Source organism: Schistocerca gregaria, chromosome 1, assembly GCF_023897955.1.
Source record: "Schistocerca gregaria isolate iqSchGreg1 chromosome 1, iqSchGreg1.2, whole genome shotgun sequence".
In the NCBI taxonomy this organism is placed as follows: domain Eukaryota; kingdom Metazoa; phylum Arthropoda; class Insecta; order Orthoptera; family Acrididae; genus Schistocerca; species Schistocerca gregaria.
In genome coordinates, this window is record NC_064920.1 from 352,775,907 (window position 1) to 352,847,995 (window position 72,089).

At 40.3% G+C, this 72,089-nt stretch overlaps 1 protein-coding gene across 1 annotated transcript; it reads left to right on the forward strand.

The window, feature by feature from the left end:
- The first annotated feature begins 20,442 nt into the window (after nucleotides 1–20,442).
- LOC126345481 (probable ATP-dependent RNA helicase DDX47) lies at nucleotides 20,443–58,049 on the forward strand. Its single transcript, XM_050002106.1, has 9 exons — nucleotides 20,443–20,644; nucleotides 21,272–21,365; nucleotides 27,636–27,800; nucleotides 31,711–31,877; nucleotides 31,948–32,184; nucleotides 32,872–33,095; nucleotides 40,785–40,917; nucleotides 56,724–56,852; nucleotides 56,936–58,049. The coding sequence occupies exons 1-9, from the start codon at nucleotides 20,552–20,554 to the stop codon at nucleotides 57,071–57,073; spliced, it is 1,380 nt and encodes a 459-aa protein (XP_049858063.1). The 5' UTR covers nucleotides 20,443–20,551; the 3' UTR covers nucleotides 57,074–58,049.
- The last annotated feature ends 14,040 nt before the right edge of the window (nucleotides 58,050–72,089 follow it).

Consider the following 72,089-nt stretch of genomic DNA (forward strand, 5'->3'; position numbering starts at 1 on the left):
TGAAATGACAGAGATTGCTTGTAAAATTTCAACAATGATTACAGTCTGCAGCAATGCTGCAGAAATAGATCTGGACCTTGGGTTTTGAGGTGAGTGGAACTTCTGAACTGGTGACTAATTCTGCGACACCATATATTTTACCTTTTTAAACTTGAACCATAGTTTCGATGGAGTAAGATTTTCTGTAAATGTATCGGAGAAGCCTTAAACACCACTGGCACTCAATGTGTGTTGAAGGTGCAGAATAGACTTCCGCCAAAATTCATGTGGCGTTTGTCATAAGAAAAGGAAATGGATGTCACCCAACCTTATTCACTAACCAACAGCAAGGAAGAAACAATAAGAATATGAATTAAACATATACATAATTTCTTTATTATTTCTTGATTAAATTGTTTTTAATGGGAGGGTAGGAGAAAGATGCGACCAGTTGTTAGTGTCGAGGGTTTCCACATATGCCAAAGCTCAGTGGTGGCAAAGCCTGTATAATGAGCCAGCAGCCTACCGCTGAAAGATACACAGACAGACGTCAGACACAATGCATTAATGCGCTGCTTGCTTGTCAAGTTTTAATGGTACCTGAAGTATGAGTCTTGTAGTAGTGTGCTTTTGATGTTGGCAAGTTATCAGTTTTGATCTCGGCATAGTCGAGTTGCCAGACTGAATGAAGTTCAGTACGCCAGCTTGAGCCCATGGGCTATTGGATATAATTGAAAGATCACTAGGTTGATTTAGAACGAGATTCTAAACAGAATTTTTGTGGATTCCTGCGGCTATTAGTGTATATTGTTCATTAACTGTTGGATAAGAAACAGAAATTGAGATATTGGTTAGTTCAAAGGTACTTTATTAGAAGAATGTTAGGTTAGTGATGCCTTCTAATGGTTGTAGTCCGATCGTTTGTTAACAACAACTCGAATGCTATTTGATTGCTGTGTGAGAATATTATTTGAATAGGCAAAGTTCCGATTACCTTCAGCATATAGTAGAGGTTCTGCACAGAACCATCTCGAACGTGAGTGGTTTCTGATTAGCGGTTTATGACGTATGTGTTGAGTTGCTTTGAGTACGTATGTGACACCCAAGACCAGATTTGTTGTTGCAGTAGTAACTACCTTATTATTACTTGAACTCGAGTTTTAGGAAGCTTTATTTTCCCTGAACTTAGGAAGTATTTATCACATTGCAAATTCCATTGTTGTTGGGAAGTATTAAACATGACAGTGTTCAGTTCTACTAGTCACTTTGTGGGAAACCAAATCGAGTATCCAACCACTTCTGTAACACACAAGTTTTAGGAAACCATATTTGCCCTGAACTGGGGAAGTCTGTTTATTGCATTACAAATTTGATTGTTGTAAGAAACCATTAATTGCGACAGAGTTCAGTTCTACTGGTCACTTTATGGGATTTCGAATTGAGTATCCAACCACTTATATAACAAAAATTGGGAGCTCGATTTTAGCAACATATCTGATATTATTTAATAAATAACCCAAATTGTCACTGAAGTATTAGAAAGAAGAAATTGTGACCTAGTTATTTATTAGTTATTTAGCTGTTACTGGATGTATTAATAGATCCTCTAGATCTTTAAGAGAAAGAAAAAAAAATAAAAAATAAAATTAAAAAATTAACAAAATAAATACAGGTGTTATCTAAAATCAAAGCTCTATGTTAAAGAGCAAAGAAAAGAAGCGATAAAATTATTCTCTCATTTAGAGCTGAGATTCAGAAAATGTTTCATTTACATTAATAGCAGTCATGTATTAATTAAACGTTGGCCTTTCAAGGCAAAGACATACGTGCAGGAAGAAAATTTAAGAGTTATGAAAGAAAATAAGAATATAATTATGAAATATTTTTATGGTCGTGATAAATTGACCATGGCTGTTGCTATTGCAGTCAGCTGACAATTGACCATTCTCTAGTGTGAAATTGATAAATGGAGTTTGGTATAGTATATTATTTAGGAAAGGGGAAGACATATGTGATAACTATTTACACATTTATTTAGTGGCCAGATTAGAGATACGCGTTGTGTAAGTTGTAGCATTGCCACCCGTGATTAAAGTTAATGTGAAGGCAAGAGCTTAATGCATACCAGAATATCAGTTACGTACATAAACATTATGCAACTACTTCAAGAGTATAAGTAAGCCAAAGGCAGAACAATGAATTTCCATGCTTAATCATACAGGTATTTCGAATTAGCAACACAATATAAATACGGAGTGGTATGTCATATTGTCACTTCCTTAAAGATTGTTAATATTATTGGTGCAAACAAAGTTGACAGTCAGCTTATGGGAGCCATCAGCCAGCGCACCGGAGTGTCAACTTTTTGCGCATGTAGTACTTAGGCCTGCAGTGCACAGGAAAAGTATGCGCTTTTGCGGGGGTTGTATTACCAATTTGCGGCAATGCGAACCACAATGCAATACAACTTCTTTGACTACGTTGACCAAATGTAGGAGAACTAACTAACTAAATAAATAAATAAATAATGAAATAAAAAAATCGAATCCAAAGGAAAGTTCTCAACGTATTATAGGCTATACTCCGTTTCTAATAAGAAAAAACCTCATGTTAAAATTACACTGTGTGTTCTTCTGCATTTGCTGAAATCACATCGGATTTCGTTGCACGTGGAGCAGAAGCCAATCTGTCTCGAGCACAGTCAAGTGCGATAATGAGTTGCGTCCATTACGAGTACATCAACAAAGCAATAATACGGGACAACAGCTTTACCGGTGCATTTAACTCGGAAAGCACTGGCCAGCCATCTGGTCCAACTAACCTGCAATGACGTGAACAGTTGCACTAAGGACGTAAACGTCATTTAATTTTTGAACAGAAGGAAATAATGGTAAAACTCAGGCGATATGCCATTTAGGTGATCTGAAGGAAAACGTGCTCACAATCTTAGCTAACATAATATTGTAAAAGAAAACGAGAGTGATGAAAATTCCTCACTTTAAGAAGAGTAATTTTTTTCGCATGAGCTATGTGCGGCATAAAAACGCACTGCTGGGATTTCACTATGTAGTTAAATATTGAACCCACTGAAGGTATTACAGTAAGTCGCCTGGTAACCTGTGAACTTCTTTCATATCGGTCTCCGAGGGAAGTGGTACAAAACAGTACTACTACGCTGTTAGTAAGGTGATCAACAAAAAAATCCCAAGCTACCAAAAAGTCACATTTCCTCCTCCTCCTCTTTTATAACGTGCTGTTCTGCATTTCACCATCATTTAGCAGTGACATGTCACAAAGCTTCGTGCATTTATTCCAGTAAGTTTGGCAGCTTAAATGTCTCGTTATTTCCCCCTACAAAACCCTTAACTTGGCTCCAGATCAATTCATTTGGGTTCAGTTAGCATTGGTACGGTGGCAACTGAAAAAATGCAGCGTTTGTAATGTGCTCGACGCCGTGAAAATTGTTTTCCATGTTTGTATGACGCTTATCACTCTGGCTCGTGTCAGATCACATCTGTCCTGTAAAACAGTGGGCATATTCAAACAAAGAGACTCCGATTTTTCATTTTTCTCCAAAAAATTTCATCGTGTAATGTTTTCTTAATTTAAAAACCTGTAATACTCTTTTATAACATGTCGATAATTAAGAATGTGTATTTACAACGAAAACCAAAACTGTGCATGTGATATCTAATTAGAGACCAAAAGATGTGCATTTATCTTGAAAAAATATGCTTAAGTATGAGTTAATTACCAAATATTGATAAATTTCATATTTAAATGTTTTAGTCCTTGAAACGGAACGCGAGCTGCTGTAACCGAGCGGTTCTAGGCGCTACAGTCTGGAACCGCGCGACTGTTACAGTTGCAGGCTCGAATCGTGCCTCGGGCCTGGATGTATGTGATGTCCTGAGGTTAGTTAGGTTTAAGTAGTTCTACGTTCTAGGGGAACTGGTGACCTCAGATGTTAAGTTCCATAGTACTCAGAGCCATTTGAACCATTTGTTGTGTGCAGTTACTTGTCGAGTACCAAACTTGGTGGCATTAATGTCCAGAATATGGAGTGCATGATTTTCATACGTCACAACGCCATTATCGAGTACCAAATATGACCATCAGATGCCATGATCACTCATTGGATTCATAGCCTCAAACACCTAAACAAGTCACAGTGCACTTGTTATCGTGTCAACATGAGCTTGGACAAAAGGAACAGGACATTATTGGTGAAGCTCTGTTATCAAAACAACAGTAATGCTGCAGCTGCACTTCGAGAATATCACTGGCTGAAGGATTAAAGAAGGGTCTTCTTCCCCAACCTGCTATGCAGTGCATGATGAAGAAGTTCGAATCAACTGCACAATTGTGCGTCGCTCTGGGAAAAGCCCGACGACTGGTTGCACCACCAGTGGTTGATGAAATCGCTGTTGCTATGGTAGATAACGATGCGCGCAATTCCCAATCGTCAGGCAGTGTGCATGCTATGTCATGGCAGTTGAACATCTCATAGTTCACTGTACAGAAGGTGCTTTTAACAGTACAAAGCAGAAAGGTGGAAGGAGTATATAGAGGGTCTATACAACGGCGATGTACTTGAGGACAATATTATGGAAATGGAAGAGGATGTAGATGAAGATGAAATGGTAGATAAGATACTGCGTGAAGAGTTTGACAGAGCACTGAAAGACCTGAGTCGAAACAAGGCCCCCGGAGTAGACAACATTCCATTGGAACTACTGACAGCCTTGGGAGAGCCAGTCCTGACAAAACTCTACCATCTGATGAGCAAGATGTATGAAACAGGCGAAATACCCTCACACTTCAAGAAGAATATAATAATTCCAATCCCAAAGAAAGCAGGTGTTGACAGATGTGAAAATTACCGAACTATCAGTTTAATAAGTCACAGCTGCAAAATACTAATGCGAATTATTTACAGACGAATGGAAAAAACTAGTAGAATCCGACCTCGGGGAAGATCAGTTTGGATTCCGTAGTAATGTTGGAACACATGAGGCAATACTGACCCTACGACTTATCTTATAAGAAAGATTAAGGAAAGGCAAACCTACGTTTCTAGCATTTGTAGACTTAGAGAAAGCATTTGACAATGTTGACTGGAATACTCTCTTTCAGATTCTGAAGGTGGCAGGGGTAAAATACAGGCAGCAAAAGGCTATTTACAATTTGTACAGAAACCAGATGGCAGTTATAAGAGTCGAGGGACATGAAAGGGAAGAAGTGGTTGGGAAGGGAGAGGGTCAGGGTTGTAGCCTCTCCCCGGTGTTATTCAATCTGTATATTCAGCAAGCAGTGAAGGAAACAAAAGAAAAGTTCGGAGTAGGTATTAAAATCCATGGAGAAGAAATAAAAACTTTGAGGTTCGCCTATGACATTGTAATTCTGTCAGAGACAGCAAAGGACTTGGAAGAGCAGTTGAACGGAATGGATAGTGTCTTGAAAGGAGGATGTAAGATGAACATCAACAAAAGCAAAACGAGGATAATGGAATGTAGTCTAATTAAGTCGGGTGATGTTGAGGGTATTAGATTAGGAAATGAGACACTTAAAGTAGTAAAGGAGTTTTGCTATTTGGGGAGCAAAATAACTGATGATGGTCGAAGTAGAGAGGATATAAAATGTAGACTGTCAATGGCAAGGACAGCGTTTCTGAAGAAGAGAAATTTAACATCGGATATAAATTTAAGTGTCAGGAAGACATTTCTGAAAGTATTTGTATGGATTGTAGCCATGTATGGAAGTGAAACATGGACGATAAATAGTTTGAACAACAAGAGAATAGAAGCTTTCGAAATGTGGTGCTACAGAAGAATGCTGAAGATTAGATGGGTAGATCACATAACTAATGAAGAAGTGTTGAATAGGATTGGGGAGAAGATAAGTTTGTGGCACAACTTGACCAGAAGAAGGGATCGGTTGGTAGGACATGTTCTGAGGCATCAAGGGATCACCAATTTAGTATTGGAGGGCAGCGTGGAGCGTAAAAATCGTAGAGAGGGACCAAGAGATGACTACACTACGCAGATTCAGAAGGATGTAGGTTGCAGAGGGTACTGGGAGATGAAGAGGCTTGCACAGGATAGAGTAGCATGTAGAGCTGCATCAAACCAATCTCAGGACTGAAGACCACAACAACAACAACAACAACAACAGCAATTTACACCACAGGATGCACAACGATGTGTTGACTTCACTCTCCATTGGTCCTGGATCATCCTATGGACAGACAAAACTCATTTTTTCCTGATGGGCGAGGTGAACACAGAATTGCGAGTGTGGGGATCTTCATCTCCAGTCACTGCGCCTGAAGCTCCTCTGAATGGTGAACATGGCACCGCATGGCGTGGCTTCAAGGCTACATTCATCTTTGGCGCATTATTTTTTTTTTTTAACAGGTTGGAGCTCAAGGACCAAAGTCGTGCAGTTTGACTGGCCAGTGTTATTGTGATATGCTTCGCCAGCATTTCATACCAGCACTTTAAGAGAGAAACCCATTGAACTCAACAGTGTTCATGCAAGATGGGGTCCCACCACACATCGCTTGTGAAGTTCACCTCCAAAACACATTTAGAATGATCGAATTATCAGCCGATCATTTCCAAATACTTGACCGACACGATCATCTGATCATCTCACTCCCTGTGATTTCTGGTTGTGGAGCTACCTGAAGGACAGGGTTTACCAGGGGATCATCTACATATGTGCTGATCTGAAGGCAGCATATCAAGAAATATAGCCAGCATACATACAGACACATAATTCTGTGCTTTCAGACTCTTCTGGACACTAATGAGCGCCATATTGAACTCCTTTTGTAACAGTAACGGTACAAGTATGCAATAGTATGGTGCACTGAAGCAGCACATTAAAAGTGTTTCAGTTGAATTTATTCTTCATTATTTATGTTCCGCATGTTGTTGACATTAATGCTACCAAGTTTGGTCCACTTGTGACAATTAGTTTCCGTGTTATAACGTGTTAAAGAGGGAAAGTTTAATTATAACCACCCTGTACATTTCCGTTCCTTCTGGACAAACGTTCGGCAGCCTCACCAACGTGTTGTTCAGCTTGGTTAATTTTATCCTCCTAGCCTCTAATACACTGTTCTCGACTTGATAACTTAATTTCGCACCACAGGAACCTGTTCTGCTAGCAGTTTCAAGGTAGACAACAAACTGTTAAGCCTGCAGTACTGTTAATATTGGTGTGGCTGGCGTGGCATTTTCCTACTGTGTTTTTTTTATCCACTCATCGAAGTCTTTTCGCATTAGTTTCTGAATTACGTTTATTTGATCGATTTGATTTCACTTGCACTCAACTCGTTTCAGTTTCTCTTCTAGCTCCTTTACCGTTCTCTCGTTCACGTGATCAGTATGGTCAGCGATATGTTTGTTTTGGTCACAGAGTTATTCTATGGAACTATTCATAAAATGAAACAATATGTCCAATTTACCTTTCTCTTTTGTTACGTTATTTGTCTGTTTGATGACGACACATGAGTGTTCATCTGGACATTTTCGTGGGTAAGAGGTGGAGAGCTTGGCATCCCTTCATCACTACCATCAAAATTTTGAATAGTTTCAACTGCCTCTAAGTGCTGTGGAATTACATTTTCCGATCTGTAATAGTCCACAGAATTTGCGTTGCTTGGTGTCATTATTTCACCTCCAGATGGTCCATTTCGAAACCGTTAGGATTTGGCTGTTTTGCTGGTACAAGTACTCCTACCTCTGGCATTTCAATCTGAGAATTCTTCTGCGGTTGCTCCATGTTATTAGCTGCACTATTGATTTGATATTCTTTTTGGCTATGAGCTCTTCTCTTAGTTAACATTTACTTCTACAACAAAACTGACGAAGATAATAAAAAATTATATCTACTGAGCAACACACAGTCCTGATACAAATTAATTCGCCCATCACGAAACGTCTCTGTGTTCTCAATGACAAAGTACAACGCCAAATACAACGGCCAGATGTAGTAGGGCAGAACATGCACAACCAAGCTGAAAATACCGTAAGTGTTTATAAAATATGCCGGCGCAACACTGCTGACATCACTCAACTACAGTCTAAAAAAATTAATTTGAATTTCAAATAAACATCCGAGGTTAAATTTATTTAATGGCTGCTCAACAGGAGAACCACGAAATTTTGTATCCAAGTAAGGCCATTTCTTATGTTAAATACCAGTTCGAGTTACTTTACTATCCTGTGACACATGTGAGCATATGTGAAATGCCACACAAATCCTCTCAAGTTGAATATCTGATAAACCTGTGCAAAGATCTTAAAACTGCTTCTAAAGGTATGAATCCGACCCTTTGATGCTCAATTTAAATTTATCACAAATTACAGTTGTTCTAACTATTACTAATAACGCATCTGACTTACATGAATTGAATTTGGTACTTCTCAGTAACGCATCTGACTTACATGAATTTAAGTGTAGTACTTCTTTGCATCTTCATTCATAATATACTGATTACAAGGATAATGGCGCTAGTACTTGACCAAAGATGTTACATTAATCAACACTATTTATTTTCACTACATAAAAATGGACATTGAACACAACTGCAGATCACATAAAAATATGAACCATAAGCTCCATCAGAAAAACAAGGAAGAATTCGATTGGATTAGTTGACATGCGTTTGGATACTGGAAAACGCGGAATAGTAACCAATCGATTCTTATTTCTCTTTCACGAGACAAATTGTCCTTTTCAAATGATAATGAATGTGCATTACAGATGTTAACAAAGAACTGTACATGTATTAAAGTGGAATGAAAAGAAATTAGCCCAAGTCTTGCCACCAGACTTCCCCACCATGCCAGGGTTGAGTGGTACTTTACCATAGCTAGTGACTGTATTGTGGCGTCGTGACGCGACGATGGGCGCTGGTTGGAATGCCTTCTGCACATCGCTTCTCTGCTTACGTATTCATCTGGCGGTGGCTGAATCATGACCCAATAAGGCTTATGCTGAAACAATTTTCTCAGTAATCCAATAACTCAAACTTAAGTTAAAGAGAACGGTTCTATACGTCCAAAGCAAGAACACATCTTATCTTTAGACTTGTGCAAAATTCAAAATGAACTGAAGAAAAAAAATTCTGACAGAAGCGGAAAACATATGATCCTGCGTGGAGATGCTGAATAAACCCTCACTTACAGTCAAAGCCCCTTAACATGTATCAGCAAATGAAAATTTTTCTATATCCTTTCCAGTTTCCATGATCATAACCAGAATTCTGTAAAATCTTCAGTTGTGAACGGAGTTTAGTGTGTCAAAACTGAGCGTTTAACTGAAAACTGTCTACCTGGCTGTGTCCTAAGATAGATGCTGCACTTGCTAATTGTCAAGCATAGTACTTCCTATCTGTTACCAGGACAGCCGGACACAGAGATGCCTGTTAATCAGCCTAACTCACAAAATCAGAAAACAGAAGTGACGCCACAATCTTCCTTTGGACATACAAAGTTTTGCATTCCCCATCTTATTATCATTCTTGCATGCCCCTGCGAAACACAGGTCAGAGTACAGAGCAGAAAGTCTTGATAAGAAAGATTTCTGTCCTATCCTGTATGTTGTAACATTTCTTACTTGCCAGAGAAGCGTCTCCTAGGCCCCCCGACTTCAATGCATTTAAGTTAATCCGTATTTCTCTTTCCACACGCTGCCGAAGTCACAGCATTCTCACGCTTGGTTTGGAGTTTCTTCAAAAAGACCAAAACTAAACAGCTGTGGTCGTGAGAGGAATTCCACGCGGCTGAAATTCTCAAATTTTGACTTCTAAGAGAGCCGCCTCCCCGCTTGGGTTGAGGAATGCTCTTTCGAACCAACAGTGCAGTAAAATGACGACGAGAAAGCTTGTTCAGAGTTCTCGCTGGGCCTGAAGCCTGTTGTGTTCTTCAGATGCAAAAACGTCTTTAATACGACCAGCTGCGCACAGGCAATGGCCCTCTGATATACTGGAGTGTCTGTGCCAGTGGGTCGCTTCACTGGCCATTGTAAAAAATTTATATGGAAGCCGAGGGCTTGCTGCTGATGGCCACTCATTCTGAAACCTGCCCTCTTGCTCATCTCTGACAAAGCGTGCTGTGCTACAAGGCAAACTCATTGCAACTAAAAGCTGAACTAAAAGTAGAAAGAAGGTTATTGAGTTAAAGAATAAAGACAATGAGAAGGAGAAAATGCATACACATTCATTGACTATTCATACTCGTATCACAGCAGTTTTGCAAACCTCTCGATTTAATGTTCTGTAAGGCACTTAAATAGGTAGTATTGTATGAACAAAATCTATGAAAAACAGCGTGTACATCTGCAAAATTTTTCAAGGTTTGCAACAGCTGGAGGTAATGGGCTATCCATCGGAATGCCGTCCGTCTAATGATAATACTGGCTATTGTACAGGAAATAAGAAGTTAGAGTGTGCCTAAATAGTTCGACCAAGTCACCTACAAAGAGTTAGGATACCAGGTCCAAAGAGTCTTTAAAGGTACATTTGTAAATAGCGCCACCACATCAGAACTGGCCATAATGTCACCTTCACTAATCCGAAGACATTTAATTTGGGTGCAAAAATCTGTGAGTTACTATAATGATCACAATGTTCCACATATGGAGAAAAGAATTTCGCCAACACTATGCAAGCTTCTGTGTTGGTGAACCAATGGTAGATTCGAGGAGGTGGACTGGCATCCCATCCAGTATATGGTCTAAGTGCCTGTTGGAGAAGATTCTTGACCACACAGCCTTCCACTGAAGACTGTTGGAGAAGTTTAGATGTCTTTCTAATTATGGTCGATGTCTGGTCGCGTGTGAGTTTCTGACAAGTATCTTCATCCAGTAGCGTGCAGTCTGTGTACTCCATAATTACGGCTGGATTGCTCTTGCGGCAGGAAAGACCACAATGCTTTCATCATTGTATAGTGTTCGCAGGCCATTGCGCTCAGCCCTGCTCATCTTGCGTGCTGGTAACTTTGCTTTCATGAGAAAATGGCTTTCATCCACTATTTCACTTGGGGGCTTGCAAAATGCCTGTTCAACGCCATTTATTATTTCGCAAACAGGAATGTCCCGTGGCAAATGTGCGAAATGAAGTCCTATCTTAAGTGCCGAAATTGCACCCATGTCTATATCTCTCATAATTCTAATTTTGTTCTAGACGGCTGCAGGTCCGAAAGAATAGACACCATATCCATATAGGTTATACCCATATTCCTGAAGGTCAGGCGTAGTTGGGCCAGCACCTGGAGAAAGTTATCATCATGAAGCGAGGAATTCGGGTTGGAGTCCTGATCTGTCACAAATTTTCACTTGTTGCAGTTAAGAATATGAGCTATTTCCTAAGAATTAATAGCTTTCACTCAGGTAATACTGTGAAGTAAAATTTTGCCGAATAGTTTTCAATGGTACCTATGGTCTTCACTGTGCACCAGAGCAAGAATTGCGATTGCACAGCATTCAAAAGGCGCATGATCACGTTCATGGTGTTGTTGGCCGTGATGTCCTTAGAGAAGGGTTGAATCGTCTGGAGTGGCCTCAGCTTTGCAAAATATCGTTAATAACGTCGTCCTGTTGCTCATTACAATGCGAGCTGTAGTTTTCGAACACGAAACGTGTGGAAATCATATCCCAAGGGTAGATAAGGGTGGTTTCATTGACGCCCTTTATGCCAACACCTAAGGCTATTGGTGTCTATTCTGAGCGGTGGTATGCCTGGAATGGTTTCCTAGGCCGCCCATGAGAAAACCGCGGAATTTCGACGCTAGGCGTCACAGTTGTGACCTCCATCGCAGAGGCGTCAGTAAAAGGGGCGAAATGTGGGTAAGAGGTGATGTGACGGGCTTCCCATCGTGTGACACGTCCACAGTAGAGTTGCACATAACTGTGGTGAAATAAAGTGTCAATGTGACAGCATTAACCTACCTTACATTTCATGTGAACTTCCAGCTCCGGCCTTTTTTTGGCATATATTGACATCTTACTATTCGAAGAGTCGCCAGCCCGAGGGTCAGGTCGCATGACGCTATACTTTTGCACCATTACAAAGGAATGTGGAGGCACCTTCGAGCCGAGTTTCAGACTTGTGTGTCGCAATGGGGGACAATTACGGCGTTCCAAACAAGTTATCCTTTACTTGTGTTGCACAGTGTTGATGGTTTTGGGGTCCGGGGAATGGCCTTCAAGTGGCTCATGTCCTATCTCTCTTGTAAACAAAAGAGAGTACAAATATGTCATGAAGCCAAGGAATACCTTTCAGATTAGCGAAACAAAAGTAGCTATTGAGTGCCCCAGAGTTTTGTGTTAGGCTCTCTGTTGTTCCTGGTATATACACTTGGTATCTGCTGCAGTCAAACGGCATCACTTGCCAAAGCATTTGATGGCAGAAGATTCAGCATCATTAGCCAAAGAGAGAGATATCTTCATGAAAAGATGCACTCAGGATGATCTATGGCAGAGAGTCTCTAAGACAATTAATGAGGCAGAAAAATAGGTAAGAGATCAACTTTTTTGCCACAAATAAAAAAAGACGAAGTGCAAGTAGGACATGCACACTGAGGGTTCCATGCAAACTCGAGAATCTAAACGATTTTTGCCTGTTTTTGATATTGATATCAGCAATTTATGTTCGAGAATTTGAAGACCTTGTCAGAATCTCTACAGTAGTTTCTCAAACTAGCTCAGACATAAAAAAAGATCAACGGCTTCAGTTTACATCTGTAGATACAAGACTTTTAATAATTTTTTATTTACTTTCTAAGGCTCATTACAACTTAATTTTATGCTTATATGCAATAATTTTAGTCCATTATGCTTTACAAACATAAAGGAATGTACGTTCCACTGGCAAAAAGATATTGTTATATGGTATCATCACAATTTAACAATTTTCTGGTCTTTTACTTTCTTGTATCATGAAAGCTTCCTTCTTATCAATGGGAATTACCCTATAGCTTTTGATAAGTGATTTAAAAAAGAAAACATATTTGTGCCATCAGCTGTGCTGTCGTGTATTTATTCTCTACTGCTTTCAGTTATTACAGTCATCTTCACAGTAGAACAAAAACTGCATGTTTCAAATTACCTCACAGCTGTAGACCATCACCTACGAAAAGCTATATTTGATGAGTGACTTTGCAACATAAAATGTGTGGCATAATTGGCTCATTTTTAGATTGCATTTGCTTATAAATTTAAATTTTTTACAGCGCCAAGTGACTATAGACCTCACGAGAAAAATAGGGCTTAACAGATGGACATAGAAACAGATAAATGGATAAAATAAGGCAAAAAATAGTTTTTCGTTTTATATCATTGTATATTAACAATTTACGGATTGTTTCCTTTACCTGTACTGCAAAACATTGTGCCTTACATATTTCATGATTCCGCGTCAACAGGAAGTACCCTATCGGTTTTCATGACTAGATTTTCAAATTTCAAAATATTTGACATAGATGGTTGAATTGACTGGGAAGCTTAAATGTTTTATACTGCCAAGGATCATAGCCTTTATTATGGGACATAAATTTGAAACTGATACACCAACCTGTTCCAGTGAAAAAGGTGTGTTAGTAGACAGACACCACGAGAGATGAAACGCAATAAAAAATATTCTTTTCGTATTGTATAATTACACAGTAAACATTTTCGCATTTTTTCCTTTAATTGTAGTTTGTAACCTTACTTCTTACAAAATTTCATACGTCTAGGTGACTTTCCGAGTATCAAAATATGTGTCATAAATGGCCATATCTTTCGACTACACTGACTTAGAAGGTTAAATCTTTTCACTGCCAAGTGGCTATAGAGCTAAATACGCGATGTAATTTGAACTTGATATATACAGCTGTTCCTGAGAAGACAGGGTTCTTAACAGTAAGACAGACAGACAAACAGGTGGACAACAAAGCTATTCTACAAGGGTTCCGTTGTTGTAGATGAAGGCACGGAACCCTAAAAAAGGTATGAACGAATTCATTAATTTGGATGCTACAAGCAGCATAACAGCTGCGTTAGGGAACCACGCTATTGCATAAGCTCTGTTAACGAAATTTATAGGCGTATGGAGGGGTGAGCACTTGAGTTGGGAGACGCTTCTAGAAATTTTTGATAAAAAGCTAAGTAAATACTGCCACATGCCAAGAATGCTTTGGAGCTGCTGCAGCATTGAGTCACTATACCCATGGACTGAGTGTTTGTGATGCCCCCATCATTTCATCATCACTCATGGAAGTCGCTAGATTGGACTGAGTAAGGACTGGGAAAGTGTACAGGCGCTGATGACCGCTTAGTTGAGCGCCCCACAATCCAAACATCATCATTACCATCATCATTGAGTCACTATTGTGTGCCTATTATGTTTACATGAACAGCTGATCATCTGGAGAAATAGAAATATGACAAAAGCTCTTTCAAACTTCAAAAAGGCGCAATCAGAGTAATGAAAGGAGTTCCAAATAGAGTTTCTTGAGGGGGGGGGGATTTTTAAATAATTTAAAGTAATGACATAGCCTACCCTATAAGTTTATGAATGTGGGTACTTCCTGAAAATTCGCCAGGAATTTTCGTCATTAGGCATTAGCTTCATAACTGCTAAATGAGAAACAGAGGTGATTTTCACAGAGATGCCTATAAAAAGTTCTTTACCAAATAGTGTACATTATCAACCCAAAATGCAGTTTCGTCTATTACCTGCTACAGTAACGAAGATCAAAGAACTCCATAAATTCCAAGTAGAGAATTTTAAAAATACTACTTTAATATCTGAATATGAAATAGTAAATTATTTACATGTACTGATGTAAGTCAATTGCATTTGTATGTTAGTTTGTAAACAACCTAAATATAAGAAGTTTTATTTTAACTAGCACTGGCTCTGAATTGACTACATCCATATTATTAACTGGCAAATAAGGAGATTGAATGAATCTGAGAGTTGTACTGACACATTTCCATGGTAATTATACTACACTCTGAAGCTTTTAAGCTATTGATACTGGCCCAGTATATTGTGCCATGCAAGGATGATATTGTGCAATACACAACAGTCCCTGCTGTGACATGCTGATTTGCAGACATATAAAAATCTGATACATGGACTCCATATGATTTTGAACACAGTACAAAAGGCAGATGAAAGTAATTGACTGTTTAAGTAATTTAAGGGAGCAGTTTGATTACATATTGGTACACGGGACTGCATGTGCTACCTGATATGTTCCAAAACACTGGACATAAAAATGGGATTCAGCCAGGGCTCATGTTTCGGTTTCTATTGGTGATAGGAAGGCAGAGTCAAGTGGTTTGAATAGCCCTTGGGCTAGGGACAATTTGTGTAGCCAACAGAATGATCTTCTTAGTCCCTCTGAGTTACAGTACAGGGTCGAAGTATGAATATTATGCACTTCCTCCTGCTTAGTCAAACAGAGCAATCTGATTGGTTCTTTTTGCTTTTGAAGTGGTCTACTGTGGGCCTTAAAAGGTTTACACAGGAACCATTACTTCATAGGTGGATCCTTCAAATCCCAAGAAAGAGTTTTCACCATTTTCTGTACCAAAAACAAGCCACGTGTTCAAGACAGTTATGCACAGAAAATACCTGAAATTTTTACGATATATTTCTAACATTCCGATCTCAAATAACCTTGAAAATTTTCCTCATATCTTTATTCGTTTCCAAGATACAGAGCTTCAAAGTTACTCTATTTCTTTATGTATAATATGCACATAAAATACAGTATGAAGTGAAATTTAAACAATAAAAAAGAACAGAAAATCACTTCACATTTTTACAGTGTATTCTCTAGGATTTTATCTAAAAGTGTCATCTTCTTGTTTCCAAAAATCTGTATTTATTCATGGGTGGTTCGTTAGAAAACCACAAAAAAGGATCTTTTTTGGCATTTTTTCGTACCAAAACCGTACTGCAGATTCCAAGACGTCTATGCACAAAAAAATGGCTGAGCGTTTCACAATATATTGTCCCTAAGATCCCAATATCAAACAAACTTGAAAATTTTCTGCTATCGTTATCTGTTTCTGAGATAAAAACTTCCAAATTTTCCCTTAACTGTACATATCAAATACACACATATCCAGTATGAGGGAAAACGTAGTTTATAAAATGATGTAAGATGAATAAATAGGCTGTAAATGTCTCCATTATCATCAGAATGGTTCTAGGAAGGATGTGCAAAATTTTTGTGTGTATAAAACCTAGCTTGATGTGAAAATTAGTTTTGCGATGTATCAGTTTCACATAAGTAAATCAAAATCTTTCTGGCTTATAAAGTTCTTTTTATATGAGTGACATTCAGAGATGTGAATTATGTGAAATATATTTCATATGCAAATACGAAATGCCCAATACTTACTTATATTTTAAATCTGAAATACTTTTTTTCAAAAGCCATTTTATATTTTATTTGAAATAAATAAAATGTACATATTTTGTATTTATAAAATACAAAAAGCTTCTCTTGAATTTTTTATTTCATATTTTATAGTTTTCTTTCCTTTAATGAGGCATTTGTTTATACAAAAATAGTTCCTCAATAGATACAGATAGTGCTAATGGTATACATGTCGTGTGAATATAACCACGATCTTAGGAAAGACAGTAAAACTTGAGTTCACATCATACTATTATTGCTTATTTAATGTAAAACGTACTGAAATCATCAGATAATGCCTGGTGATGTCAAAAGAAAGTGAAGGAAGGAGGGAGTGAGGCCAATATCACATTTTTCTGTGGTGGTGTGTTTCAAGTTTACTCATAGGTTACACTAAGAGAGTTCATTCTAGGTGACAGGGATGGCTATACCTTTTAAAACGATGACTGCAACTATGGAGTACTTGCAAAACTGTTTTTTTCTTTTCATCATTAATTTTTCTATCGATAGTTTTTGTCGGTCATCGGCAATTTTGATACGATTGTTGTACTAACAATGTTTATGTAACCCTAAATTGTAAACATAGACAGCGATTTGACTGTGGTGATTGTTTGCTTCTGAAGTGATAGCTTGTCACCTACATTGGTTGTAGAAAATTACTCCTTTAATCTGTCAAAGATATACACAGTTATCTGTCTCATAAAAAATTGTGTGCCAGAAAACATGTAATAAAGATGCAGAAAGCTACACAAAATATGCAGAAAGTAAAAAAAGAGCTTTGAAAAATGTTGGTTTTGTATGCACCACTGCAGACATTTGGTCATTAGCCAAAAGAAACTATCTGGGTGCAACAGCTCATTGGGTTGATTGTGAAACATTTGAAGATAAAAGTTTAGATCTGGCTTGCAGCAGGTTTCAGGGAACACACAGTTACAATAAAGAACTAGATTGTGGACATACATTCTCAATTTTATTTTAATGCTGACAAAATCGTGAATACTACACTCCTGGAAATTGAAATAAGAACACCGTGAATTCATTGTCCCAGGAAGGGGAAACTTTATTGACACATTCCTGGGGTCAGATACATCACATGATCACACTGACAGAACCACAGGCACATAGACACAGGCAACAGAGCATGCACAATGTCGGCACTAGTACAGTGTATATCCACCTTTCGCAGCAATGCAGGCTGCTATTCTCCCATTTAGACGATCGTACAGATGCTGGATGTAGTCCTGTGGAACGGCTTGCCATGCCATTTCCACCTGGCGCCTCAGTTGGACCAGCGTTCGTGCTGGACGTGCAGACCGCGTGAGACGACGCTTCATCCAGTCCCAAACATGCTCAATGGGGGACAGATCTGGAGATCTTGCTGGCCAGGGTAGTTGACTTACACCTTCTAGAGCACGTTGGGTGGCACGGGATACATGCCGACGTGGATTGTCCTGTTGGAACAGCAAGTTCCCTTGCTGGTAGAACGATGGGTTCGATGACGGTTTGGATGTACCGTGCACTATTCAGTGTCCCCTCGACGATCACCAGAGTTGTACGGCCAGTGTAGGAGATCGCTCCCCACACCATGATGCCGGGTGTTGGCCCTGTGTGCCTCGGTCGTATGCAGTCCTGATTGTGGCGCTCACCTGCACGGCGCCAAACACGCATACGACCATCATTGGCACCAAGGCAGAAGCGACTCTCATCGCTGAAGACGACACGTCTCCATTCGTCCCTCCATTCACGCCTGTCGCGACACCACTGGAAGCGGGCTGCACGATGTTGGGGCGTGAGCGGAAGACGGCCTAACGGTGTGCGGGACCGTAGCCCAGCTTCATGGAGACGGTTGCGAATGGTCCTCGCCGATACCCCAGGAGCAACAGTGTCCCTAATTTGCTGGGAAGTGGCGGTGCGGTCCCCTACGGCACTGCGTAGGATCCTACGGTCTTGGCGTGCATCCATGCGTCACTGCGGTCCGGTCCCAGGTCGACGGGCACGTGCACCTTCCGCCGACCACTGGCGACAACATCGATGTACTGTGGAGACCTCACGCCCCACGTGTTGAGCAATTCGGCGGTACGTCCACCCGGCCTCCCGCATGCCCACTATACGCCCTCGCTCAAAGTCCCTCAACTGCACATACGGTTCACGTCTACGCTGTCGCGGCATGCTACCAGTGTTAAAGACTGCGATGGAGCTCCGTATGCCACGGCAAACTGGCTGACACTGACGGCGGCGGTGCACAAATGCTGCGCAGCTAGCGCCATTCGACGGCCTGGTGTGTCCGCTGTGCCGTGCGTGTGATCATTGCTTGTACAGCCCTCTCGCAGTGTCCAGTGCAAGTATGGTGGGTGTGACACACCGGTGTCAATGTGTTCTTTTTTCCATTTCCAGGAGTGTATTATCGACAATGGAACAAATATGTTCAAAGGTTTTAAAACATATGGAAAAGATTCAGATACATGAATAAATGAAAGATATTCAGTCATGTTCAAAACATTTAAGTTGTAAGTGGTAATGGTGGTGATGATGATTATTATGATGATGATAATTATGATCATGTGTTTAGATCAAGATAATTTTGAAACGTCGGCCTAAGAAGTGTGTCACTCATAAATTACATTGAATAGCACAAAGAGATATGGGTAAGGTCCAATTTCGAAGTAATTCACATGAAAAACCTTATGATGCAGCAATGTCACAATGTCAAACATTTTAGAAGCTATGTTCAAGGGCTCCTAAAGGCTGTGAAACCTGTTTAGAATAAAATGGGAAATTCCCTACTTATCCATGTCCAATGTGATGGAATGCATACAGTAATTCTACTGAAGATCTACTCAAGTCATGGATACTCTAAATGAAATTTTAAGGAAACTTGGATTGGCAGCTTTTAAACAAATTGAAACAGAATTTGGTAAGGAATGCACAAGTGCTGAAAATCTATTGCTATTGCCATCAGAAGTTTAGAAGAGCACAAACATGCTTACCATGGAGGTCTTCTGTCAGAAATAATGAGAATTCAAAGAATGCTAAGCAGCTTACAAATGGGTAGCCCCATGTACTGTGGTGTGCTAATAGAAGTTATTGAAGTAAAGTCTTAATAGGCTTTTTGAGGGTTTTTGTAAATTAGAGGACCAAAGGTAAATGACCGTATATTATCAGCCATGTCTTAGCCTGTTTTCGAAATAAAATGGGTACGCAAGGTACACTAGGTAGGTTCAGGAGGATATAGGGTGCAGAAGTTACTTGGAGATAAAGAAGCTTGCACAAGATAGAGTGGCATGGAGTGCTGCATCAAACCAGGCTGAAGACCACAACAACAACAACAACAACCCAAGGTTAGCAAGGAAAACCTAAATGAACTGTTTATTTCAGAAGACACAAGAAAAAGGAAATGGGAGGAACTTGCAACCCTCAGATATAGAAATCGTTGAATCTTAGTATGTTATCCTTGAGTATTCTGACCCTTCATTAGCCAGTGATAGTGCTCACGCTACAATAGACCAGGAAAAACTATTAAGATTATGGTGGCAATAATTTAGATTCATTGAACAGATATATAACTGTAAAAAAACTTTCTCTTAAAATAAATACTTATTTACCAAGCTCTGCTTCTGTTGAACAATAATTTTCTCTTTTTTGGATGATAATGAAGTCACATAGCTGGAAGATGAAAGATTTGAACAATTATTGGTGTAAAAATCAATGAAATAATTGGCATGTAGAATGTTCACTAAGTCAAGGTATTTTATTTGAATAAAGACATTTCGAAAATATTGTTTTACAGTTAGTATTTAAATAATTGTGTTTACAAAGATTTTGTATTTACAGTGGAATAGAAAAAAACAACTACTTTCATTTTGAATTTAAATTTGTTCAGATTATGCAAAGTTTTGTTTCTGATTTATGTAACTAACACATTTAACTTGCTTATTTCCTAAGTGCTTTTTGTCCTACTTTTTTGTATTGGGAAATTAACTACTGCGATCATATTGACTCGGTTGCTAACCAAAGTGCTACTCCTATTATTTTCAAGTCCTGAAGGGTATAATAAGCCAAAGATAGATGACGTTGTAAATATTGTATCTTTGCTACAGTTCATTCGGAGCACGTTGCAGTATTGTTGTTGTTGTGCTTGAGCAATGGCGGAAGATGATGTGGAATCTGGAAGTGAGGAAATCTTGGATAGCGTCGTTGAAGAGGACCCCGAGAAAGAAGTTACATTTCAGGACTTGGTACTGTGGTTTCCATCTATAACATTATTTTCCTGATAGGTAAATTTGGAAGTGTGCATTGAAAGTTTATGTCGGTATTACGTGTAAACAAGATGAGGGCTTGTCAGAATTATTTGCGACATTGTTTACTGATTTCATGACCTGACGTATTAAGATCAGTCGTTAAATTCCAATTAAAGTGTCGTGTTTCTCATGAGGATAACACGTGTGACAATAAGCCACAATAGCAGAGCAAATATTACATCTTGGGACTGTACCATATAATGTAAAGGCCACAGACCGAACTGAAATTATTTTAACGGATGGCCGATTGTAACATTTCTTGGCATGTTTACAGAAAAGAATGAATGATTAACAATTGGTTGCGGATTTACGTTATCCGTTCATATTTCCTTCGTCATGAATAAAAGTGCTATGGCTTTTCCTTAAAACATAGAGCTTTGGTCTTTAAATATGAGTGGGCCAAACAATTTGTAATTGAAATTGATTTTAACTTAAATCTTCAGTTTGCGTGTAGAAACTTTTATATAAATTACTACTGTTAAGTGAAATAAAAACATGTAAAAGGTTAACTCAAAATCGAATGTTTACTGATTGCTGTAGTGAGAATTTTATTTATTGTTTCAGGGTGTAGTTGACGTGTTGTGTGAAGCATGTGAACAACTTAAGTGGAAAGCACCTACAAAAATTCAACGGGAAGCTATACCACTAGCCCTCCAAGGTATGTACTCTTCATTTTGAGATAAAATGTGAAGACAGTTTCCACAGTGCTAATGCTAATGTCGCTGTTATTTCCCCCAATTAAAGTACTTAAGTGACAGTAATCCAATGTCTCATTTTAGTTGTTCAAAAACCATATAGCCTAACTATGTTAACATACATTCTAAGTAGAATACATTGCTTAAGATTGCAATGACATCAGCACACAAATCAGACCTAATTTATTTGCAGTTGTACTGTTATACAGTGGCTCTTTTTATGTTTATAGTTTACATGACTGTTCAAAAGTAATAAACTTCCTTTAGTTCTTCATATGAAAAATGTAATGGAATGCCATACATTTGGCAGAGAACAATTTACATTGTGCAGTTATAAAAGGTGTGTGCATTCTTCACCAGTGGGATCAAAGATTTGCTTAAAAAAATTGTTACAATAGGAATTTGGTTTCTTGGGAGGAGTTAATTACCTTCCATATTGCTGTCAACCAGGATAGGAATGCACTATGACATCTCCGTCCAAAAATACAATAAACTAACGGGACAAACACAGGAAATTGGTGGTTTAGGGAGGAGACAAGCCAAATATAACAGAAAAAAACACCACAATCCCTAAATACGCAAGAGACAAGATGGCAAACAAAACAAAAAAATTACAAAAATCTACAGGCATCAGACACTTCCCTTGACCTATATAGGTCAACAGCAACTGACGATACCAAAACAACACCTACAGCAAAAACTATGGAAATTGGAGTCAGACGTTTCCCTTGACCACAGTTGATGGTACCAAAACACCTATACCCACAAATAAAAATACGAAAATTGGACCCCATTGCTATCTCCAACTCCTTAGGCTGCTATTTTGTGGAGATTTTGAGCTCTACGCACAATCTGCCTGCCTTCCTCTATTGGAAACAAGTGGAGGAGACTAGGGTGATACCCTTCTCCTCTCAGAATTGTGAATTCTACAATGCTGCCTTTCCTATGAGGGAGCTGGATCATGTTCTCACTTCATCCAAATACTTTGCCCCAGGGCCGAATTATGTTAACATTCAGATGTTGCAGCACCTTTCTCTTGTGGGCACACACTTTCTCCTTCATACATCTAGGCAGGTGGCACATTTCTCAGATGGTGGCAAGAAGCCACTGTCATATCCATTCATAAGTCCAGTAAGGACAAACATCTTCCTTCTAACTACCACCCCATTTCTCTCACTAGTTGTGTTTGCAAGGTCATGATAGATATGATTAATGCCCAGCTCGTATGGTGGCTCGTGTCTCACAATTTACTGACCACTACTAAGTGTGGATTTCAAGCATGGCATTCTGTAGTTCATCATCTCGTCACTTTTTCGACCCATGACATGAATGTTTTTGTGTGTAAATACCATGTAAAAAACACAGCCACAGTCTTTGGAAAAAGCCTATGACATGTTCTGGGGGAATGTATGGTCCATAGCCCCTAAATGTGGGGCTTCCAATGCCACCTGCACCATTTCTTTCAGGAATTTTAAAAATACAGTTTTGAAGGTACATGTGGGTTCTGCCTTGCTGGACACCGTTGTCCAGGAAAACGAGGTGCCTCAATGCTCCATCCTGAATGTTGTCATCTTTACCATAGCCATTAACCCTATTATGGCGTGTCTCCTGTCAGGCATCTGTGGCTCCCTTTTTGTGGATGATTTTGCAATATATTGTAGCTCTCGACAGACTTGTCTCTTTGAGTGGTATCTTCAGCGACCTCTCAATCATCTTTACTCTTGGATCATCAACAATCGCCTTTGCTTTTCCACTGACTAAACAATTTGTATGAATTTCTGGCGGCAAAATAGGTGTTTTCACCACTTTACGCCTTGGACCTATTCCTCATCCATTTTCTGAAACTACAAAAGCTTGATAGGTAACTTTCTTGGTCCTTCCACTTGTCATGTGTGGCCGCCTGATGCACTCAGTTCCTCAGTGTCCTACGTGCCCTAAGCAGTACTTCCTGGGGAGCGGATCAGTCCTCCCATGTTTTTAGTGATCCCTTGTCCGTTAGAAACTAGACTATGCACCTGCATGTCCAGCCATCTTATGCTGTGTGACTGCAACCTACTATTGTGGAACCCATTTGGCCATTGGCGCCTTTTACAATAGCCCAGTTGAGTCTCCATGCAGAAGCTGCCAAACGACCACTGTCGTACCGGCATAATGTTCTCCTCAGCGGATATGCATACCATTTGTCTGCCATGCCTGGCACCCCATTGTATGTCTCCTTCTTCAATGACTCCTTTGGCCGCCAGTGTGATGTGTGTCCCTTTTCTTGCTACTTCCTGGGGTCAGCTTTTGTCTGTTACTCTGGCAGCTTAACTTCACGCTACTTGTTACATTCCCAATGGGTGTGTACCTTTCACTGCCTAGGCTTCATGTGCTGGCCTGTGTTCAACTTGGACTTCATTCACTTCCCAAGGAAACCACTCCAGATTTGATCTCTCTCTGTAAATGTCATGACCTTCACATGGAACTTAGCAACAGTACCTTTCTGTACACTGATGGCTGTTGGACTGACCTTGGTGTTTGGTGAGCCTTCATCAGTATTTACAGCAGAGCTCTTCACCTTGTATCAGGCCACGCAGTACATCCAACGACTCAGGCTTTTCAATTGTCATCTGCTCCGATTCTCTCAGTGCCCTTCAGAGCCTCTGTGCACTGTATGTGGTCCATCCCTTAGTGCATTGGGTCCAAGAAAGCTTCCATTGCTCACTTGTGAGGGAGCAATGGTGGTGATTATGTGGGTTCCTGGCCACATCAGCCTGACTGGGAACAAGGCTGCTGACACTGCTGCCAAGGCTGCAGTCCTTCTACTTCAGCCTGCTAGTTCTTCCATTCCTTCTGATTTCTGTGTTGCAGGTGGTCTCTCTTTGGCATTGCCACTGGTCTTCCCTTCATGAGAATAAGCTTCGTGGAATTAAACCTCTCCCAGTGGCTTGGCCATCCTCCCCTCGGCCCTCTCACCATGAGGAGTTAATTTTAGCTAGGTTGCATATTGGCCATTGTTGTTCTAGCCATTGCTATTTGTCAAATGGTGATCCCCCACCAATTTGTGCCCATTGTCATCAACCTTTGACGGTTTGCCATTTCCTGACTGTACACCTTTTTGCCACCTGAGTTATCAGCTATTTTAGCAAACTACATGCAGGCTGTTGACCACCTTTTACTTTTTATCTGTCATAGAAATAAGGGGAAGGACATTTAATCTTTGATTTGGGACCCCCATTGTCTCTACGGCACATTTTCTGGACCTTTCTCCAAGAGGAAGCCCTTGTTCTTAGTTTTCTCTCCTTCCATCGCTTGGGCATAATGTGTTGTTGCTTTTAACCCCTTTCTCATATTCGTGTTCTAAGGTTCTGACAGGGGCTCATATGACCTTAGTTGTTTTTGCACCCAAAAACAAAACAAAATCAAAAAGCAAACCACCTTCCTCTCCCCTTTAAACACATACATATGGATCTCTCTATTAAAAAAAAAAAAATGTAGATTAATAATAATGGAAAAGCCAGTCATCGACATGGTTGTATTTAGCCATATTTTCACCAAGAAAAACTAATTGACATGTTCCACATCATCGTGTGATTCCATTTATGCTCCCTAAATTAGCTGACTGGAGAACCAAGTCACTTCTGTGTAGGACTCATTATGTATTCTGGCTTAGACCACACATTTTTTAGTGTAGTTCTCAGTCTTGCAATCCTGTTAATACACTGGCATCCAAAATTAAAGCAACAAACTGCTGTTTCCCCTTCCTGTGTCTAATTCACTATATAATCATAAAAATTGCCAACCAGATGTCCATACACTTGTGTTCTGCACGGAAGATAGCATTCTGCTCAATGGACAACTGTGCCAACGATGACGTCAGGCCCTCATGAAATGAGGTAGTGTTTGCAGGTAGACCCACATGCACAATCACTATGTACATGCCACAGACTATGCAGTATGGCGCAAAAGAGATGCCTACCAGACTGTCTGCAATGGAGGGCCATAGAAAGAAAGGAAGCAGGGCAGTCGCAAAGTGATTTGTCCCGATTGCTTAATGTGAATCATTCTATTGTTTCCAAAATGTGGCGACAGTTTGAGACCAAAACTGTATCCTGAAGACTACGGCAGGGCCGACCATGTGTGACTTCAAAAGAGAGAACCTATATTTGGCTGTAAGGGCATGACCTTACTGCCTTAGTACTGCATGACAAGAGGCACATGACCTCGCAGCATCCACTGGATGTGGTGTATCAAGGCAGTGCAGAATGCTTTGGCAGAGTGGCCTTTATTGTCAGAGATGTGCTGTGTGTCTACTTCTGATGGCTCTTCACAGAAGAAAATGTCTAGAGGGGATTCATCAACATACCATCTGGGCAGTTGAACAGTGGACCACCGTTTTCACAGATCAGTGCCTATTAAGTCTGGAGAGTGATTCTCGATGGATTCGAATGTGGAGGGAACATGGAGCACAATTTCAGGGCCGAAATGTTGTAGAAAGGGACAGAGATCGGAGAGGATCTCTAATGGTGTGTGCAGGGATTGTGTTTACCACTTGAACCCCTTTTCATGAAATTATGCGGGTGAATCGGCAAGGTTTAAGTGCTGTCAGGTATCATGATGAGATCTCATCTACAGTTGTTGCGAGGTGCTGTGGGCGCAGATATAGTACTGATGAATGATAATCCTTGACCTCATAGACCATGGGTGGTTGATGCTTTCTTGGAAGTGGAAAATACTGCACACATGGTGTGGCCTGCTCACTCTCCTGATTTCAATCCCTTAGAGCATGTCCAGGATGCACTAGGGAATAGCTTGCATCATGTCAGCATCTACCAATCACTCCCAAATGAAATGATGATTAAATCAAGACCTTAAGCTGCTGACGGGCGAAGATATACATCCACAGCAACAGTTGAAAATGTGTGCCCCGACTGGGACTCAAACCTGGGATATCCTGCTTACAAGCAGACGCTCTATCCATCTGAGCCACCGAGGGCACAGAGAATAGTGTGACTGCTGGTATTTATCCCTTGCATGCTCCCTGTGAGACCCACATTCTCTGCTTTATGTCCACACACCACATTCGTAGTGCCCGTCCCATTACACTCGTTACTCATGGCAGACAATCTTACCAAGTCCCGTAAGAGTTCAGGCAATGCGTGTACATCTGCACAGGAGGTGGTCAATGGCCGGTTAGCCTTAACTATATGAAGATGGTATCTGTTCTTTCGGACATGTCCGAAAGAACAGATCCCATCTTCATAAAGCTAAGTCTGACCAGCCATTAACCTTCTTCTGTGCGGATGCACATGCATTTTTCCAAACTCTTACGGGACCCGGTAAGATTGCCTACTGACTACGAATGTAGTGTGTGGACACTTAAGTTAAGAATGTGGGTCTCACAGGGAGCCTTCAAGGATAAATCCCTGCAGTCAAACTATTCTCTGTGCCCTCGGTGGCTCAGATGGTTAGAGCGTCTGTCATGTAAGCAGGAGGTCCCTGTTTCTGACATGTCCAAAAGAACAAATACCATCTTCATATAATCACTCTTCAAGACTGCGAGCAGCTCTGCAGGAAGAATGGGTGTTACCGCCTTAACATGAGAACGATGACATCATTCACAGCATGCTCCGTCGTTGTCAGGCCTGTTTTGCAGTCAGAGGTGGTTATACCCTATACTTAGTGTGTTAACCAGTTAACTGAATGTGTGTGGTAATACGTTAAGTTGGAAAAATGAAGAAAATTTTTATCTACCATTATGCATGTTGCAATCATCTGTGTTCTTTACATTGTTTATACTTTACTATCACATTTTTACACTGTTTTGTGACAAAGTGAATGCAACCTTGCAAGATTTCCTTTTGTTGCAACACCAGTGTATTAATGACATTCTATGAAAGAGTGACCACTTCCTTGTTGTCAGTCTTCTCGTTGATTACCAACTAATGAAGAGCTCGTGCTAGTTCCCTTCCTCTGATTAGCTGCTCCATTTTTTAATCACCTCAACAGTCATAACATGTTAAACTTCCCTCCTCCCTCTCCCTCTGCCTCTCCCGATTAAGTTAGAGCTCTAGCTTAATTATATTAGTGAGACATTAAGCTTGCCTAGTTTCCCAAGGAGGTGGTCTGTTTCTTGTGTACTTCTGGTTTCGGATTCTAATGTAGTACGTATCAAGTTGTTTCATTATGACATTGTTGGAGTTGCCCAGAATGTTATTGTGTTTCTTACTCTTGTGTCTCTTTTCATCTTTCAGGGAAAGATGTCATTGGGCTTGCAGAAACAGGCTCAGGGAAAACTGGTGCATTTGCACTTCCAATACTGCAGGCCCTTTTGCAGAATCCACAGAGGTATTTTGCTCTCATACTTACTCCAACAAGGGAATTAGCCTTCCAAATATCGGAACAGTTTGAAGCACTTGGTAAGATGTATGAGAATCTGAAGCCATCTTTGCTTTCTTTTTTTTGAGATGTTACAATCTCTTAGCTCATTTCAAATTAATAGAAGTATTGTTCTTTCTATTTACATTCTTGCAAAGAGAAATTGAGATCAAAATTCCACTTTTAGCTAGAAATGTAAATTGAATTTCCTTTCACCCATATATTTCCTATAACCCTTGTGTGGTTTAGCACATTAGTCCTTATTTTACTGACTGAAACTGTTGCCAAACAGTAACAGTTTTAGAACTGTTCATACAGTTAAAGTTAGCTCTATAAACATTAACACTTTTAGTTTGTGTGTGAGTATCTGCACTAGTTTGGTGGAAACCGTAGAATGCCCAAGAATGTTATAAAATTAACATTCCAATAACAATTTTTAGTAATAATAAAACAAAACTGTATAAAGATAATGTTCCCCAACTAGTTATTGTCTTTCATCAGCAGTACAGTAGGGATATGCATTTTTTACAGCTTGTCATCTTCATCAACACAAATATTTCTTCTTCTGTTTAAGGCTACAAAGTAGTCAGACGATTGGCTTGCTCCTACATGATAGTATTGGTTTTTGGCATGTTACTCCTGTTTACTTACCTAATTGAGCACTGGGAAGACTGTTAACCTCACTGTGATGTACGTAAGCATTACAAATAAGTCATTCTTGCATGCTGCGTGCGTAGAAACAGGTACTGAAAATTTCCTGACAATTACTGGCTGTCCTCACTGCATCAGTCTCCAAAGGACTAAGGAATAAAATTAATGCACTTCTTATTTCGTTGATTAACTAGTAATCAAACCCAGTTGGTATAGTGTCTCTCTCCGAACATCATGTGACCAATGGTATAGTTATGTTAAGTTTGCAGGATTTAGGATCACATCTCACTTCAGCAGAACAGAAATTGAGGTGGGAAAGTTGCCACATTCACAAGGGATAGTCGTACATTAAGGATGAAGATATTATTAAACATTGCATAGAGCAGTATACACGGTTCAGTAACATTGGTGTGGCCACTGCCTGTGTTCATCATTATTGTGCAATAACCACTCACAGATGCAGGTGGCAGTACTTGCAATGGAGGGTATATAAAGCATGATGGGGTACACAGGAAAAAATGGAGTCATTATTGTAATGCGGAAACGGAGCGATTTATGTGATGTCCAAAACGCGTGATCATTGGCTTTCAAGCCAAGGGTGGAAGCATTATCGAAACACTAACTTTGTGGTCCATTAGTTTGTTGTCATGGTTAAAGTGTATCATGTATGGTGTTATCCAAAACTGGCAATGAGACAGTTGTGGTGCACCACAGGCCGTAGATGACAGGGGTGAGTGATGGCTGTGGAGATGTATATGGGCAAATAAACATGGTACAATAGAGCAGCTGACCACACAGATAAATCAAGAGGTTAGCAACAGTGTCTCCTCAATGACTGTTCAGTAAGCATTGGTTCATACAGGCCTTAGCAGCAGGTGCCTGGTTCATGAGCCCATGCATCGATGACAAAGGCTGGAACTTGCATGTTAGCATCACAGTTTTTGAGCAGTTATTGCCCCATGTCGATTAACAATCATAGTGCAGCTGAGTTCCTCTATGGGTGGCAACTGTGCACTGTGCTTCATCTTATGACATCACCCCCCTTCGAGCTTCACTCTCATCCCTCCCGGTGCTACATATCTGGCTCAGGTGTGTGGTCACATTCCTATAAGGATACTGAGGCTTGGATGCTGACAATGTCATGCTCTGGCCAGAACCCCTAGCAGCTCCTTCTGACTCCTGACAGTTGCACTGACAGTCAGTTCTGCATCCATGTGGATTGGTAAAACTCCCTGTCATGCCCACCATCAGCAATGACTGGATGGATACCACTGAACCCCTACCTTCCCCACAGCCAGCGGTCGATGAAACAGGATCTTTGCCCATGTCTCCTTTCCATCCCCCACGTCACCATCCAGGTTGTTTCTGCCCATATGCACTTCTTTTGGGAGGTGATCTGGTATTCGGATCTGCGGAAGTTTAATGGCTGCCAGAGAAAATGGATCTAAATGGCTGTTAGAGGGCATAGTATCGCCAAAGCGCTTTGCTAGCGCTGTCAGTGTGCCACTTATCTCACCATGCGACTGTGCCACCTAGCAATTTTCCTTAAGGCCAATATAAATACATGTAAATGGTCAGACAGTTCTTCACTCATATCTGTACAATGGACTGTTGGTAACCACTTTCCTAGGCACTTGGTGTCTCTGTGCTCTTCGTCTGTTGACATTGTTGTGGCAAAGGTTTCCACTTGTGCTTCATTGTTTACAGAGGTTGCTTTGGTCTTGTCTTTGTCTGTGTCCTGTCGTCTGTCAGTCAGCTGTGTGTAGCTCAGCTATCGCTTGTCGTGTTCTCATCTGCAGGCAGCCCTTCCACCTTGTGGTTTCAGGTGTTTTGATGTTCCTTTGGCGGGTACCGATGCGTGCACTTAGATCTGGCTACTGCCGGATCTCTCAGGTATAATAAAAAAAATAAAACAATTTATTAATAAAACTCTTACCTGATTTGAAAACTGCTTTCCATCGACATACGTATTCAACAAGCCACCTTGCCAGTTCTTTGTTGCTAAGCTTTGTAAAGAAACACTGTATGCATTTCAGAACTTGGAAGAGATTTTCTCTCATTATATGTCTGAAATATCATGCCAAGCTGGTAGAAGAGTTTTTCAGTGTTAAATTAATGGGATTACCACTTGAAAGAAAAAAAATCTGCATAGAACTGCAGAAGCACCTGAACAAAGCTTTTATTTCCAGTGTGGCTGTAGTCAATTGTAGGTGAAATAAAAATAAAAAGCTAGTATATTTCACTTGCTTGCATTCCATAATGATGTAGCTATTCAAGCTGAGATAAAATGTTTAGAGTGCAAAAGATTATAATATCATTTATTTGGGTTGTGAACTTGAGAACAACCAGCAGAGGCCAGTTCGAGGAACTGGGGATGCTAACTACTGCATCATAGCATATTTATTCCTTAATAAAATTAGTCATACATATCTTACCCAAACCAGTAGCTATGTTCATGGATCTGCACTTGAAATAAGAACAGTTTGCATAAAACCATTTACTTTGTTACAAAAAGGTGCCAATTATTCCGCAACACAGTTTCAGTAACTTGATGGCAGCTGTGAAATGTTCAGCTACTTACAAAGTTTGATTTAAGAGGACCAAAAGTATTTATTGTGGACAGTCTTTTTTTACTCTGTTGATAAATTTCTTAGCAGATGTATATATCATCGATGATACAAAATAATATGAGTGTTGCTTAAAATCTGATTTCTAATTGTCTTCAGTGCAGTAAAGTTATCAGTCAAAATGTTTGTATACCACGTTCTGTTTGGTGACATTTGGTTACAATGGCCTAAGAATTATCTTACGCACCTCAATGTATATCCCTGTGAATGACATAAATGTAAAGTTACCTTATAAATGAAAACTGTTTCAGATTCTTTTTACGTCTTCCACATCCATGAGAAAGATTTTACTTGGAATCTGTGGAAGGAATGTAGCACAGTTGTTTTAATATGCATGATATTTTTTGTCATCTGCAACGTCCTTGAAGACCTTCACTATGATTTTACAGAACAAACATTTTATGTATTTTTAAATTCAAAATAGTTCAGCAGTCTTGTACTTAAATGTCCCCCTTCTAATCCCCCCCCCCCACTCTCTCTCTCTCTCTCTCTCTCTCTCTCTCTCTCTCTCTCTCTCTCTCTCTCTCTCTCTGTTTATACAATTTCCCAATGTCAGCACAACATTTGGACTGGCATCTGGATAGTGTTGACATTGGAGTGATGTTCAAAAAAAAGATGTCTCAACAGCTGTTGTTTTTTTAATTCCTACCTTACGCCTTTGCTTTGATTATAGGTTCCAGTATAGGAGTCAAGTGTGCTGTGATAGTTGGTGGTATGGATATGATGGCTCAAGCCTTAATGCTTGCAAAGAAGCCACATGTTCTTATAGCAACTCCCGGACGTCTTGTAGATCACCTTGAAAACACCAAAGGGTTCAGTTTAAGAGCCCTCAAATACTTGGTATGTTTTGCACTGCTATCAAAATATGCGCCCAAGTTTTCAGTTTGCTCATAGGTGTTTTATATTTCAGGTAATGGACGAAGCTGATCGCATATTGAATATGGATTTTGAAGTAGAAGTGGATAAAATATTGAAAGTTATTCCACGTGAACGAAGGACCTTTCTCTTTTCAGCCACAATGACAAAGAAAGTCCAGAAACTTCAAAGAGCTTCACTGCAGGATCCAGTTAAAGTAGAAGTGTCAACAAAGTACCAGACTGTCGAGAAACTGCAACAGTATTATATATTTATTCCAGTGAAATTCAAGGTAATATCATCGTTGAAAATAAGCCATTTTAGTGAAGTGTAACGAGTATATTCAAAGTCCTTTCATACAAATTTGCAACTGTTAAACACTTGCAGGAACTTGATTGTACAGGAAGGCATGATAGTGGTGAAATCTTCTCAGGTTATCAGTCATATCATGGTGCTGTGTTGTCAAAACATTGCAGCAAGATGACGCCACATCTCGACCGACAACTTGAAGGTTTCATCAATGAAATTTTTCAAGAAAGCCTTATTGGACAAAGAAGTTTTTAGTTTAAAATCCACCTTTGTATTAAACACTGCCTCTTAGAGTGCTTGTTCCTTGTTCCTGAAAACACTCTTCATTTTTTGGACTGTGTGTGTCTTGCAGAAGTGGGATGTTTCTATGATATGAGATTTGTTTGTGTTCTTCAGTATTCACTGCACATTTGGAATTACACTCCCCCTCTTTACACTTTTGTTGATATCAGCAGCTTAATAGTTATTTTTAAGGAGTCACAATTTAGGGTGTTGTTGTTTGTCAGTAGTAAAGTTTCTACCTAAGTGATGTACAGTATTAGACCTCTTTCTTTTATTTTTGGCTGATTTTATTTTTATCATAGCTTGTTATTAATTCATTAATATCCTTGAAACTGGAAAAAATGGTTGTAGTCTTTATTGCAAAACTCAAGCAGCAATTTTGTTTCAGGATGTTTATTTAGTCCACATACTAAATGAGCTAGCTGGTAATACCTTCATGATATTTTGCTCAACCTGCAACAATACAGTTCGTACAGCTTTACTGCTTCGGAGCCTTGGATTTACTGCTGTGCCTCTTCATGGACAGATGTCGCAAAATAAGCGCCTTGGTGCTCTAAATAAATTTAAGGCAAAGAACCGCTCCATTTTGATATCTACGGATGTAGCCAGTCGGTAAGATTGTTTGTGATATACTCTTCTTATCCATATGTTCTCTCTCCCCCTGTTTCAAAATCCGTGATGGTATTTTCACTCATTTCAAAATATGAAAAGAAACCAAAGAGCAAGGGGATGGCTAATACACACTGGTGTTGGTGGTATGTTGTAAACAAGATAACTCAGGCCTGTTAAAAGTTTCCACATTGTATCAACATTTTCTCTTTAGCAAGCGAAGGACAAATATGTGTTTCTTTGCTCTAGTATGCTAGGTCCCACAGCTGAGTATTAATTTGCATTATGCAGCGTGTGTCATATACAAACCATTCTGCCACTCACAGGTGGTGTGGTACCAGAGAAAATAATGCACTGGTACAGTGTTGTGTGTGTGCACTTCTGTATTTCGAAAAAACATTCTTAGGCACATGATCTCCCAAATTGGACTTCGCCGGATGACGTGCAATGCCAGTAACTGAAAACTGGCTACTTTTTTTACATTTATAAGCATAAAATAAAGCTGTTTTAAACCATGTGTGATAGAATAGTTTTATCTGAATAAAGTTCATTATAAAATAAGATATATTGGGTAATTTCATGTTTCTGTATGTTGATGCAGAATTTGCATCTGTTCTTGAATTTATTGCAAAATGCATGTTTTCTGGAGCCCTAACACTTAAATAATCACAGGTAAATTACTTCAAAGAATCTACATGAAACTTAAGGATACAGGGTACGTATAAATGGAGTAAAAATCAAAATTTTTTATGACTTTATTAAATTCTATAGTGTTTCCTGATTACATTTATATGTACATTATAGAGTTTCATATGGAAAATTACCTATATGTACCAAATTTTAAAGTTATGGTCCTGTATGCAGCCATTTGTGGAAGTGCATATCCTTTAGTGTAAAATAAAAACAAACTATGCCACGCATCAAGAAATTCAGTAAAAGGAAATTGTCGTAACCAGTTCACAAACAAAGCTAACTGCACTGTTGGAAGTAACCTATGTATCAGTTCTTCAGGCAAGAACTCCCACATGCCTTGCCTCCTGGTGATTCGAATGTTTTTGTTAACGACGACGCTGTTTGTAGAAGATTTGTTGTTGTTGTGGGTATCGTATCTTCTGTGATAAAGGAAGTGCATTGATGGTTGTGTGTAAAGCATCTATGAAATATACAGTAGAAGAAACTATAAATATTAGTGGAACCAGGGACATTGCTGTTGCACTTGATGGGACATGGCAACGTTGAGGACATTGTTCCTTGAATGGTGTAGTAAGTGCTACTTCTCTTTAGAATGGAAAAGTTGTTTATGTTGAGTGTTTATCTAAGTACTGCCACACCTACCATATTGAACATCAGTGTTCTAAGAATTATGATAGTTACAGTGGAGGTACGGAGTGTGAGGGAGCTCTAAAAATATTTCAGAGGTCGGTACCTGCTTGTAATGTAAGATATACGACGTACCGAGGCGATGGTGACTCTAAAACTTTCAATAAAATCAATGAGTAAAATGTTTATGGTGATACTTTGGTAACAAAATGGGACTATTGTGTGCACGTGCAAAAGAGGATGGGTGCTAGACTGAGGAAGCTATGAAGAGAAAGGAAAGGAAAGTTGCTAACTGATGGAAAATCTCTGTCTGGCTGAAGCAGATTGACAGAAACTGAAATAGACCTCCTTCAGAGATATTATGGACTGGCCATTGGATGAACTGCACTTCTGAATGATGTTACAGCAATGTGAAAAACTGTATACGCCACCTACTTTCATAAGTTGTCCACAGATGACCACCCTGTTCAGACTTTGCCCGAAAGGAGCAGATTCATGATGTGGTTACCAAAAAGCAAAAGAAAGTGGTCTAATACACCATCATAAGCATTCTCTTTCTGAGCCGGTTATGAATGAAATAAAACCAGTTTTTAGAGACCTGAGTGACCCTGTTTTGCTTAGTAAATTTTTTCATGGGGGTACTCGGAATACAATGAAAGTTTCAAACATTGCATATGGGAAAGATTACCCAAGAATGTTTTTGTAGGACTAAATGCATTAAGAGTTGGTACACTAGATGCAGTGATATGTTTCAATGATGGAGTGATAGGAAGGTTGGAATTCCTGAGAAATTTAGGCATAAAATGTGGCTCTAATACAGAAGATCAATTGCTTGCTTGTGACAGACAACTAGTGCATGAAGCTGAAAGATACACTCTTCAAGTTACCAAAGAAGCAAGAAGTGCTAAAAGGAATGACAAGAGGAAGCTTGAAGATGAAGAAATGCTGCAGGATGAAGACTATGCTTCAGGAATGTTCTGAGGCACAGTTTAATTGGACTCATCTTCATTTACAAGTTCCTGCAAGTTGTATTTTTCAGAATTCAGATACAAATATTTCCTAAAGTTTATAAAGCATTGCTCTAATTTCTTTTCCGTAACTTGGAGTAGTCCATACTTATGTTGTAGACCTAAGCTTTATTGCAGAATCGACTATATTAAAGAAAAATAATGATTTTATTACAAAAAAATTATAAAAATTAAAATGCAAGATGTGATATTTTTATCCTTGTAATATACATAATAGTTAGAATTAAATAGTTCTAGTACCGCAGCCATCATGTCATGCATAGGTGGTAAAAATTTGGTCTCCTTCGAATGTATAATGTTGGATTAAATGGTACCTCAATTTTAGGAAACATTTTGGAAAAAAATTGCATAAATTTCTTTGTAATTTTTTTTAATAACCCTAAGCAGGTTCAAAAATATTCCAAATAATTCTAATTTGTTTAGAAGGTGTGCTGTATTACTTGATATCAACAGAAAAAAATCTGTAAAACATACATTATAAACAGTGCCTGAAAGAAGTAGGTGTTGATTTTTTTTACATAATATTGACAGGGAAAAGTACCCTGTATCCTTAAAACTTTTTTGTTTAATGGACTCATTTATTTTCTGTTATGTTCTTAATTAGTATCCAAATAGAATTACAACATGCTGATTGTAGACAGATGCCAGGGACAGGATACATAGGAGATTGTTCTCTAAACTCTCAGGATGATTTTCAAAACCATCTCAAGAGGGTAACATCTGAAACCTCTTAGTACATAAAGAACACATACATTTAGTCCACTTAATACAGAGGAGCTGTTGTATTGCTATTTACTCCAAATGTATCAAGACATCTTGCAAAATATTTATTAGTAGGTGTGAAACAAAACAAGTAACTGATTACCAGTGAATTCCACATCAAACATTCAGCACCAGGGATGAATATATTATCAGTTAACAAAACTTAAAAGCATTGTACAGAATGCTTTAGCCTTGTATATTCGAAGCATACGTGTGAAAGACACTGTAGTTCTCCCCCAGGGGGCTCGCCACTCTGACGGGTTGTGCTTGGCTACCATGGGGCCCCAGCCTTTGCACCACTTTTTCCCTTCCATGTTGTATGTCCATCCTCTTGCTGTTCTTTTTCCTCTACCTTGGGGAACATGTCTGAAAGTATTATTGGGAATGTTCTGCATTGTCGATGACCTGCGAACAGTCTCAACTTCCTTTTTGGCTCCCTTTTCCTTTCTTTGTTTCCCTTATCCTCTCATTCCTCCACTCCCGCATTTGAGGATCCAATTTTTTTCTTCTTCCTCCCTGTGTGATAGTTGGATTTCATTCACTAGTTCTTTTAACATTTCCACACCTTCCTCTGTCGTGTGGACCAACCTCTGACGGCTCTCTGGAACCAAGATCCATTCCCCATTTCTGGCCTGACAGTAGGTGCCGATGTCATCATGGATCCTGTTGCTACCTCCAACACCTTGGGCCGCCATTTTGCAGAAGTTTCAAGCTCTTCCCACTATCACTCTGCCTTCATCCATCAGAAACGAATGGAGGCGGCTTGGGTGATACCTTTCTCTTCTCCAAATCGTGAGTGCTACAATACCACATTCACTATGAGGCATCATGCTCTTTCATCCCAGTTATCTGCCCCAGGGCCAAATGCTACCCACATTCAGATGTTGCAGCACCTCTCTCTTGTGGGCAAGCTCTTTCTGCTTAACATATACAATCACATCTGGGCTGAGGGCACATTTCCTGGTTGCTGGGGTGAAGTCATACCCATACCTAAGCCAGGTAATGACAAAAACCTTCCTTCTCGCTACCGCCCCATCTCTCTTACCAGCTGCATTTGTAAGCTGATGGAACATATGATTCATGCCCTGCTGGTGTGGTGGCTTGAGTCTCGCCATTTACTCACAAATGTCAGTGGGGATTTAGAGCGCAGCATTCTGCAGTTGACCATCCCATTACTTTGTCCACCCATTTCATGAATGGTTTTCTGTAGAAATCCCAGACTGAAGCCATGTTTTTCGATTTGGAGAAGGCCTATGACATCTGCTGAAGAACTGGTATCCTCCAGATTCTCTACACGTGGTGCTTCCTGGCACCTGTGCCCTGTTTTCTTCGGGCATTTTTACAAAACAGAGTTTTCAAGGTGCGTGTGGGTTCTGCCTTGTTGGACATGGTTCTGTCTTGTCTGACACCTTTATTCAGGAATATGGTGTGCCTCAGTGTTCCACCCTGAACGTCATCCTCTTTGCTATCGCCATTAACCCTATAATGGCCTGTTCCTCACTGGGCATCTCTGGCTCCCTTTTTGTCCATGATTTTGCCATCTATTGCAGCTCTCCACAGACCTGTCTCGCTGAGTGACATCTTCAGCACTGTCTTAATCATCTTCACTCCTGGAGCATCGCCAATGGCTTTTGCTTTTCCACTGATAAAACCGTCTGTATGAATTTCTGGTGGCGCAAATGGTTTCTCCCACCATCTCTATACTTTGGGCCTGTTGCCCTTCTGTTCATTGACTCTACAAAATTCCTGGGACTCAGGCTCAGTAGGTAACTCTCTTGGTCCTCCCTTGTCTCTTGCCTGGCATCCCACTGTACGCAGTCCCTCAATGTCCTACGTGTCCTCAATGGTACTTCTTGGGGTGCCGATTGAACCATCCTCTTTTGTTTGTACTGGTCCCTTGTCCATTTGAAACTGACTATGGGTGCTTGGTTTATGCATCTGCACGCATCCCTTTTACGCCGTCTCAACACAATTCTTCATCATGGCATCAGTTTGGCCACGGTGGCCTTCTGCACCAGCCCAGTTGAGAGTCTGTATGCTGAAGCTGCTGAGCTACCACTCTCCTACCGCCATGACTTCCTTCTCAGCAGGTATGCATGTCGTTTGTCTGCCATGTGTGGCCACCCCTCCTATGCCTCTTTCTTTGATGATTCCTTAGATCGTCAGTATGGGGCTCATACCTCTTCTGTTACCTCCTGGAATCCGCTTTTGCCACTTGCTATGGCGGCTTAACTTTACGCTACCTGTAACTTTCCCAGTGGGTGTGAACCCTTCATCGCCTTGGCTTCATGAAGTGGCCAATTTTAACCTTGGCCTTCATTCGCTTCCTAAGGACACTACTCCAGCCTCGGTCTGTTGCTTTCAGTTTCACGACCTTTGCATGGAACTTAGCGATAGTACCTTTGTATACACCGATGGCTCTCGGACTAACCGGGGGTCGGATGTGCCTTTGTCATTGGCTTCCGTGTCTTTCAATATCGGCTTCTGGCACACTCCTCAGTATTTACAGCTGAGCTTTTTGTCTTGTAACAGGCCACAGAGTATATCGCGCAACACAAGCTTCCCAATTGTTTCCTCTGCTCAGATTCACTCAGTGCCCTCCATAGTATCTGTGCTGTACACTGCTCATCTCTTAGTGCAGCAGGTCCAGGAAAACTGTCACTTGCTCACTCTTGGTGGACCCAATGTCGTGTTTTTGTGGGTCCCTGGTCATGTCGGTCTGCCAGGAAACGAGACTGCTGCCAAGGCTGCAGTACTCGTACCTCAGCCCGCGAGTACATATATTCCTTCTGGTGATCTCTGCATCTGTCAGGAGGTGGTGTCCTTTTGGCATTGTCAATGGTCCCCTCTTCACGGGAATAGGCTTTGGCTTATTAAGCTTCTCCTGGCACCTTGTACGACCACCTCTCGGCCCTCCCGCCAGGAGGAGATTATTTTAACTCAGCTGCGTATTGGGCACTGTCTTTTTAGCCATTGTCATTTGCTCAGTGGTGCTGCCCCACCACTTTGTACACATTGTTCCCAACTTGTAACTGTCCGCACTTTGTGCTGGAATGCTCCTTTTTTTGTTTTTACAGCTTGCGTTTGCCATCTGATTTATCAGCCGTTTTAGCGAATGACGTGCAGGTTGTAGACTGCGTTTTACTTTTGATCTGCCGAAGCAATATGGCAAAGGCCATTTAATTTTTAGTTTTTGGACCTCCATTTTTGTATGGTGTTTTTAGCCCTTTTTCGACATGCCTTTTTTAGCTGTCTCCTATTCTGTCCATTGGGACTGACAGTCATATCCTTCGTCTTGTGTTTGTGTCCCCTAGTTTTGACTAGAGCACATATGACCCCAAGTGTTTTTTGTGCCCTAAAACAAAACAAATACTGTAGTTCAACAGATATATTTGAACATTGCTGCAAATGCAGAACAGTTCATCACAGGTCTAAACAAAATTCAAAGCCTTGTTAATAAACAAAAACTGAATGAAAGTAAATCTCTGCTGTCTGATCTGACAGAAGCCATCTATGTTGTGGTCGTAGATGAAGTCAGTAACAGATCAAAATTAAGTGTTCATTCACCCAGTGAACATTCTAGCACTTAACAGAATATTACAGAGAGGAGCCTAAAATTCTGAATTGTCTTCCACTGTGGAAGACCATACTACATTTCTTCCTTTTAGTTGCAGGAATGATATAGATAGAAAATTAACTGAAATCACTTGACAGAGGAAAGCAAAGGAACTTGCTGCTTTTGTGGCCAGTTTTTAACAGGTTCTGGAGGATCAAACTAATGTAATAATTTGAGAAAAGGCACAATCATTCCCCAGAATATTCATTGGACATATGCACATAATTACATGCCTCTATCAGTGACTGCAATCTGTGCATAATTATGGACTGCTTTATATGTTTGCATATTATGAAGGTCTATTCGTAAAGAACGAAAATCTACGGTGAAGGAATAAACACGGAATTCACAAATAGCAATCTCTGTTTGTCCATGATATTGAAAAGGTATTAATAATGACAGTTAGGTCATCTGTTTTTTCTCCGACTTCTGAAAGGCATACAGTAAAACGTCAAGTTTCCTGTTAGTGAATAAAATATAAGTTTATGGAATATCAGAGCAAGTGTGAGAATTTCAGAGATGTTCACCAAACTACTGTATTAAATAATAAAGACTGACATTGTGCATTCCAAAGAGGTTTACTGTCAGAATTATGAGAATATACATTCCAAGACGAATCAGTCAACATATTACTTCGATATAACAGTGAAATGACCATCATGGGGGAAATTAGAGGTCATGTCATCCCTTAGCAACAGTCATTATCCTTGCACACCATTTACAAATGGAAAGGGAATTTCTCGTAGCCTTTGCCAATGAAATTTCAAGGATTGTGGATTTAACCTGGAGCTGCTCCAACATCCCACCACAAACAATTAGACGTGAACAGCGAAAGAAAATTTAAAAAGACACCTTTCCTAGGATGTTAATTTTTTTAAGTAAAAAGATTATGAACTTTTTCGTTCCTTGTAAGATAAGTAGATAACCTTTTTTTATACAAGAATCTGTATGTGTGTGAATTTTCAGGGGTTTGGACATCCCTCACGTAGATGTTGTTGTCAATTTTGACATACCAACACACAGCAAAGACTACATCCACAGAGTTGGTAGAACAGCACGTGCTGGTCGTGCTGGAAAAGCTATAACCTTTGTAACACAGGTAATGTGAAATTAAATACTTTTTAGTGCTTTTACTCTTTGTGGTCATCAGGGTAAATCCTTGTATCACCACATACCGAGCTCAGTAGTTAGTAATACTTTTCAAAGTACTGTTCGGAGACTTGTTTTGCAGTAGCTCACGATTTTTATGCTGCCAATCCCTTAGCTTTCATAGCAGGAAAATTTATCAATGTTCATTTTCAGAAATTAGTTGACATTTGTAGTTCTTGCCTTCAAATTGAGATGTCAGTATATTAACACACACACTGAACAAATAATGTAAGGATTACGGGCAACAAGTCAATGAATAATACAGGTGCTGAGTCCTTGAAACTTTATTACATTTCGGATCTTTTTCCAGAACAGAGCTGGAGAGTACACACACACACACACACACACACACACACGCACACACACACACACACACCTACCTTTGTACGGCTACATTGTGCCAGAACAGTGTAGCCATTCATATGTGTGTGTATAGCACTGGAAAAAGGATTTCTGAAATGTAGTAAAACTCTGCCTTATTTAAGAGCCTTTTGACTAAGTAAGTGCCTCTAATATTTGTTCAACTGTCGCCTAATTTTTTAAAATTATTTACATCCCACCAAGACTTTCCATTGTTATGAATGTGATCAACATATTGATAAAGTTCTGTGTGACATGAGGTGGACTGTGGCTGGCAGTTGCCTATTATGAAAATTGTTAGATTTATGAGACCACTCTATTAATGTCTGCTTATTGTGGTACAAATTTATGGTACATGCTGTCTTTACTCATTGAGAAAAAGGGTAATTATTTATATTCTGCTGTCCACTCATTGTGCAATTCACATTGTGTCTGTGTTTCAGGTTCTCCACTGGTTAGCTACACCATTTTATTTCTATGTTATCTCTAAATATCTACATTTATTCTCAGGGTTTGTCTTAAAGGACTTAAAGCATCACATTGTTGTGTGAACCATTTTATGTGTAAGTTGCATTTCCATTTGCTTCATTCGGCATTCCATAGTATACACAACCAAATAGCAGAAACAAAATAAGACTGATAGAAATGAAGCAGGCAAGTGACTAGTTGGCAAAACTCATGTACTAGAAGACCCCAAATATCACAATTTCCTTGCAGTGAAATAATATTCACCATAATGAATCTTTCACCTTGCAGTGGTGTGTGCACCATTATGAAACTTGCTGGCATATTAAAACTGTGTGCTGGACCAACACGAGAGCCTGGAATGTTCCTTTCCGTACCAACTTACTTACCCAGTCATGACTCGCAGACTGCCCTCACAGCTTTAGTTCTGTCAGGTTACTGAAAATGGTATTGTAGAGTCTGTGTTTCAGCCAGTAGTCAACAATATCTTTTCCTCCTGCAGTACTGAACCATCACTCCACAAGACCCTAATAAACCCGCAAGGTTTTCAAAATAACTATCTACATCTGTACTCTGTAAACCACTGTGGAGTGCATATCAGAGGGTATGGCCCATTGTACCATTTATTAGGGTTCCTTCCCGGACCATTCAAATATGTAGTGCAGGAAAAAGGATTGTTTTAATGCCTCTGTGCCTGCTGTTGTTGTTCTAAACCTATCCTCATGGTCCCTATGTGAGCAATACATAAAGGGTTATAGAATTTTCCTAGAGTAATCATTTAAAGCCGATTCTTGAAATTTTGCTAATGGACTATCTCAGGATTGTTTAATTCTATAATCAAGAGTCTTCCAGTTCAGTGCCCTCAGTATCAGTGTGTGTCACACATTCTCTTGGATGAAACAAACCTGTGACCATACCTGCTGCCATTCTCTGTATATGTTCAGTATCCCCTATTAGGCCTATCTGGTAAGAGTCTTACACACTTGAGCAATGTTCTAGAACTGCTCACACAAGTGATTTGTAACCAATCTCTTTAGTGGACTGATCACACTTCCCCAATATTCTACCAATAAACCAAAGTCTACCACCTGCCTTATCCATGACTGAGCCTATGTGATCGTTCCATTTCGTATCCCTACAAAGTGTTACACCCAAGTATTTATATGAGCTGTCAATTCCAGCACCTACTCACTATTATTATAGTCATAGGATATTAAGTTTTTTTCATATTGAGAAGTTCACAAATTTACATTTTCGAACATTTAAAGCAAGCTACCAATTTTTTTGGCATCATTTTGAAATTTTATCATGATCTGACTGAATATTTATGGAGCTTCTTTCTGATAGTACTTCATTATAGATAACTGCATCAGCTGCAAAAAGCTTAAGGTTATCATTAATATTGTTTGCAAGGTAATTAATAAATAACACCTTCTCTGGGGCACATCTGTAGTTACTTTCACATCTGACAGTTACTCGCCGTCCAAGATAACGTGCTGAATCCAGTCACATATTTCACTTGCTAACATCCCCCCCCCCCCCCCCCCCCCACACACACACACACAATCACACACAATTCACATACACAAGCAACCACACCTCACGCACACGAACCAACACAGCATCCTGGAATTTTTAAGGTGTTTCAAAATACTTATTTCGTGTTTTCAATATTTGTAAAATGGTTGTTTGCAGTGTCTGTCTCTGGGACATCTGCTCCAGTACAGAGATTTTTTAAAATTATGTGCAATGTTTTGTCTGCAGAAAAGGGTAGACTTTCAGTGTCTTCTGTCAAAACATCTACTGAAAGTAGAACTTCTTTGTTGTGAAATTTATGTTGTAATTAAAACAAGGCATGTCTGCAGTAAATAAAATTTGGTGTTTCAGAACTCTATTAAGACCTCTAAGTAAATTCAAAAATATGTCCTGGGTTGGACCCAAAAAAATATGGTAAGCCTAATTATTTGTGAAAGACAAGGTACTGGTTTTGAGTCCTCGTATGGCACACAATTTTAATCTCCCAGGAATTTTTAATTTTTCATCATGTACACAATACTGAATGAATTTTTACGGACAACACCATAGAGATGTCCAAAATTTTGTGAATGATTCCCTAAAATGAAAGAGTATATTATTTTTTATTTGCTTATTAATGTTAATACTACGTCTGTGGCTACTCTAATCCATCCAGTCACTTAGATGCCACATCAGAAGTAATATTTATTTCCTACGATTATTATGTCACACTAAGGTGAAGAAAACGTCAAGAAAAACAATACCAGAAGTTTTTTACAGACACTTTAAACAAACCCAGTCACTGTAGCCCACTGAACCTTCGTATCAGGAGCCGCATGGGAAGATAGCCAACAGTGATGTAGACAACTGTCATCTGCTGGGTGATTACTTAAGTATCTTAACTCTGAACAACCCAATACATTCTTTACTTGGCAAGAGAATATGAAGTAACCAAACTGTCAACCACCGACCAAAAATTGATAGAAATCATTCAGTGCTTGAAAAACAACAATGTGTGTAGGGAAGGTTCAATAGTAGCTGAATGATGGAATTAGTTGGAGATAGGACTGTGAGCATGTTGAATGGGAGCCTGAATCATTACCTAGAGACTGGACTTCTGGTTTGATTCATTCCTGTCACAAGAAAGGAGACTTGAGTTGTTGAGGAACCTCTTTGATGCCTGTCGCATACAAGTTTTCGCCGAGACTGTACTGAAGAGAACTGAATCTCAACTAGACGCACAACTAAGAGAATACTGTTAGATTCGGAAAAGGATGCACTTGTATTGAATGGATACATGAAGTCAGTGCTGTGACAAGTGAAGATGGCTGGTAAGAAATATATCGTCGTCATTGTTGGTGTATCTTTGAAGGCATACAACTCAATTGATATATATTAAAAACAAAGATTCCAAGACTTACCGAGAAGGAAAGCGCCGGTAGATAGGCCCAATAAATAAAACACACACACACACACACACACACACACACACACACACACACACATACACACACAATTTTTAGCTTTCGCAACCGACGGTTGCTTCTTCAGGAAAGAGGGAAGGAGAGGGAAAGACGGAAGGATGTGGGTTTTAAGGGAGAGGGTAAGGAGTCATTCCAATCCCGGGAGCGGAAAGACTTACCTTAGGGGGAAAAAAGGACAGGTGTACACTTGCACGCACACACACATCCAACCGCTCATACACAGACACAAGCAGACTTTTGTGTGTGTGTGTGTGTGTGTGTGTGTGTGTGTGTGTGTGTGTGTGTATAAAAACAAAGGTTCCAAGACTTACCAAGCGGAAAAGCGCCGGTAGATAGGCACAATGAATCAAACACACACACAGAATTTCGAGCTTTTGCAACCGGCAGCTGCTTCGTCAGGAAAGAGGGAAGGAAAAGGAAATATGAAAGGATGTGGGTTTTAAGGGAGAGGGTAAGGAGTCATTCCAATCCCGTCGGTTGCGAAAGCTAGAAATTCTGTGTGTGTGTTTGTGTGTTTTATTTATTGTGCCTATCTACCGGCGCTTTCCCGCTTGGTAAGTCTTGGAATCTTTGTTTTTAATATATTTTTCCCATGTGGAAGTTTCTTTTTATTGTATTTACATCATCATAAATTATTTAACAGTTACATTGCAGACCCATACACATTCCCTGATACACTTACACATGGAATAACTTATCTGAAACCTAAAGATCAAGCAGACATAGCAAACCCAGCTAAATATTGCCCCATAACATGCCTACCAACAATATACAAAATATTAACTTCAGTCATTACACATACAAAACAGAACAAAATTATAAATGAAGAACAAAAAGGCTGTTGCAAAGGAGCACGAGGATGTAAAGAGCAACTGATAATAGATGCAGAGGTGACATATCAAGCTAAAACTAAACAAAGGTCACTACACTATGCATACATTGATCACCAAAAAGCTTTTGATAGTGTACCCCACTCATGGTTACTACAAATATTGGAAATATACAAAGTAGATCCTAAATTGATACAGTTCCTAAACATAGTAATGAAAAATTGGAAAACCACACTTAATATCCAAACAAATTCAAATAATATCACATCACAGCCAATACAGATCAAATGTGGAATATACCAAGGAGACTCATTAAGTCCTTTCTGGTTCTGCCTTGCTCTGAACCCACTATCCAACATGCTAAATAATACAAATTATGGATACAATATTACTGGAACATACCAACACAGAATCACACATTTGCTATACATGGATGATCTAAAAGTACTGGCAGGAACAAATCAACAACTTGACCAATTACTAAAGATAACAGAAGCATTCAGCAATGATATAAATATGGCTTTTGGAACAGACAGGTGTAAGAAAAATAGCATAGTCAAGGGAAAACACACTAAACAATATTATTACCTATTGGATAACCACAGCGACTGCATAGAAGTGATGGAAAAAACAGATGCCTATAAACTCTAGGATACAGACAAAAAATAGGAATAGATAATACAAATATTAAAGAAGACTTAAAGAAAAATATAGACAAAGACTAACAAAAATACTGAAAACAGAATTGACAGCAAGAAACAAGAACAAAGCTATAAATACTTATGCTATACCAATATTGACCTACTCATTTGGAGTAGTGAAATGGAGTAACGCAGACCTAGAAGCACTCAATACACTTACACGATCACAATGCCACAAATATAGAATACATCACATACATTCAGCAACAGAAAGATTCACATTAAGCAGAAAGGAAGGAGGAAGGGGATTTATCGACAAAAAAACCTACATTATGGACAGGTAGACAATTTAAGAAAATTGTATCATCTTACACAGCCACACATCAATCAAGACGCATCCAACACATGGCTAAGAAAAGGCAATATATACAGTGAGATGGAAGGATTCATTATTGCAATACAGGATCAAACAATAAACACCAGATATTACAGCAAGCATATTATTAAAGATCCCAATACCACAACAGATAAATGCAGACGTTGCAAACAACAAATAGAAACAGTAGATCACATCACAAGCGGATGTACAATACTAGCAAATACAGAATACCGCAGAAGACATGACAATGTAGCAAAAATAATACATCAACAGCTTGCCTTATAACATAAACTAATAAAACAACCTATTCCCACATACAAGTATGCACCACAAAATGTACTGGAGAATGATGGAATACAAATTATACTGGAACAGAACCATTATAACAGATAAAACACCACCACACAACAAACCTGACATCATACTCACCTATAAAAAGAAGAAATTAACACAACTAATCGAAATATCCATACCCAATACAACAAATATACAAAAGAAAACAGGAGACAAATTGAAAAATACATCCAACTGGCTGAGGAAGTCAAGGACATGTGGCATCAGGATAATGTTGACATTATAGCAATTGTACTATCAACTACAGGAGTCATGCCACACAATATCCACCAGTACATCAATGCAATACAGCTACATCCAAACTTGTATATACAACTACAGAAATCCGTAATTATGGATACGTGTTCAATTACCCGAAACTTCATAAATGCAATATAGTATATACCGTACAATTAAAAGGAAGTCACGCTTGATCAAGGTCCGTGTCACTTTCCATTTTTAACGAGACATAACGTCTGAGAAAAGGAAGACATGATGATGATGATGATGATAGTAACGCATGGGGATGCTAAACAGTGTGTGCGTATCAGACTCAGTGTTGAAAGACATAATTAATGGTTCCATGGTGACAATACGTGCAAATGGTAATGGAGCTTGGAAATTATTTGCAAAGCACATTGCTAGTCCTACTGGTGACATAAGCCCCTAACAAAGTGTAATGGGCCTGAAAGTGGCAAGAATAATGAGTGGTAGTAATCGACTGGGCCGCTGGGGGAGGGTACACAGGAAACATGTTTGGGATCTAGTGGATGCAGTTAATGTGGAAGAATTCATGTCCACAACATGCAATAGGCTTCTTTAAAGGCTGACCAATGAAAAAATTGTACTTCCGTTTCTGTGTTCGTAGTATCGAGTCCAAATGTTTTGTAAAAGACTCACTGTAATCGCTGTATAATGATGAAGACACAAAATACTGTACCATGCAGACTATATGTAGCAAACAAAAACAAATACGCCTCATCCCAAAATCGAACCTTTGACCTTCTGCATGCTAACCCAAAACACGATGCAGTGCGCCAACTACACATTTCACCATATGCTGACAGAGGTAATTACCATACATGTGTTTCCAGTGTTGCCAGACTGCCAATCTCGAATGTCCATTTACTGCTGGAAATATGTGACAGATGTTTTTGTGTTGTTAGTATATGAGGAATCGCGCCATATTATAGGGTGATTGAAGTTAAACTTTCAAACCGCTGTAAGAATAACACCACTGGTCAGAATGATGTCAAATTGCAACGGAATATTATCAGAGAAGGGGAAAGAAGAAAAATAAATAGTTACAAATGTAGCTATAGATGGTGCTGTAACCACCATAATTTAATAGTGGTCGACTACAAATCACAAATGAACTGTACAACAATGCCTAAAGTGTAAGTTTTATATTAAAGAAACTGTACTACTCAGTGTGCATGGGTGTGCACGTGTGATACTGTTAGTTACATAAGCCCATCCACTACAGCACCCCCCTTCAGGTCTGGGGGTTAGAATCGGCCCGAGGTATTCCTGCCTGTCATACGAGGCAACTAAAAGGAGTCTCACACATTTCAACCTTTGTGATGGTCCCCTGTAGGGTTTGACCTCCATCCTTCTAAACTTTCCCATACTGCGAGCCAATTGGGAAAGGGTGCCTTACAAGGTGCATCATGTCCATCATGCGCTGAGACCTCTCGCATTCTTTGACGTGGATCTGCACTTCCGCTCATTCTCCAGCTGTTGGGTGAGGTCAGCCTCCTGGGTGCATTTTCCTCCATCTGCTATGCTGTATCGCTTTCTGCATTGACAAAGATATTGGACTTCTTAGCTCATTTGCACCTGATACTCAGCACGGTAGCCAGTCCATTGTGGTGGACCACCATGTACCCAGTTGTTGTAGCCCCCTGACCACACAGGGATCACTCTGCTGATGCCTGTGCTGTTAACTCCCCACCTAAGCCAAGGAGTAGATGCCCATCCTCCTGAGGCATCAGGACTACCAGCAATGGCCATCCTGCCAGGTGGCCTTTGCTGCAGCTGGGTGGTGTCCGTGGGAGGGGGGGGGGGGGCTCTGGTGGGAGTGGGTGGCATCAGGATGGATGACTTGTGATTAAGTGTAGTACATAATGTCTTGCTGGTGGTCAAGCACCAGCAGTCTGAAAGTGTTCAGGGGCTCAATTCAGTGCATGGAAGTAAGACCTCAAATCGCCCCCCCCCCCCCCCCCCCCACACACACACACACACACACACACACCAAGGGAGGAATACCAGGTTAAGGATGACAGCGCATCTTATTCGCCCCGGTACCTTGTATGTTCGAGAGCCGATGGAGAATCTTTCATGACGATGAAGCCTCAGTTTTTTGTTGAGCATTTAGAGGAGAAGTTTGGAAGGAAGGTGAAATAATTGTCCAAAATACGATCTGGGTCGGTCTTAATCAAAACAGCATCCATAGCCCAGTCACGAGCACTACTCGCTTGTGACACGGTGGGGGATGTTTCTATTTCCAGCATGCCCCATAAGAGCTTAAATATGGTCCAGGGTATCATACAATGTGTCCCACTCAAACCTCCCTGATTTCAGGGGCCTAGGAGAGAAAAACCACAGTAGATATGACAATGATAAATGCACCTCATTGTAGAGCATCTCAAAGAATTTATATTCCCACTTCAGAAGTGCCAAGTATCGTTGCCAGAGTGCAGCATGGTTGCATGAAGAGAAAAATGGCGACTCCACGGCAGCGCGCGCAAGCAGTAGTGTGGTTTGCAGAAACAAAATCGCTAATTACTGTGCAAAGAAATTATCGTCGGGTGTACGAATGTGATCCACCTGATGGGGAAACAATTAAGGAATGGTATAGGAAGTATCTGGCAACAGGAAGTGTTCTGGAACATTCTGGCATTGCACTTCACAGTGTTTCAGAAGAAAGAGTGGAGGACATCCCTCCCTGTTACTCCTGCACCACCTACTTCGGGAGCAACACCCTCCCAACCATCGGGGACGTCAGGCCACAGTTCTCAGCTGGAGAAGCGTATGTCTTCTTCGGCTCCTCTCACTAGGAAGGGGTCCCTTGGGTCACTCCCTTCCCAGGTTCTTACCAGTGGCAAAGCTGACATCCACCAGTGGCTGAAGCAACCACACGTAGCGGGTCGTTGGACTTCATGGTCCTCATCAGTCGCTGAGACTGAATCCGTGAAGCCCTCCCAGCTGGACACACCTAAGGAGCAGCAAGAGAAACCAAAAAAGATAAAGACCCCCAAGAACCAAGGCACTGTGGTGGCCCCCACACCATCACCATCTACAAGCTCTGCGTCTGAGGATGAAGTGGAGATTCTGGCATCTGCCGAGGACCTAGATCTCGCTGGGCCCTAAGACACAATAGATGTTGATTGCACAGGTACTCATCCAGTGGCAACAGGTGACTCTGAGGCGTAGACTGCCTCATTGAGTGTTTTATGCCTTCCCAGTTACACCATCACGTCATTCTCCAGTGGAATTGTGACAGTTTTTTCCACCACCCGGCTGAGCTAAGTCAACTGTAAAGCTTAACACCTGCTTTCTGCATTGCCCTACAGAAAACCTGGTTCCTGGCAGTGCAGATCCCTGACCTTCATGGCTACAGGGGATATTACAAGACCCGTAGTGAATATAATAGTGTGTCAGGACTATGTCCTGAACTGGGTATGTAGTGAACTTGTGCCCCCTTCAAACTCCTCTTGAAGCTGTGGCTGTCAGGATAAGGATGACAGACAACGCATGAAATAACTGTCTGCAACATATATCTCCCTCAAGATGGTGCAGTACCCCTAAATGTATTGGCTGCACTGATTGAGCAACACGCTAAACCTTTCCTACTTTAGGGAGATTTTAACACCCATAATCTCTTGTGGGATGGCACTGTGCTTACTGGCCGAGGTAGAGATGTCAGAAATTTACTGTCACATCTTGACCTCTACCTCTTAAATACAGGTGTCCCCACACATTTCAGTGTGGCACATGGCACATACTTGACCATTGATCTCTTGGTTTTTGCCTTCTCCTGTCTATCCACTGGAGAGCACATGATGACCTGTGTGGTAGTGACCACTACCCCATCTTCCTGTCACTCCCCCGGCGTCATGCCCATGGACGCCTACCCTGATGTCACCGTTGAATTTCCCACACATTGTACCATCAGTGTTGTGGTTGAGCTAGTCACTACAACAATCATTTCTGCATTTCTCTTGTTCTTTATGGTGCCCCCTTTGAAAGACTGTCCCTTGGTGGTCACCGGAAGTCCCTGTATTAAAGATTGTCGGCGAGCTCTACAACGACATAAGTGGTATCCTTCCCTAGAGCACCTAATAGCCTTTTAGCGGCTCCGTACCCGCATTCACCAACTTATAAAATAACGGAAACAAGAGTGTTGGAAGAGGTATATGTTGGCCATTGGGTGCCATATGTCACCTTCCCAAGTCTGCTCGAAGATCGGACGTCTTTTTGGGTACCAGATGCCAACAGGTGTCCCTGGTGTTAACATCAATGGTGTGTTATCTACCAATGCAAACGTGATTGCTGAACACTTTGCTGAGCACTATGCCCATACCTCTGCATTGGAGAACTACCCCCCCCCCCCCCCCTCGTCCAGCCTTTCACACCCTCAAACAGAAGATGGAAAGGAAAGCCCTCTCGTGCACAAGCCATAGTGAACCCTATAACACCCCATTTACAGAGTGGGAGCTCCTCAGTGCCCTTGCACATTGCCCCGACACAGCGCCTGGGCCGGATTAAATCCACAGTCAGATGGCTAAACATCACTCGCCTGACTACAGGCGATATCTCCTCATCATCTTCAACCGATCTGGTGCGTGGCATCTTTCCAGCAATGGCGGGAGAGCATCATCATTCAGGTGCTCAAACCTGGTAAAAACCTGCTTTATGTGGCTAGCTATCAACCTCACCAACGTTCTTTGTGAGCTGCTGGAACGTATGGTGTGTCGGCAGTTTGGTTGGGTCCTGGAGTCACGTAGCCTACTGGCTCCATGTCAGGACGGCTTCCGCCACTGATAACCTTGTGTCCCTCAAGTCTGCCGTCTGAACAGCCTTTTCTGGATGCTAACATCTGGTTGCCATCTTTTTTACTTACGTAAAGCATACGACACGACTTGGCAACATCATATCTTTACCACGTTGGATGAGTGGGATCTCCGGGGCCCGCTCCCAGTTTTTATCGAAAACTTCCTGTTGCTCCATAGTTTCCATATCCTAGTCGGTGTCTCTGTCCCCGCTGCCCCGTATTCAGGAGAATGGTATTCTGCAGGGCTTCTTATTGAGTGTGTCTATATTTTTAGTGGCCATTAACGGTCTAGCAGCAGCTGTAGGGCCATCGGTCTCACCTTCTCTCTATGCAGATGACTTCTGCATTTCATACTGCTCGTCCAGTACTGGTGTCGCTGAGCAGCGCCTGGGAGCCATTCACAAGGCGCAGTCGTGGGCTCTAGTCCACAGCTTCCAGTTTTCAGCTGAGAAGTTGTGTGTCATGCACTTCTGTCGACATCATACTGTTCATCCGGAACCTGAACTTTACGTTAATAACGATCCACTCACTGTAGTGAGACATATCAGTTCTTAGGACTGGTTTTTGACACCATCAACTTAAGCAGAAGGGCTGGCAGCACCTGAATGCCCTCCACTGCCTGAGCAACACCAACTGAGGTACAGTTTGCTGTATGCTGCTGCAGCTCTACAGAGCCCTCGTTCAATCCCGCCTTGACTATGGAAGTGCGGTTTATGGTTCGGCAATGGCCTCAGCATTGTGTTTACTCGAACCAGTGCACCATTGTGGCATTTGCCTGACTACAGGAGCTTTTAGAATGAGTCTGGTGACCAATGTCCTGGTGGAGGCCGGGGTCCCTCCATTGTAGATCCAGCGTGCACAACTGCTCACCAGTTACGTTGCACACATTAGTAGTTCTGCCGAGCATCCGAGTTACCGTCTCCTTTTCCCACCCGTGGTAGTTCATATTCCACATCGGGAGCCCCAGTCATGGCTAAGATTGCGGCTCGTTTGCGGTCCCTGAACTGGAGTCCTTCCCTTTACCACCTCTGCTTGAAGTATGGTGTACACCTCGGCCAAAGCTTCGTCTGGACCTTTTACGTGGCCCTAAGGACTCCGTTGACCACGCCGCGCTCTGCTGTCATTTCCTCTCAATTCTTGATGTGTTTTGGGGCTCTGAAATTGTTTATACCGACGCTTTGATGGCTGATGGTAATGTTGGCTTCGCCTACGTCCACAGAGGCCATATCGAACAGCATTCCTTGCCCACTGTCTGCAGTCTCTTCACTGGAGGGCTTGCAACCATATCTCGTGCACTTTAGTACATCCATTACCATTCTGGTGAGACGTTTCTTCTCTTTTCTGACTCCCTGAGCAGCTTACAAGCTGTCGGCCAGTGCTACCCTCGCCATCCTTTGGGAGTGACTATCCAGGAGTCCATCTCTGCCCTGGAACGGTCCAGTCGTTCAGTGGTTTGTGTGGACCCCAGGACACGTCGGAATCCCAGGCAATGAACTTGCTGACAGGCTGGCCATATAGGCTACACGGAAGCCGCTTTTGGAGATGGGCATCTCTGAAACTGACCTGCTTTCTGTCTTACGCCCCAAGGTTTTTCGGCTTTGGGAGACGGAGTGGCATAACAGGACACACAACAAACTGTGTGTCGTTAAGGAGACTGTAAATGTGCACAAGTCTTCCCTGCGGGCTTCTCGCAGGAAATCAGGTGTACTTTGTCTGCTCCGCATTGGCCATACGTGGCTAACACATCGTTACCTCCTCCGTCGTGAGAACACTCCTAAGTGTCACTGTGGCACACAAATGACATTCATCCACTTCTTGCTGGACTGCCCACTTTCAGCTGCTCTGCGGCAGACTTTTAACTTTTCCAGCACCCTACCTTCGGTGTTGGGCGACAATGCCTCAATAGCAGCTTTACTTCTACGTTTTTTATGTGAGGGCGTGTTTCATCGTTTGATCTAAGTTTTAGTGCATGTCCTTTGTCCCTCTATGTCCTCCACCCTTGTGCTTTTAGGGTGGAAGTTTTAATGTGTTGCAGAGTGTCTGGCTTCTCCTTTTTATTCTCACGGTCAGCCAGCCATGGTAATCTGCCTTCTTGTTTTAATCTCTTCTAACTCTTTCTTGCATCTGTGGTTCTGTTGTCCTCTTTTGTTCTTTGAAGTGTTTGCTCCCTGTCTATCATTCTTGTCGTATTCCCTTCCTTTCGGTGTTGTGCTCTACCTCTCGTTTGTTTTCTTCTTTCCCCTGTATGATTATTTTAACAGGAACAAGGGACCGATGACCAAGCAATCTGGTCGCTTTCCCCCTCCTTTAAACCAACCCACCAACCACTACGGCAAGGTCATATCACATCAGCTGGGAAAAATTGGTTTTTAATTTTTTTGAGGCCAGAAACCACATAAAAAGCATCAGTCACATCAGGTTTTAAATGTCCTGAGGCCAAAAACTGCATAAAAAGCATCAATCAAAATCAAATTGGATTATCAATTTCTGTGTGACTGCCTCAAAACGTATCCAATATGCTGTTCACCGTTTTCTGCAACAAGTTGAAATCAAAAACAGCATGTACCACAACAGATCAAAGTGTTTCTGGGATCACGTTCAGAATGTGTTGTGCAATATGTACCTTCGGTGCAGCTAAGTTTTCATTCGGAACACAGAACACAACACCTTTCAGATAGCCCCACAGCCAGAAGTCATGTAGATTAAGATCAGGTGATCGCGATGGCCAGGCTGTAGGAAAATGGCATCTGATAATTCTAGCATTTCCGAAATGGTGCTTCAGCAGCTGCTTAACTGGATTTGTAATGAGCGGAGGTGCACCATCTTGCATAAAAATGATCCCATCCACTCTGTTGGTGAGCTAGAATGACGTGGTTGTGCAAAAGTCACTCATAGCGCTTACCGGTTGCGGTACAGGTAACAGGGCCGGAATCACTTGTTTCTTTTAAAAAAAAAAAAAAAAAAAAAAAAAAAAAGGCCCTATGTTGAATGATGCCGTAAACCCGCATTACACAGTGAGCTTTTCGGGATGGAGTGGTACTGGTTGATTTGCGTGTGGATTTTCTGTTGGCCATATTCGACAATTCTGTATATTGACATATCCTGTCAGATGGAAGAGGGCTTCGTCTGTCTACTGAATCTTCCACGGTCAATCATTGTCCACTTCCATGCAAGCAAGATATTCTAAAGCAGAGGCCTCCCTTGCTGGCAGGTCAACAGGAAGGAACTTGTGCACATGGGTAATTTTGAATGTATAGCAAAGATGGATGTTTCGTAGGATTTTATGTAGCATGCTCACGGGTATGTCCAATGTTCGGGCAATTCTCCGTGCACTACACCTTTGCACACCACCACTTGTCTCCTCGTGCATTTCTGTGGCCACTGCTTCCTCTGACATCGAATCAGTTAGTTTCCTCCATCTACCAGGTTGCACGCCAAAATAACCCGTCTTTTCGAATTTCCAAATCATTTTCTCCAGACCCAGGCAGTCATTGGGCCAACGCCTTTTTTCAAACCCTTCAGTGTCCAGAACTTCTGCAGAGCAATGTGTGCACTCTAATCATCCTTGTAATACAGCTTTACACGCAGAATGTAACCCTGCATTGAGATAGTCATGGTGAACGTCACAGATGCGAAAGTTGGAAAAGCTGTGTACTCGGCATGTTTATACCAATTTCAATGGGTCATGCACATGACAGGTGTTCCATTTATGTATTCCGACACATACAGCATCATCTATTGATCAATTTTCACACTTTTTTTTCTCCTCTTTTCTTCTTCTTCTGCCATACTGTTTTCCCCCTTCTCCGATAATATTATGTTGCAATTTGATTTCGTTCCAACCAGTGGTGTTATTTCTACAGCATTTCGATAGTTTAATTATAATCACCCTATATATCACCTCAGGATTTTCCTGCATGTATAACTACTTCTTAAATATGTTTCTAGCATGGTAATAACGTTTACTGGAATTTTTCTGCTATTCATAGATGAGCTAAGATTCATAAGAGATGCAGAATAGAATTACAGTGATTAAAAGATCTGTGCAGGAAAAATCCCCATGCACCAGTAAAGCTTTCTCTTCACCTTGTAAACCACCCTTATTAAAGACTATATGCCAGTACTCTACTTGCTTCAGATACATTGCCCAAATTATCGGATAACTATCATAAAGCTATTCCTCCACAATGGTGCCGCAGCGTAGTATGCTCTATATGTACGGAAATATTGTGGTAGCCAGGTCATTAATTTTGTGAAAGTAGTCCATCTGACATTGGCCTTCTCATTTCCTGTACCTCCACAGAACTGTTATTCATTGTCTTTGGTCAGGACATTGTTCCATCAGTATTTTTTCCTAATAACAAAAAGACATACTTTTTTAAGCATGATGATAAGTGTCATACTTTTGTGTAACACTGTTGCTTTTGGTTCCTGATGCTTCATAATTTTGATTGTGTGAATATTTCTTAGTCTCTTTCTCCATATTCCTTCCACAGTGCTATAATAATTCTTGTGTTCTACTTCTTTGCTTTTCTATATATAACATCTCAAAATTATCAGTTGTCTTTCCTCTTTGTCATTGTTGGCTTTTGCAGAAGAAATTTCTGGCACCAAAAGATATTTAGTTTTTATGTTGTCACATTAGGTAAGCAAGCCTGTTGAAATAAAATTCTGTGATCTTAATACTTTCTAGTATGATGTTGAACTGTACCAACGTATTGAACATTTGATTGGCAAGCAGCTTCCACTATTCAAGCTACAGGAAGATGAAGTAATGTTGTTGCAAGAAAGAGTGGCAGAAGCCCAGAGGATGGCAAAAATGGTAAATTATGATTTCTTTTTGTGTAAAATCGTATATTACATCCTTTACCATTTTGTTTCCAACTGTTTCTTTTCCTGTGACAGCAATTAAAAGACCTAGAAGAGAAGAAGGGTGGCAAGAACAAGAAGAGGAAAGGTGCTATTGATGATGACGATGACACGGAAGAAGCACAAGGAGTTAGGAAAAGATTGAAAGGGAAGAAGATGAGGAAACACAGATGACACATTGTGAATAAATGAACTTTTTTATTATTTAAGTGTTGTTCACATGTTACTGTTATCTTGGTACTAATTTATAAAAAAAGTGATGTGGAGAATTTGATATTTATTCACTGTTAAATGAAATGTAACATATTCAAATCTATAATTGTTGTATTATTACAAACTTCAATACAACGTGTTCCTGTAAGACACGTTAGACAGAATTTAGTTGGGTAAGTAACAAGTATTTCTTTAAACATGCCACACAATTGTATAGGGTTCATATTTCAGTCAGACACTCTAAGGGAAAACTGTGTTATGAGAGAGAGAGAGAGAGAGAGAGAGAGAAGACCTTTATGTATTCAAAATATTAATCAGGAGCAGTTGGATGACTTGTGGTCTGTCTTGAATAATAATCAATATGTGGATTTATCTGTGCCAACAAATGCTAAAGCAGTGGGAATCACGATACCACACTACCCATGAGAATCTCGCAGAGATATTGAAGACACTTAATTGTTGACACTGAGAGTACAGAACACATTTTGTTGCTGGGTTACTGTCTCAGAGCAAACTGAAAAGTGATCACTTAACATGTAGCAATACAGTTGTGTAGGGAAGTGCGCCTAGTCACGCAGCTTCCCTTGCATCTACGCCTACATGGTCCTTGACACACATACTGTGCAAACCAGTGTGAAATAATAGAACAGCGGTCACTTTCCATTTTATCACACATTAATGTTTCTTCCCATTTCATTTGCCTATTGAGTCTGGGGGAAAATGGCTGTTTAAACATGTCAGTGCCATCTGAAATTAATTTCATTTTGTCTTCACAATCCCTGCAAGAGCAACTTCTATGGGGATACAGTATAGAGCCTGTCCCTTGAAACTTGTGTTTTCTCGGGCTGTTTTGTTCCAATCTTCAAGCATTTGCAAGTTTATGGTTTTGGCATTTCTGTGATTGACCTGTACGATAAATAAATGTGATCACTAGTGATGCCCTTCTTTTTATGCATTCCGTATCTGTTGTTGGTCCTGTTTGGTATGAATCCCACACACGAGCAATATTCTACGATGGGCTGCATGAGTGTTTTTCAAGCAATCATGTTTGTAGGTGACTTTTCCTGTATTTTACCAATGAAACCGCAGTACATAGTCAGTAATGTCTGTTGTGTGCTTAAGAGATAATTGAAGGTGTAAGGACTGCAAGTGACCATTATAGATAAATCATTTTGGACACAAAGCAGTCTGGGAACAGAGACAAGACAATCACACAGGTTTCATGAAGGGTTATAATTATTGAAAATTAGTTAATCTGATTTATCATTTTCTATTTTTTGATGTAATATGAGAACGAAAATTTAAAATGGACAGATGTAGTATATGAAGTAGATGTGGATCGACACTGACAAAATGTTATCTCGGTGTGGGTAGTCGTATCAATTGATCTACAGACAGATTGCATTAACAGTGTTGCAGGCAGAATCTCCATAGGTTTAACTGCTTCTGGCTCAGTAATATTTAAAATTAACTGGAAAATTTGTGGCAACATTTGTCACTGTTTGAAAAATTTTTGTGGATAATTTTTGTGACAGTGTTAGAACTGGTGGAAGTATTTGAGCTTGGACAGCCTACGTTCCAAACATCCATCTATGCCTCTTTTTTTCTCCTTGTCATTAAACAAAATTTTTATGGGAGTTGAACCACTATTACTGTCATCAGATGATGATGATGATGATGATGATGATGATGATGATGTCCCACACTCCGAGGAGAGCAGGGGACGATGCAGGAGAGCTGCACAGCCGACTAGGCAAGGTCCTAGTGGAGGTGGTTTATCATTGCCTTCTTCCAGTCATCAGATGATGTAGAGAATATTGCTTTTGCTTCCCACTCTGCCAGTAATCCACTAGCAATGTGAGAAGCTGTCACAGTGTAAAAGATCCCAGTGAAAAGTGAGATGCCTGCATGATCAACAATGTGCCAGTAGTGAGGCTGCAGCATAAATGTAACGTGGCTCCCGGTGAGCAGTGATGTGCTGGCGATTTGGCTGCAGTGTGAACTTATCTTAAGGAGCCATTGAAGTTGACATAGCATGTGGTAATTCATAACTTGTCTGGCCACAGGCATCCTAAGTGGCTATAAGAGACACAAATGCAAACATGAATTCATGGTTACTTCTGCACTGTAGGATTAAACCGAAGTAGTGGTGGTTTGGCGCAACCAGTGGTGGCACAGGTATATGTGTAACATGCTGTAGAAATATATTCTGAAATTTCTGGAGTGTGTAGAGACATGTGGAAGTCTTTCTGCATGTGGCAGCACTATTTTCTGCCCATTTGAAGTGCTCATCCAAGTGATGCATTTCCAGGTGTTCAGCCATATATGTTTCTTTTTGTGAACAATATTTTGGTGGCCAACTCAGTTGTCTTCTCCAGGTACTGAGTCAGCCATTGAAATACTGTTCACTAATGGAAACAACAACTTGGCTGAACACCCAGAAGTACACAAGTAATCGGGCATTCCCAGAAAACCCGAGATATCATGTCTGCTCAGCCACAGTTATACCCTTCACCATTTTCCAATATAATATTGGAATACCATCTGGAGGAATTTGAGGCAATCATTGAAGTCAGACTGTGGTTTATCTGGAAGATGCCAGTATTGGTAACCTCAGGTCTGGCAATTAAACTGAGATGGAGGTCGTTGGCATATAAATTACAATTAGAGGAGAACAAAATAAACGAACTGTCATTCATATGCAAGGTGGACCCATGAATGACACCTATGGTATGCTTGAGAGAACACGCCTGGAGGGAGACTTTTCAGTCCCACAAACATGCTGCTGTCTATTACTCAAGTAGCTCTCAAACTATTCCAGTGCACAGTCGAACAATTCTAAATACCACATTTTTTCCAGAAATACATAAAAAGTTGCTTTTCTGTATATTGGGTACCAAAATTATCACTTGGTTTAATTCTCCACTGCTGTTAGCTTATGTAGGAGGAATTTCTTATTTCAAAATGTATTTTTTTATCTGTATGTTGTTGTACAGGGTAAGCATTGTAATACTGTATAGTACAACACTGAGGTGTACCAGCAAATTGTACTTCCACTTGTCAGACTGCAGGAAAATTATTTGCTGGATTTTGGTGGCATCAATGTTGTGTACTAAAGATTGTCTATAGCATACTTCAGATCATTAGGTACCGTAGTGCAGTGTTAGAATTGTGATCTTAACGAAACCTGAACTGATATTTCTCGTGTAAGCTGAATTTATGTTAGGTATTCAGTAATTTTGTTCAGAAAAATATACTCCGGAGTGTTGGATATAGCAGGTAAAATGTTAATTGGGCAGTAATGTCAAGGTGACTGCATGTTTTCATTTTTAAGAATAGGTTAGATTATACTTTTTTTTCCTTTGAGTGGCATGTATTCCATTAATGAGGGGAAAAAATAAGTCCTTCAAGATTGGTACTAAGTTATCCACAGCACGCTGATGTTATTATCGCCATTGCCTATTGCTTCAGAGAGCTTCTCATTGTTGACTTTTGCATATTTTTGTGACATGTTTTAGGTGGAATATGTGAAGGTAATATAGTGTAGTGGGTAATAGTTCCTTGCAGCATGGAAAGCTATCTGATGCTTAATAAAAATTCAGTTTATTAGCTGAGATCTGAAAAACTTTTTCTGATTTGGTCTTTCCTACACCAAAGCCATAGAGATTTTTCCATAGAATGCATACCATGAAGTGAGCATACTTGTTTTTGGCACTATGATTGCTTACTTCACTCAGTTTCAAAACTTGTAGTATTCTTCAGATTTGACTTGAAATGTCTTTGAAAGGCATCTCTGTTCATAATTTGATGTAATTTGAATCTTGGCAAATGAGCAGGAGTTTTTCTTCCTCAGACTGAATGTATAAAAGCATTAGGTCTCCATTCTGGTAAAATGACAAGTTTGATGGGCACCATTCTATTGTTGACAGATACTCTCGCAACATAGGTTCCTGTTGGCCAGACGCATTTTCCATTTGCAACTTTCAGCACAGTAGCTTTTGAACCTTGAAAAATAGTATTATTCATCTGTATGCCTTTCTGACATATAGACAACTGTTGCCTATTGAGGATCTTCATCTGCAGTGGCTTCACCTCACTAAACAGTCGCCCCGTTTAATTTTCCTGACTTCGATAGCTTGCCCAGCATATGGCGACAGAGAATGACTGCCGCTATGCCACATGTGGCTTTAATCATCTGCGGTTGCCTAGCATGCAAAGAGCTGTCCATTGTATGGCATCATGCAGTAGTCAAACACTTGTTCTTTCATTACAAGAGTGTACATCCACAGTAGAAACAAATGACTTACTTCGTTCTCTGTATGTCCATTTTCCTGTGTGTCAGTCAAATCAATGAGGATTATGTTTTTACTGAGCTATCATGTACCTGTACAAACTGTGATGCTGTTTTCCACTGGTTGTGTACTTTCTCCTTTAATATAGTCTGGATGATGAACTGCCTTCAATAACCCATAGAACCCACCCAGTGTATTCAGAATATGATAAAACTTTGTACTCTTCCTTAAGGTGTACCATGATTTAATTAATATTCTTCGAATATTGTTTTTTCAGTAATATAAATGACCATGTTAATCAGCAGAACCACACCATTAATATAAATGACCATGTACATCAGCAGGACCAGATTTCATACAAAAATTTCTTTGTAAATAATTTTCTACCTAGTTGAGAAGAATTGCTTTTCTATTTCACTAAAACAATGACATCGGCGTGGTAAAATACAATTGGACACAGATATTTTTTAGCTGCATAAAATCGAAATATATCACTTTAAAATGGTTTGTTCTCAAAAGTTGCTCAACATCTAAGATGAGAATGTAAGAATGGTTTCTCTTTGAAGTTCTTATGTTTCCTTTACTGTCAAACATATCTCTAATCAGAAGCCATTCATAGGTAAGCTTCACAGATTTCATTACAGGATGTAAAATTCTCGCAGCCACATTGTACAGTGATTACTTTTGAATTGCCACCAAGCTAAAGTTTTCACTGTAGCAATAAAATGAAACTATGCCATTTTGTTGCTTAAAGTTAATCACTTCCAGGATGTTAAGTTACTACTTCCTAATGATTCAGCACAGTAGCATCATTATTCAGCAAAAGTTTAAAATAGAAGACCTGTCCTGCAACTAGTTGCTGTAGTCTATGGCTTTTGAACCTTGTCTCTTGAAATAGTCCAGCTGCAACATTCTTAGTCTTGCTTTACACATTTAAATAACACACTTTTTTTAGAGTACATTGACATGATACACAATGGACATACAAGCTCAAAACATTCTTGCAGACTGATATATTAATTGCAGACATTTTTTAACAATATAGAGGGGTGATGCTGACAATAACCCAATGTTCTTGCCTTGCTGACCATTGCTGTTCTTCAAATAAAAGTACGCAATTAAATCATATATTATTGTTGCTTACCGGAGGACACTTGTGCAGAAAATGATAATGCTGCTCACTAAAATCTGGTGCACGATACATCCCCACCCTGAGCTCAGTGACCTCAGGATTGATTTTACATTATTTACAAGTTCATCAGTGGACTTAAAATACATATCTCTTGTTATACTTTACGAACAAAGCTGTTATTCATTCTTTAACGAAATTGACTCCCCTCTTTCTGAGGATTACCTTTGTATATTATTATTCTTTTAGTACTGCTATTTAGATAGATCTGTCTCATGAAATGACATTTTACTGAATCTGATAGTAAGGGTTTTTAATATTAGTTATCTTTTAAATTCCATGTGTTACTCACTTGTTGCTTCATTTTATAGACCATGTGATTTCACATACTAAAATTATTAAAATATGACAAAGAATGTCTGTAGTGTCATTCATACTATAGCATTTTCATACTATAGCATTATTTGAGTTAGGTGCTGAATAATGGGGAGCTATTTTCTCATTTAGTAACTAGAATTCCTTGGCATAGTGTCTATAATATTGGTTTTATCATATTATATCTTGGAAAGACATGCCTTCATAAATATGTTATTGTTAGAGAATCTGTCAGAATTTCTTGTGGCTATTTGAATTTGTTGTACTTCTATTTTACAACTGACTCGTTACATTTAAAATACCTTAAACAGTATGGAGTAGAAGCTATGGTATTTCATCCACATAGTATTATTTACTGTTATTAGCATTAATTCATATACTTTCCTATTGGATAGTGGCAGTATTTCATCATATGAGTGGTTTAATGCTACTTACATTGTCAAGTTTTCTGCTGTGGTGCTAGCTTTTCATTCCTTTTGCCATCAAGTTCATTTTTATTTTTCTTAGAATTGCCAATCTTGGGGTAAAGTTTCCTTGAATTAATTACTTTGCTGATATGCCCTGGAGGTATGAGTAACTGTTTATCATGTACACCTGGCTTTCTCCCAGCATTAGTTACTATGTTGTAACCATTACATTTCTTACTGTTTATTTTCTTCATTTTAATTGAGGATTGGCCTGCGAAACTTTAAAGGTGCTTCCCATGACTGTGAACAATCTGGGTTCACTAGGTTTACCTGTATTAAATATTTCATTGAGTACTATTTTGGAGGTGTTGATTTGTTCTATGCCTCTGATCAAATTCCTTTGTACTATGTATTGTAATGGTATCAGTGATATAAAATGTGGGTTACTTAGTATTACTTTGCTATACCAGCCCTAACAAGTGGCTTGGGTCATTGTTTGAATTAATGCAACCATTTTTCTAAATGACCACCCTGGTCCATGTGTCAGTATTACTCTTCAGGTAAGGTCACTGGGGATTTGCCTTCATGCAATATTCAGAGTACTGTGACATAGGGAAATAGGAACTAATCTTAGTAGAGGTGAGTGGTAATCCTTTTGTTAACCTCTGGCTAAGTTGTCTCTAGTGTATAATTAAACTCCTTCAGTAAACAATACCTATGACATGTAACATTGGCACTCTCTTAATTATTTCCCATCAGAGACTGATAGTACCACATCTGCATTTATCTTCACACTCTCATTTTATCTAACTTCCATCTCTATTATTATTGACTTGATATCTAAATCCTGTGCCACCATTATCAGTGGGGCTAATTTCATCACGCCGTAGTATGTTGTTCTTTTTTGATAAAGTAAATTCGAAACATGTTATTTGGCTCATATATACCTTGATTCTCTTACAGCTCTACAGGTAATTTTCATACTGCATCGGGTATTATATACTAGTAAACTGTGATATTAACTTACTACTACGCTCAGCACATGTTGTGGTTTTAAAATTTCATACTGTAGGTAATGCTTAATTTTCTTTGATACAATAATTTCTCTTGTGCTTATTTAGAATTAAACTAGCGAAAGCTATACTGTGATGACTACCTCTTTCCATAGATAAATCTCCATGGAGTACCTTAAAAGTCACACCATAATCAGAGATGTCCATTGATAACATCAATACCTAATTCAAACTTCAGTGGTACAGTAAAGGTTCTTCTAACAAGTTCTCTTTAATTTTATCAAAAACTAATTTCTGTGTCTCACCCCACTGCCAATGACTGTTGTTTCAATTGTTGTGTAATAACAGGATTCATTACATGGTCTTCTGTTAGAAATGATTTTAAAATGTTTATCTCACATAGGAATAAATTTTAAACAGTTTTTTGTTCAGAGGTAAGGACTTTAAGTGAGAGCTTGTACTCATTGTGAGTTGGGTAATCCCTTTAGCATCCACCATATGCCCTAGAAAATTTACCTCCTTAATATCTAATAAATTTTGTAGTAATCCCCTTTCATTTAAAGTTATTAAAAACTTCCCCAACAATACTTTGTCCTCAGTCCATAATGAGCAATTCATCAACATACAAGCTAGACCTTGTGCCCACACAAATATGAATACTGTCCTGTTCAGAACAAACAGCAAAACTTTTAATTAAAAAGACAGTCCTTCAGAGTGAAAAGCTGTATAAGGGTGTGATTGTGGATAAGGGCCACCTGCAAGTAGCCTATTGTTAGATCTATGCTACTAAATCTTGCTCAATTAGTAAAGGTCCAGTTTTGTGATTCGATTTAAAAGTTCTAGCAATTAAAATTGCGCACACCCCACCATTGGATTTTTGTACTACTGAAAGAGGATTATTATACGCACTCTGAGATTTTCAATCATGCCCCCCCTTTTTTTTTAAATAGGTTTCTAACAGAGCACAGCTGGTTTGACTATTATGGGTGCAGGATAAAAAAATTTATGAAGGTTTAGTGGCCCTAATTTTTATTTTGCATTGCATCCTGGTTTATGCAAGAATATATCTAATTAATAATTCAAGCAAATCTCCCTTTTTCTTCATGGTCAGTTGATCATTTTCACTCAGTTTAGTAGTAAATTGATTCCCTTCTGCTCTCTCTTTGATCATTGTGATTTTATCACACACTATTCACGAGGTAACACATATTTAAACCTGTTCTTCTTAATGTGCTTACTGCAGTCCATATTTATGAAAGGAATGCATACATTTTGTACTAACACCTGGCGTAACATAGTTTGACTTTTCAAAGTGATCCCAAGATGAGACAGCCAGTCTAATCCTGACAATAAGGATACATTCATATTTGCTACTACTAAAAACTCTGATTAAATCTTAAATTCCCAAAAAGAATGACTCTGACTTATTCCTTTACATTCTTTCTTCTGTTCCCAGTAATGCCAGTTGTTTGAACTCCAGTTACAGGTAACACTGGACACTTCCATATTTCTCTCGTTTTCAAAAATATCTTGGTCTACAACACACGCATTGCTTCCTGGTCAACAATAATGTGAATCTTTTTCCCAAAAACTTTTCCTAGCACTATGGGTTTCAAATTATTGCATTCATTAGTTACAAGTTTTTTTCTTCCAATAGATCATCCTGTAATAAGTATTCATCTTCTAAGCTAAGTATGCATAAGTATTTGGGCCATGATTAATATTTATTGATCTCTCAGTGCTGCTCCTACCTAAAGACTTAAATCATTTCCAGTGTGCTGAGAAAGATTTACTTTGAAATATACCTAACTTTCCATTAAATTTTTGGTTACTATCTTTTTGTCTCTTAAGTTGACATTACTGACTAGTTCTGACTTCTCCTTGCTTTTCACAGTGTTTATTACCTTTCCTATGATGGTCCTTACCAAATCTAGATTTTTCATCTTCTCTAGTTTTGTTTAAAATATCTTAATTGCTCGAGATAATTCATACAGTGATAACTTTGCTCCATTCTCTGCCACTCATTCTCTTGAATGGAGTCTAGCACATGACAAATCATTACCTTAATTAAATGACTCTCACTAATAGATTCATCAGAATTTCATTATAATTAGATGCCACTCAAGATACTTCGTTAAACATCCTCAGCTTGTGTTACAAGGGTTGGTATCAATCAATTCCATTGTTAATTTTTGTTGTTCGCTCTCAGACCAAGACTTCCTTAAACTGTCTGTTTCAGTCTTCCCAGTTCGGGCAAGTCTTCCCAGTTCGGGCAAGTCTTCCCAGTTCGGGCAAGTCTTCCCAGTTCGGGCAAGTCTTCCCAGTTCGGGCAAGTCTTCCCAGTTCGGGCAAGTCTTCCCAGTTCGGGCAAGTCTTCCCAGTTCGGGCAAGTCTTCCCAGTTCGGGCAAGTCTTCCCAGTTCGGGCAAGTCTTCCCAGTTCGGGCAAGTCTTCCCAGTTCGGGCAAGTCTTCCCAGTTCGGGCAAGTCTTCCCAGTTCGGGCAAGTCTTCCCAGTTCGGGCAAGTCTTCCCAGTTCGGGCAAGTCTTCCCAGTTCGGGCAAGTCTTCCCAGTTCGGGCAAGTCTTCCCAGTTCGGGCAAGTCTTCCCAGTTCGGGCAAGTCTTCCCAGTTCGGGCAAGTCTTCCCAGTTCGGGCAAGTCTTCCCAGTTCGGGCAAGTCTTCCCAGTTCGGGCAAGTCTTCCCAGTTCGGGCAAGTCTTCCCAGTTCGGGCAAGTCTTCCCAGTTCGGGCAAGTCTTCCCAGTTCGGGCAAGTCTTCCCAGTTCGGGCAAGTCTTCCCAGTTCGGGCAAGTCTTCCCAGTTCGGGCAAGTCTTCCCAGTTCGGGCAAGTCTTCCCAGTTCGGGCAAGTCTTCCCAGTTCGGGCAAGTCTTCCCAGTTCGGGCAAGTCTTCCCAGTTCGGGCAAGTCTTCCCAGTTCGGGCAAGTCTTCCCAGTTCGGGCAAGTCTTCCCAGTTCGGGCAAGTCTTCCCAGTTCGGGCAAGTCTTCCCAGTTCGGGCAAGTCTTCCCAGTTCGGGCAAGTCTTCCCAGTTCGGGCAAGTCTTCCCAGTTCGGGCAAGTCTTCCCAGTTCGGGCAAGTCTTCCCAGTTCGGGCAAGTCTTCCCAGTTCGGGCAAGTCTTCCCAGTTCGGGCAAGTCTTCCCAGTTCGGGCAAGTCTTCCCAGTTCGGGCAAGTCTTCCCAGTTCGGGCAAGTCTTCCCAGTTCGGGCAAGTCTTCCCAGTTCGGGCAAGTCTTCCCAGTTCGGGCAAGTCTTCCCAGTTCGGGCAAGTCTTCCCAGTTCGGGCAAGTCTTCCCAGTTCGGGCAAGTCTTCCCAGTTCGGGCAAGTCTTCCCAGTTCGGGCAAGTCTTCCCAGTTCGGGCAAGTCTTCCCAGTTCGGGCAAGTCTTCCCAGTTCGGGCAAGTCTTCCCAGTTCGGGCAAGTCTTCCCAGTTCGGGCAAGTCTTCCCAGTTCGGGCAAGTCTTCCCAGTTCGGGCAAGTCTTCCCAGTTCGGGCAAGTCTTCCCAGTTCGGGCAAGTCTTCCCAGTTCGGGCAAGTCTTCCCAGTTCGGGCAAGTCTTCCCAGTTCGGGCAAGTCTTCCCAGTTCGGGCAAGTCTTCCCAGTTCGGGCAAGTCTTCCCAGTTCGGGCAAGTCTTCCCAGTTCGGGCAAGTCTTCCCAGTTCGGGCAAGTCTTCCCAGTTCGGGCAAGTCTTCCCAGTTCGGGCAAGTCTTCCCAGTTCGGGCAAGTCTTCCCAGTTCGGGCAAGTCTTCCCAGTTCGGGCAAGTCTTCCCAGTTCGGGCAAGTCTTCCCAGTTCGGGCAAGTCTTCCCAGTTCGGGCAAGTCTTCCCAGTTCGGGCAAGTCTTCCCAGTTCGGGCAAGTCTTCCCAGTTCGGGCAAGTCTTCCCAGTTCGGGCAAGTCTTCCCAGTTCGGGCAAGTCTTCCCAGTTCGGGCAAGTCTTCCCAGTTCGGGCAAGTCTTCCCAGTTCGGGCAAGTCTTCCCAGTTCGGGCAAGTCTTCCCAGTTCGGGCAAGTCTTCCCAGTTCGGGCAAGTCTTCCCAGTTCGGGCAAGTCTTCCCAGTTCGGGCAAGTCTTCCCAGTTCGGGCAAGTCTTCCCAGTTCGGGCAAGTCTTCCCAGTTCGGGCAAGTCTTCCCAGTTCGGGCAAGTCTTCCCAGTTCGGGCAAGTCTTCCCAGTTCGGGCAAGTCTTCCCAGTTCGGGCAAGTCTTCCCAGTTCGGGCAAGTCTTCCCAGTTCGGGCAAGTCTTCCCAGTTCGGGCAAGTCTTCCCAGTTCGGGCAAGTCTTCCCAGTTCGGGCAAGTCTTCCCAGTTCGGGCAAGTCTTCCCAGTTCGGGCAAGTCTTCCCAGTTCGGGCAAGTCTTCCCAGTTCGGGCAAGTCTTCCCAGTTCGGGCAAGTCTTCCCAGTTCGGGCAAGTCTTCAGCATGCAGCATCCCCATTCTGCAGCTTCGCCATCCAAATGTCTTATGCTAAAGATTACTTTCTTCTTACTTTTCCATGAAGATAGTAATGCATCTACAAATGTTCTCAGAAAAATGATAGGATGTACTGCTCCATCAGGTTTAAATGTGCAAAAGCAATGTGTCAAATGACTGTTATTCCCTAATCAAAATTCTTTCCACCAGTCCTGTTGGAAGAACTTCACATTCCGTTACCAATTCATTAATTCTACTACACTCCCTATTATTAGGTTAAATAATATTAGAATCTATCTTTTCTACAATTGCATCTGCCTTACTGACTCTAGAGTCAGATGAGTGCTCATCCTGTATCCTAAAGGATGGCATAGGGATTTCTAAATTCATAGGATATTTCTAAATTCATAGGATCCTTACTTTATCCCTCTCTGGTTGACTCATGTTGCATCTGTCACTGTTATTTACCTCCAGGTCACCTCTAGACTCCGTACTTGGGTGACCTCATTTTAACACTGCAGATATTCTAGAATCTATTTCTACCTGTCTTTCTATTAAATCTAATTCAGATCTTTCTCTACCAATCTTTGCTTTAAATTGGATAATTCTTCTTGTTTCTTATCTAAAGCAAGTTCTACTTGGTTAATAGTTTCTATAAATACTTTTCTATCTGAACTTATATTGGCTTTTACTTCACTAGGTAGATCACCCTTATCCTTTTTGAGATTGCTGAGCAAATTTTTCTGTATTTTGTTGCATGTCTGTATCTTCTCAGCTTGAGATTTATCAATATGAATCTGGAGTTGAGTGCTACCTTCTGATATCTGCTACAAGATCTCTAACTTCAAAGTTAAATTATTACCATTTATTTGCTCTGGGAGTTGCTTATCTCTTTGCTCCATAAGAGCCAGATTATTATTAGCTATTTGTTCAAAAAGCTTAGGAAAATACAAATCTTTTCAAAATGGCCGTAATTGTATGTAAAATAAAAGCAACTCATTCATTACTGGTGTACAGATGCATTGTTTCGACATCTGCCTGTCCGTATTGTCAGACAATTAAGACGTCCTGCAAAGATATAAAGTAAAAACAGATTAAAATGTTTGTTGAAAATTATCTGGCATTCAATAGTTAATTCAAAACATACATACCTTCATTAATGAACTGTATAAACATGACTCCTCACAAAATGTGTACACGATTATGCAATAGGTGCAATCATGGACAGGTAATTAATTAATCATGCTTATGAACAGAGTAAAGTAGGGGTGCCAGCAACAAGGAACACAGTAAAAGCATGTAAAATGTATATCTTAGACCTATCTCTCTATATCCTGATCCCGATCCCGCTCCAGCTACTGCTGGGTTTGGGTTGTTATGGAGTCTGGCAATGTTAGATTAGTGTGTGGCCGTATGCCCTTCCTATCGCTGCCTCATATCCCCTGGGACGGAAGAAGTGTACCCTCCCCTGGGACGGAAGAAGTGTACCCCAGCTGTCTGCGTCTAGTGTAAACCATGAAGAGAGTGCAAATGTCTGCGAGTCGTGTAACTGAGAGAGAATGTGGGGACTAGCACGGTATTTACCTAGTGGGATGTGGAAAACCACCTAAAAACCACATCCAGGCTCACCAATGGGCCGGCGTGCCTTCCCGAGTCCAGGAAGCGACACGTTAGTGCTCTCAGCTAATCTGGCGGGTTTGTATCTTAGATATACTGTAAAAGAAAAAAGAATAATAATAAAAGTGTCAACCTAAATTTTAGATTAAAATGTGCTAACAAAAGTTACAGAATTTTGTTATAAGTTTATGATGGACCTATGGCGTAGCAGCAATTCAGTGTACTGTCCAGCATTACGGAGGTGAAGCTGGCTGCGAGATTGCGCAAACAAGGTAAGTTGGTTGCATGGAGGCTTCGGTCTCAGCTAATTGAGAGTACCAGTGCAAAAGCATGTGAGGAACCACAGTGCATATTTACAAGTTGTCTTCCTGTGAGGAAGGTAAACCTGTGGCTATATAATTTAAAACCTAACATAGAAATGCTTGTAAGCTGGTAAATCATTATAACATTCCCTTAGTATTAGCAAGCCAGCATGTGAAAGATAAACAAATGATATATTGTACACTGAGGCTATAAATATTCATTGCAGTTTGCAGAGTACACAATGTGGCCATCAGGATTTACTATAAGAGATATTAATTAGCAAAATATGACCATGCAAGCACTGCACCATCTAATGCAGTGTTACAATAAAATTTTCACTGTGCATTGTAATACTAACCCACTTCTGTATTATTCTACTGAGAGTTTATAATTACAATGAAACAAAACGGCTGTGACAAATGGAAGATTGATATGGACTATAAAAAGAGTTAATAACGTAATAAGTACAATAATTATTCACACCATCCTACATGCATACTGGAAAACTGTTCATGGACTAACCAATTAAACTACAAGGGTCATTTCAGCAGAACTCAGTCCATGCAAAATCAACGTCATTACATAACTGAAGAAACTATTGCATAGGAGGCACTTCGCAAACCTCATGGCATCTTTAAAAAAAAAAAAATGTTGGCAATCAGATACACAGTGCTTTACTGGTTCAATGTGCATAGTGGAATCCCCATGTTGTTGCAGGATACACCACAATTACCATGACTTACGGAATTAGCCTCTTATTTAAACAGGTAATGCAGCGCAACTGCTAAACTGAATAATTCACAGCAATGGCAAAGATAACATGATCGTAATGAAACTTCATATTTTAGTGCCAATATATTTTGTAATATAACATTGTGAAAATAGTTAATAAAAGAAATCAGTTGTCTACTACTCAACAATGATATTGCACTTAGCCTTTACCAGAAACATGCTGTGACACAGTAAAAAAAAGTACCAGAAAAGGCATCACACTGTCAATGCTTTCAGGTAAGTTGTGGGTATACTCTGAACTCCTATTATGATCCGACTCATGATAAGCTGACCAAAGCCACCTCACTCCCTGGTTCAATAATATTGTTGTCAAGTAATATACTGTCTTTTAATTCTTGAGTTTCAGTATGTGAATGTCAACTAATAGTGAGAAACTGCACCTGACAAGTAAATGTCGCTTAGCTGAATTAGTGCTGCTAGGCCAAGATTGAGTCGCAGGTAAATAATTTCCATATCCTTCCTCGTACTGTAATGTTACACCACAGAAGGCTCACAGGCCACACACCATTACCTCTATGAACAGACCTACTCTTAAAGTTGTTACAATAAAGTATCAGCCTAACCAGTGCAGCTCTCATACAAAGAAAATTCCTTTTTCAGAAACATTCTACTTTCAAGTATATTTC

Bases quoted from the DNA above. Each gene is read 5' to 3' on its own strand.
- LOC126345481 (XM_050002106.1), top strand. From the start codon at position 20,552: ATGGCGGAAGATGATGTGGAATCTGGAAGTGAGGAAATCTTGGATAGC. The intron at 21,366-27,635 runs GTATGTACTCTT...TTCATCTTTCAG, and splicing joins TATACCACTAGCCCTCCAAG to GGAAAGATGTCATTGGGCTT. The intron at 33,096-40,784 runs GTAAGATTGTTT...GTGAATTTTCAG, and splicing joins TCTACGGATGTAGCCAGTCG to GGGTTTGGACATCCCTCACG.